At 43.5% G+C, this 70,939-nt stretch overlaps 7 protein-coding genes and 2 pseudogenes across 9 annotated transcripts; 5 read left to right on the forward strand and 4 right to left on the reverse strand.

Annotated features, from left to right (window-relative positions):
• LOC140221810 (uncharacterized) overlaps positions 1-1,377 on the reverse strand; it is a 2,543-nt pseudogene extending 1,166 nt beyond the window's left edge.
• On the reverse strand, positions 823-3,480 carry LOC117844066 (pentatricopeptide repeat-containing protein At3g29230). Its single transcript, XM_072292092.1, has one exon. The coding sequence runs from the start codon at positions 3,447-3,449 to the stop codon at positions 1,539-1,541; it is 1,911 nt and encodes a 636-aa protein (XP_072148193.1). The 5' UTR covers positions 3,450-3,480; the 3' UTR covers positions 823-1,538.
• An 831-nt stretch (positions 3,481-4,311) lies between these two features.
• On the forward strand, positions 4,312-6,001 carry LOC117842200 (F-box/kelch-repeat protein At3g23880). Its single transcript, XM_034722570.2, has 2 exons — positions 4,312-4,499; positions 4,584-6,001. The coding sequence occupies exon 2, from the start codon at positions 4,601-4,603 to the stop codon at positions 5,807-5,809; it is 1,209 nt and encodes a 402-aa protein (XP_034578461.1). The 5' UTR covers positions 4,312-4,499; positions 4,584-4,600; the 3' UTR covers positions 5,810-6,001.
• Positions 6,002-8,114: 2,113 nt separating this feature from the next.
• Positions 8,115-9,752, forward strand: LOC117842425 (uncharacterized). The gene is made up of 2 exons (XM_034722880.2): positions 8,115-8,225; positions 8,324-9,752. The coding sequence occupies exon 2, from the start codon at positions 8,324-8,326 to the stop codon at positions 9,494-9,496; it is 1,173 nt and encodes a 390-aa protein (XP_034578771.1). The 5' UTR covers positions 8,115-8,225; the 3' UTR covers positions 9,497-9,752.
• Positions 9,753-17,031: 7,279 nt separating this feature from the next.
• LOC140221811 (F-box protein At3g07870-like) lies at positions 17,032-17,997 on the forward strand. The gene has a single exon (XM_072291787.1). It carries the CDS (start codon positions 17,032-17,034, stop codon positions 17,995-17,997), a length of 966 nt encoding a protein of 321 aa, XP_072147888.1.
• Positions 17,998-35,522: 17,525 nt separating this feature from the next.
• On the forward strand, positions 35,523-36,704 carry LOC117844068 (F-box protein At3g07870). Its single transcript, XM_034724844.1, has one exon. It carries the CDS (start codon positions 35,523-35,525, stop codon positions 36,702-36,704), a length of 1,182 nt encoding a protein of 393 aa, XP_034580735.1.
• Positions 36,705-45,059: 8,355 nt separating this feature from the next.
• Positions 45,060-46,751, reverse strand: LOC117842438 (F-box/kelch-repeat protein At3g23880). 2 transcript variants are annotated; one of them, XM_034722896.2, is made up of 2 exons: positions 46,601-46,751; positions 45,060-46,491 (listed from the first exon to the last, which is right to left on the reverse strand). In XM_034722896.2, exon 2 carries the CDS (start codon positions 46,472-46,474, stop codon positions 45,254-45,256), a length of 1,221 nt encoding a protein of 406 aa, XP_034578787.1. In that variant the 5' UTR covers positions 46,475-46,491; positions 46,601-46,751; the 3' UTR covers positions 45,060-45,253. The 2 variants fall into 2 exon arrangements, with proteins under 2 accessions (XP_034578787.1, XP_034578786.1); XM_034722895.2 differs by having other exon boundaries at positions 46,575-46,735.
• A 12,006-nt stretch (positions 46,752-58,757) lies between these two features.
• Positions 58,758-61,056, forward strand: LOC117842411 (uncharacterized). Of its 2 annotated transcripts, none has more exons than XM_034722861.2 (9): positions 58,758-59,063; positions 59,161-59,226; positions 59,502-59,582; positions 59,655-59,708; positions 59,981-60,049; positions 60,189-60,251; positions 60,354-60,439; positions 60,521-60,586; positions 60,660-61,056. In XM_034722861.2, the coding sequence occupies exons 1-9, from the start codon at positions 58,842-58,844 to the stop codon at positions 60,688-60,690; spliced, it is 738 nt and encodes a 245-aa protein (XP_034578752.1). In that variant the 5' UTR covers positions 58,758-58,841; the 3' UTR covers positions 60,691-61,056. The 2 variants fall into 2 exon arrangements, with proteins under 2 accessions (XP_034578752.1, XP_034578753.1); XM_034722862.2 differs by having other exon boundaries at positions 58,765-59,063; positions 60,357-60,439.
• A 1,254-nt stretch (positions 61,057-62,310) lies between these two features.
• On the reverse strand, positions 62,311-68,239 carry LOC117844069 (phospholipase D delta-like; annotated as a pseudogene).
• Positions 68,240-70,939: the final 2,700 nt, after the last annotated feature.

Raw genomic sequence — 70,939 nt, forward strand, 5'->3', positions numbered from 1 at the left:
CTTGACGGCACTGGCGAGGGCGGCAGCACGCGCCTCCTTGCGAGCTGTGCGCTCGTCGGCGGTGCGTTTGGCGGCCTCGACCTCCACAACGTCGCGCTTGGCGTTGGTGGCGGAGGGCTCGGCAGTGGCAGGGAGCCGGCTATGGGCGCTGCATGAAGGACGTGCACGGGGTTAGCAGCGGCGGCGGGGGCGCGCTGGTTGGGCGCGAAGAGATTGCGCAGAGAGCAGCGCCAGCGGCGGCGCGCTAGGTTGCGGAAGCAAGAACGGGAGAATCCCGGACTCATGATATCATGAGAGCAATAAAGATTGCGTGGAATAATAGATTGATTAAGTCATACAATGAGTACAACAATATATAGGCAGTCCCTGAGAGCCCTGAGAGAAGTTTATAGAAACAGAGGGTATCCTTGCCAGGCCCTAGCCCTGGCGTACACGCCAAGGGCTCTACACGCACAACACATACACGTCTAACTATATCCCAGAGTAACATGCTTGTTTGTATGTTTCGTCATTGATTCACTGTTGATTGCTGGATGCACCATGAGATTTAAAAGTCAGTGTATCTTGAAACAAACAAATATAACATGTCACAAAGTTGGACCATCCAGAAGCACATCATGCCAGCAAGACAACAAATCCAAACTCAAAATTCAAAGTTTCATACAGTGTTTGCGGGGGCAAACTGGCTAAAGACTTGTAACAAAATTACGCGTAGCTCTGCACTGAACCAATCAGAAGTTATTCATAGCTCTTCACATAACTTCTGTTGAGATTCCTGGAGGTTAAACTAAACAAATTTTTGAAGAGTAGACACTTTAAATATTCACCGCAAATAAATCTGCAAATGTACTGAAATGTTGAAAGGAAGACATATCATCAATTTGATGGTACAAGATGCAATGAGCCCAGTTCATCATCAATAGAGGATAATCCTCAATATTTTTTCCTGTTACTACTTGAAAAGCCTGAAACTGGGCTTCTTTATACATGAATATATAATAAAGAAGACTACTCTATGTGAATGACTTACTGCACTTACTGAAATATCTAAGATGCTATGTAGGATCCTCTTGAAGACCAGCATAAGCTTGGCTCATGTTAATGGCAGCCGCCCTCAGAAATATTATATGAAAACAGTTCAATTTTAGTTCCCAATCTGGTACTTTCTGCAAAAGTGCCTACTACTTTCATTCAAAATGAAAGTGTCTGGCCAACTTAACAACTGCAATCCATTAGAGGTCCCCAGTTTCACAATATTGCAGATTATTGGTGACAGCTGAATCAGCTTTTCCTTCAAATGTCGAGTGCACAGCACACAACCAACCTGGAAATATCATCAGTACTCAAAATATCTAAGACTTGTCCTCTACTGCTCATGGATGTCATTAATCCATCAATTGTTGACCTAATCACAATCTTGTATACGAAGCTCACAAGCCCTGATTGCCTATTCAAAACAAGGCCTCCCACAGAACCCTGTCTGGAGCTTACTCCTTTACTTGTAAGATGACAAATACTTGAAGAGAAACTTCCTATCACTAGAGTGCACTGCAATAATTTATCCAAGGTGTGTACTCTGAATGTCGGATGATGGCTATCAAACCATCCAGAGCTTCATATATCTCATTTCTTTTTTGGTGCCTTGTGTCTTTAGCCAGAAACTCATGGACTTCACTTCCTACCTGGATCAAGCTACTACCAGGTGTTTTCTTAACTCCCCAGTCACGCATTGTTTTGCGTGCATCCATCACACTGCCCCACTTTCCCTCTAGGGCACTACAATTGGAAACCAGCACTTGATAACTGGAATTAAATGGTTCTATTTCAACTATCTTTGTACTGACATAATCTGTCAACTCTGCATCACCATGTGCAATGCAAGAACTAAGCAAAGTTACCCAAATGACAGCCCCAGGCTTAAGAGGCATACTTTCAATAAATCGAACTGCCTCTTTTAACTTACCGGCCCGACCAAGTAGATCCACTATGCATCCATAGTGCTCCATTCTTGGCACAATCCCATAGTGCTCAACCATTTGCTTAAAGATGCTCCAACCTTCTTGCAATAAACCTCCATGAGCACAAGCAGCAAGTGCAGCAATAAATACTGTGTCATCCAGTTCGACTCCTTGTCTGCACATTTCATTGTAGATCAACAGAGCTTCTCTAAACCGTCCATTGTAAGCAAAACCAGAAATCATTGTTGTCCATGTAATGATGCATCTCGTTTTCATGTTGTCAAAAATTGACCGAGCTCTTCCTACATCTCCACATTTTGCAAACATGTCTATGAGAGCATTTCCTAGTGCAACAGTTATATGAGTGTTGTATTTACTAATGTAAGAACTGACCCAGTTGCAATATTCAGTACTGCCCAGCTGAGCGCAGGCCGAGACAACACTTACTAATGTAGCTTCATCAGGCATGAATCCTCCCTCAATCATCATCTGCTGAAATGTGCGCAGTGCCTCATCATACCTTGAGTTATGATTGTACGCTGTTATCATCGCATTCCAGGAAACCAAGTTCTTAACTGGCATACGATCAAACAACACTTTGGCTGAATCTATATCCCCGGTCTTTGCATAAGCAGACACCATCGCCGTCCAGGAAACCACATCCTTCCGATCCATCTCATCAAAAAGCGACCGTGCAGCCTCGACATCACCTCTTGTTGCATACCCCGAGATCATCAGGTTCCAAGAAATGGCGTCCCTGATTGGCATCCTGTCAAACACGGAACGTGCTGACACCATGTCCCCAACTCTCGTGAACCCGGCAACAACCGTGTTCCATGATACCACATTCCTCTCTGGCATCGCCTCAAACAGATCCATAGCCCCTGCAGCATCTCCGCTCGCCATGTGCACCCCAACTATGGAGTTCCACGAAACCACGTCTCTCTCAGGCATTCCATCGAACACTTTCCGAACAGCCCCAACCTCCCCCGGATCGCCACACTTGTAGTACAGGTTGAGTAGCGCGTTCTGGACGACCACGTCGGGCCCGAACCCGCATCGCACGATCTGGCCGTGCACGCACCGGCACGGAGGCATCCGCCTCAGGGACTCGCACGCGCGGAGGAGGAAGGTGAAGGTGAACCCGTTGGGGGCCACCCCCGCAGAGCGCATGGCGGTGTAGGCCGCGAGCGCGTCCTCCGGGAAGCAACCACGGCCGCCCCCGCCGCCGCGCCCGGCGAGGCGCTCGATGAGGGTGTTGTGCGCGACGGTGGAGGCGGCGGCACCGGCGGCGCGGAGGATGGCCGCGGCGGTGGCGGCGGCTTGGCGCGGGGACGATGAAGAGGGAGCGGCGGAGAGCGCGGCGGAGACGAGGGCCGGGAGGAGGCGCGGGCTCGCGGCGAGGCCGCGGGCGAGGAGCTGGGCGTGGGTCTGCAGCAGGTGGCGCGGGGACTTGAGGCTCCGCAGGATCCGCAGCAGCTCTTGCTCCATCGGGGAGTGGTGGGAAATGCGAGGAGCGGAGGCGGCTGTTTCCCGCGGCTTTTTGAAAGGTCCACCGGTCGGGTGTTTAAAACTTACCTGCGCAATCCATTTTCAAGATCCATGCAATATTCGCTAGAGGACATGTAATGATGTTGATTTCTTAGCAAACGTCGAGTAAAATGTTTTGATTGTGTCAATTTGCTAAGTGACATCACGTGGATTACAATAAATGATAAAATGCCGCTATAGTCTTGGTACCACGAGAAACAAAGTTGGACACCACAGTACAAAGAGTTTGGTTATACAGAAAGGAAAGACATGGGTAAGATGCTAGAAATTATTCCACAACACTAAAAAATACTTCATTCCTATTAAAACCAAGTCTAAAGAAAGAGAGAATCCGAGATAATAGCGGATATTATTGCACTTATCTTAAACTAATTTGACATCTTACAATCATAACGGATGGAGACATGGAAACGTCTCTTAACATATTTTGTTTATAATAGAGAAATCCAATTTAAAAAATAAGTAAATAGAAAACTAGCAGGATATATAAATTCATTTGCATAAGAATTAAGCATTTAATTTAGCAAAAAATGCATTACGTTTAAATTCAAGAATTCTTACAAATTTCATACGAGCACAACATAATTGAACTATGAGCAAAAGCACTAGTTGTATCTGAAAAATAAGCATGAGGATCTTGCTTGATAGTTTACAACAACATTTGCAAAAGCAAATTACACCCATTCCTAAACACAAATCCAGTTATGTTATTTCTGTAATCATTGATCATATATCATTTCTTGGGTATATGCACTCACTGGGCCGGCCCATCGGTCTCCGACTTGGGGCCTTGGGGGAAAGGGCCCCACGCCCAAACTCTCTGTACCCATTCCCCTCGCCCCCATCGCTTCTCGGTCGCACTGCCCGCCGCGCCGCCGCCGTCCGCCGCCCTCACCCCCCTCTCGCCCCAGCGCGGAGCCCCCCTACCATGCGACGGCGCCCCGCTCCTCCGCCCGGCTGAGAGGCACGCCTGCTTGATCCGGTCACCAGGTAAGCTCCGCCCTCTTCATTCCTCGCACCAGACTCACTTCTCCGGCGATTCCCGCAGCCGATTCCAATTTCGGGTGCCCGCAGATCTGTAGGCCTCAGCGATGGCGTCGCCGGGGCCGTCCTCCCCTCTGGCCAGCCGATCCATGCGCCAAAGAACCCCCGCCGCCTCCAACCCCGGCGCGCTGCCCCCGGACGTGCTGTTCGACGTCCTGCTGCGGCTCCCGGCGAAGGAGCTCTGCCGCCTCCGCGCCGTCTGCCGCTCCTGGCGCTCCCTCACCGTCGACCCGCTCTTCACCGGCGCGCACGCGGCGCGGCATCCGGGCCCTTCGCTCCTGGCCAAGTTCCGGGACGACGAAGCGAGCATCCACGTTGTGGATCTGTCCGGCACCGTGGTCAAGCGGATCGCCGGCCCAGACGGGCACGAGCTGCTCTGCACGCGCCTCGACCTGGCCTGCGTGGCTACGAAGGGTAACAGCTGCCGCGTGCTCAATCCGGCGACGGGAGCTGCTTATGCTTTGCCCGAGAGCCCCGCGCTGGAGCATGCGAACTGTGAGAACCTGCGCGACCCGTACACCTTCTTCGCGTCCGGGCGGGTCGCGTCGACGGGAGAGTGCAAAGTGCTCCGTGTGTTCAACCGCACCGAGTTCGATGCATTTGATCAGCAGCAGCTCTTTGAGGTGTTTACGATCAACGGTGGTGCCAGCAATGCACGGTGGAGGGCAAGGGAGAGCCATTATCCCTTTGTCGAAGCGAACAATGCCGCTGTTGCTGGTGGGGTGGTGTACTTCTTGACAGACTGTGCCTATGATCTTATGCTGTTTTTCGGTGTGAACACTGGCATTCACCCGGACTGTATTGCTTCGTTTGACCTTGTGACAGAGGAATGGAGGAGAGATATCCAAGGGCCAATAAGCAGCAGCCTTTCAATGGACAATGCTGATGCTACAGAGGAGTACCGCTCTATTTGGCATAAAATTACTTTAACTGAGCTGAAAGGCTCTCTTGTTCTAGCTTACCACCGTCGCAACCTGTCCTTGGATCTCTGGTTTCTGTCAGACTTTGAGAATGGTCTCTGGTTGAAAGAGTACAGCATCCAAACTGAATCTGCTATCCCTGCTGATGAGTACTTTGTAAAACCATTGTTGGTGTCGGATGGTGGGAGGTTGGTCATCCTTCTAGCATCGACAGGGATTCTGCTTATTTATGATCCAAGAACCAACACATTTGCAGAGGTTGAGATGAGGCGTCTTGATGCAGTTGGTATATACACAGGAAATCTGTTGAGTTTACAATGTGGTGACATGGTGTAGTACTGTAATTTCTTGCTAGTTGCTACCCAATATAGCTTGTGAACAATACGAATCAATTACCACCCCCGCTTCACTTTTTAAAGTGAGGTTTGTATGAAGTTGTTAATGTTGTCCTGGAATCTTGTCTCATATTGTACCCAGTCCTTCAATGTTGTTGCCAATTCATGGAGGTCCTTACTGTTTCCATTTGCATACTCTCTTTGTCAGTATTGAAGGCATGCTTGTGTGCAAAAATTTGAGCATGCATTTGCCAGTCTGGGCAGTATTGCTGCATGTTTCTTCAAATAGTGGCTTGTCATGTGTGCTGTAGCTGCTCGGTGAGTTTGGGCTGAATTCTTAACTGCCTGTCTGAAGTGCTGACACGTGATTTTTGTATCTGCCTTGTGCTTGAAACAACCTATATGCAGACTCATTCGACCCCACCTTACGTGACCTATATGCACCCTTGTTTGAAGCAAGAATTTTTTTATTGGGGTATGCTCCATTTTTATGAGTTAATCAGAATTAGCATTCACATTTGATGCCTGTATAGTAGCTCGTTTTTTCTGTACTTTCTGGTTTGTAACCTTTCTGGAACTAATTTTTTGTTATATTAAAAAGAGAGACTGAAAAAACTAGAAGTAGATGTTTTGGATGGAGTAAATATCTTTTGGATTTTGCAGATTAAATCAAGCTCTCTTGTCTTAGTTCAGTTGCCTGCTAGCTGGAACTATCTTGTTAGCATCAGGCGTCCAGGGTTAGTAACATTCATAATTGGATTTATTCTTTTTGATTTAAATATGCACAGCTGGATGATGGTAAACTATCTTTTATGATTGCCACGGGACTTCAGGATAGCTTCTTCGCTTTTAGTCATTCTTCACATACCTGAATTCCTTCCCCTGGTACCTGGTGTTTAATTTAGCATTACACTACGTGTTATGGAAGCTGCAATTTATGCAGCACCATGAAGGATGGGCTAATTTCATTTGCCCATACTCCATTGTGTTTATTTCTAGAGAATTTAGCCTGTATGTACAATATTAAACGTTTTACCAGTTATTACTGTCATCTGCCTATGAATCAATTAAGCATTACAGAGAACAAGGAGGTTGTTGTATCTTTGGTGTTTAAGTGTAGTGTGTGCAATTAGGATATCTTTGATGTTTATCCACCTAGGACGGATTATGCATCTTTTCAACTGAATTCTCTCTTAATGAATAATCTTCTGCCCTCCATTTTGAAAAAAAAAACGCTTTGCATACCTGTGTGCTTAGCCCATTTTATATACTTTCTGCAGATTGACCTAAAGACTCTTATTATGAGCTCTCATATGTAATTTCCTTTTTCCTCATATTCTACACTAGAACTTGGGTTTTATGGATTATATTTTAGCAGACACTTGCACTCCATACTCTGACCTTTCTTTTTAAGGATGTTGAAATAATTCACAATCTGAAGCTTAAGGTTTTGTATGGAAAGAAAATGTCCTCATTCACATAGATCGTGGTGTGACAATGGATGCTGTTGTGGGAGCAGGGGAACTGCAGAAGATCGTTCCGTTGCGCTTCAGTTGTCCAGCCAGCTAGTGCTCTGCAATTTGAGAGGTTCCGTGGGACGAACCTGCATCCATAATCTATACTCCCTCCCTCCTAAATTAGATCAATTTGACTTTTCTAGATATGCATATAAGCATCTATGAATCTAAAAAACCAAAATGACCTACAATTAGAATGAAATGAGTACTACGAACTACAATTTGAACGAAATGAGTACTTGTTTACTAGTTTGCAGTTGCTACCGCCTATTCTGAATGGATGGGACTAAACCTAGGGTATACAAGAAACTGGGGGAACAACTAGCGAAAATAGCCGAATTCGGATGCAGCCACTGGCGAAAAAAAACTTTTAAAAAAATTTGACCTGCGACAGCGATCCCTGAACTCTGGCGTGAACGCTAATCCTTGCCGGAGAAGAAGGGTCACCGGAGAAAGATGTACGAAATTCGAACCCCAAATCAGCCACTAGAAAAAATAACACATTTGTTATACAAGACAAGAATTCGATAAAATATGTGGGTACATGATTTAAAATTTCCACAGGCAGAGACAAATAAAATCACCCCTATTCATAATGTCATATTCGAATTCATGTCAGAAAATGTAAGGAAGAAAAGAAATGCACACCATAATAAACTCCGTCAAAGGCCCATTGTGAAATGGACTCTGTTGGATGGAGGCCCATGTTATTACTAATTGCTGGCCCATCCAAGTTCATAGACCCAACCAACCAACCCACCCACTTGCTTGCTGAATCCCCACAGGAAAGCCCAGCGCCAATCACTCTCGTCGGCGGATCCCCTCCATTCTCGGCCGCGCCGCCCGCCGCCCTGCGCCGCTGTCGATCTCTCCGCCCGCCGCCCCGATCGGCCGATCAGGGTAAGATCCTCGCCGCCGCGCTAGCTTCCGTTACGTGCAGCTTCGACCTCTCCGATTTCTGATTCCTGACTCATGGGCGATTATGCTTGCTCGGTCAGATGTCCCCGCCGACCACCCGGGCCATGCGAGCCCGCGCCGCCGCCAGCTCCGACAGGATCCCCCCGGACGTGCTCTTCGACGTCCTGCTGTGCCTCCCGGCGAGGGATCTCTGCCGCCTCCGCGCCGTCTGCCGCTCCTGGTGCGACCTCACCGCCGGCGACCCGCTCTTCGTCACGGCGCACGCGGCGCACCATCCGGGGCCCCTCTTCCTGGCAAAGTTTCGGGACGACAAGGCGAGCATCTACGTCGTCGATCTGTCCGGCAGCGTGGTGAAGCGGATCCCCGGCGCTGGTGGCGGCCCTTCCCACCGGCTCCTCTGCACGCGCCTGAACCTTGCCTGTGTGGCTACTGACTGGAACAGATGCAGTGTACTGAATCCGGCTACTGGAGCTGTTCAGGTCCTGCCTGAGATCCTGGCAGAGGAGCACATCAATCGTGTGAATTTGAGTAATCCTTACACATTCTTTGCGCTCGGGCGCGTCGCCGCCACAGGAGAGCACAAGGTGCTCCGGATGTTCAACCGGCTTGGTTTTTACAACGGTGGCCAGCAGCTCTTTGAGGTGTGTACGGTCAATGGTGGTGATGGTGATGCAAGGTGGAGAGGCCGGCAAGGCCCTGGTCTCTTTATTGACGAGTGCAGTGGTACTGTCATTGATGGGGTCGTGTATTTCTTGACCAACAAAGTTTATGATGGTGCCCGTTGTGGGATTCGACCGGACTATATCGTTTCTTTCGACCTGGGAAAGGAGGAGTGGAGGAGAGATCTCCGAGGACCGATAAGTAGCAATGTTGAACATGCCAAGGTGGTACTCTACTTGAGGCGTGATCTTTCTTTGGCTGACCTGAAAGGCTCGCTAGTTCTTGCAGACCAGCGAGACCAACCTTTTACCATGGACATATGGTTTCTATCGAACTTTCAGAATGGGCTTTGGGTGAAAGAGTACCACATCCGGACTGAATCGATAATCTCAAGGTTGGGAGGTGAGTACCATCTAAAACCATTGTTGGTGTTGGATGATGGGAGGTTGGTCCTTTATCTAGCAAGTAAAGGACTGTTGTTCATATGTGACCCAGGAACAAACACTTTTGCACAAGTGGATAAGAGATGCCTTGATTCAGTTGCTGTGTATACAGGAAATCTCTTGAGTTTAGGGGAGGGTGACATGGTGTAGTATTGTCATAGGATGATACTCAAATTAGCTCATGTCTGATGCACTTCATAGGAATCACCGAATCACCCTCCTACCTTATGGAACTGGACTTTGTATCCATATTGCTAATGATGAGTAGTTTTTATTGTAAATATATGTAAGTGTTCGATGTTCCCATCTTCCTGTTATCTTTGTTATTATCAAATAAGGCACGGTTATGCACACATATTTGAACATATGTCACTGCCTAGGTGCAATGGTACATGTTTCTGCTGCATCGATAGTTGCTTATTGTACGTGTTGTAGCTATATTTGCTTATTAGTCTGTGCAAATTCTTCAAGTGTTTGCCTGCATTAAATGGGTTCTTTTGTATTAGAATATATCTGAATTTGATAATGTATGGTCATGTTGACATTGGACCTTAAATGTTATACCTTTTTCATCCACTTTGAACTCATTTTACCATTAGCGCTTGCTTTCCTTTTTCAACAGAGTTTGTAAAGTTATGCAGTGGAAGCTCCATTTTGAAGTTGTTATAGCTAAGAAATTGCCTGTCTTTAATTGAGGAGCCTTCCCAAATCACGATTGTCTGGGAGAAGGAAATCATGTTCCTTCAGCAGATCAAACCTTCAGTAGGAAATTCCCTGATACTGAAGAGCCATATGTGGTCAGCTGCGGGCACCCATTACTATTTGTCTTTACCCATCCTGCATGTTTTAAAGCTTCAGGCTAGCTCCTTTGCATTTCTTACATAGCTCAACTGCTTTCTCTGAAAAAGCTGAGATGGTATAACTTGGCATTACACTATGCATCACTGAAACCACGATTTGCTTGCTGCTGCGAATGTATGCAGCAAATGAAATGGTCCGTAGTCATTTGCAGTTCACTTTGTATCCATGCTTGAGCTATTACCATCCGTCTTAATCCATACTGTCCATGAACTTGAGATGATAAGGTGATCATAATTTGATCTGCCTTCTTGTGTACTAGCGTAGCTTATTCTGTCTACACCCTGAAGCTGTGACGTGCATTAGCTCTCGGTGTACGCGTACCATTCTTTTGCTGTGCATTGGAACATATATCGGGTGTGGATTATTCATTCTTGCTTGCTTCTTTGTGTGAGGTTCGAATTTGAACTTTGTTCATAATTTGAAGGATACATGTACTTTAAAAGTAATAAACCAACCTGGGCCTAGACTAACTTATAGCTAGCTAACCGACGATGGACGAAGGGCAACCAACAAAACAATAAAGCCCATCCTGGCCCAAGAAATAATTCGGCCTGATCCACAACTCCCTTTCATTCCTTTTCGATCCAGAGGCGGACCGGACGAGCTGGAGGCCCAGCCACGATTGCGGGCGGGCCTCTACCTGCCTAGCTGGGCCCAAGGAGCGCACGAGCCCAGTTGTTGACACGAACCTGCTTCCTCCAAAGCCCGCCCCAGGTCCAGTGCGTCCTTTCTCAGTCCAACATTCTTTCTTCCGGGCAAGATATTTTCATGTGTTGAGCCTAGTTATTAGTACTGTAGTTAGTTAGTAGTGTTTCTTCTTTATGGAAATTTCTTAAAAAATCTGTTACATTTTATATTGCCATTACATTTCTTTCTTCAAAATTTCTTTAGTTGCACCAAAAAGAGTTTATATAAGTGTTCTGTATTATCTCCGTTCATAATATCCTTATGAAACTCATATCAATTTCTTACACTTCTATTTTTGTTATTTTTCGTTCTTGACATTTTCTTCTTATTACCTTCTCATTTATTGTTTTATATTTATTGTGTTAAACTCATTTGGATCCCCCACCCCTCCACTTATGTTTCTGTTATATTTTTTATTTGTTTGTATAACATATTTTGAATTATTCTTGTTGTGTAGTTGTATTATTTTGGTAGATAATTTATTGTTCCTCTATATATTATTGTATACTTTTGCACTATTGTTTTTGTTCACATCATCATGGGATGTCGTTCGAATTCCCATTGCATGCATGGAATGTTCCATAGTTCCATAGATTCAATATATTTTTAAATTTTTAAATTTGGATTGTTCCATAGTTCCATAGATTCAATATATTTTTAAATTTATAAATTTGTCTGTACACATTTTATATACTTTTATATTAGTTTGGATTGAAATTGTTGGTCAACCCCTAATACAAAGCAATTAGCTCTAATTCATGTTTTTAAGAAACAATTAAATAATTAAATCAGAGGCCTGATCATGAAGCCCTTGGACAACCGCAGGCCAAAATGAAAAAAAAAGTGCGAACCATAACTACACTTGTCACACAGGCCTGCCCAACACTTGCTACTTACTGCCGGGCCTGTTGACAAATGAGCGCGCACCTCCCGCAGGAGGCCACAACCCAGATGGCAGGCACTGTCGCAGCTGCTGCTGGCCTACGTGCAACGCTGATACTCCCCCGGCGAAGCCCAGCAATGTTGTAGATCAAAATTCGTGATTTTCGACGGGGAGCGAAGAAATTGATTTCCGAGATTTTTTTTGAAGATTACAATTATACTATCATTATTTACATTGAGCAGACCATATGTGTCAAGCCTGCTTCTCCTTCTCAGAGAACCATAGTCGAATCTAGCGTTGGGTTTCAATCTTTCCCCTTCAAACATGGTCCACCCCTCATTTAGGGTTTGTTAGGTATGGCTCCAACTTTAAATTCCACCTTGGAGTTGAGTGAAGTCAGCCAAACACCTTAGCTCCATCAACTTTTAAAGCAGCCCAACCCTATACAGTTGGTGGGGTTGTAGTGTATTTTCTTGAAGCACTTCTTTTTGAGCTCCAACAACCTCAAAAATGAACCTAGGAGTGGAGTTGTGGGATAATAATTATCCACCACTGCTACCGGTTACATATTCAAACCGCTTCGTTCTATCTCCCAACTCTTTTCCCCACGGCACATTGTCCTCCCTCTCATGCCTCTAGCATTGCCCTCCCTCTCACGCCTCGTTGCCACCCTCTTCCTCCGGTGGCAGCAGGCCGCAAAGGCGCCCATCCCTCCTGCCCTCCCTACTAGCTTGCACGCAGCCGGCCCCCATCTCGCGCCTCCGCCGCAGCCCGCATCCCAGTGCACCACTATCCTCCAGCCCACGCGCCGCTAGTCCCCATCCTGTGTGCGGCTACCGCCCATACTGCACCAGTTATCCCGCACCAAAGTGGATTGTGAGACTTACAAGCATGGGACCTGCAACCAAGGGCAACAAATGACAATCAACCCTGAAAAATCTCTTTTTTGGAGCTAGGCCAACCTTGCTAACCAAATACCATGTCCAGACAGCTCCAACTCCATGATGAGCTAGCTCCAACTAGAGTTTTGCAATGGAGCAAGAAAACCTAAAGTTGGAGCCATACTAAACAAGCCCTTAATTAAAACCAAAGTATGCTCAAGCTGGGTTTCCAACTAGAAAAGATTAATATACATACATTAAAGTGTAAATAACCGTGTAAATTTAGAATTTAGTATACTCTTAGCAAAATTTGGTAGTGATACCTGCAACCAGAGAGCTACCTCAGATGCGGTACATCTACCATATGCTGCGTGAGTGTGGGTAGATATATGGTAATGAACCAACCATTCCTTCACTTAATAACTGCATGATAAGTAATATTTGATGTGTGTCTACCTCGAGTTTATGTATCCATTGAGTATATACTTAATTATAAATTAGAACTCGAGATTATGTGTGTACAACTGCCGCACTTGTTTTTCACATTGGTAAGGCGATGACTCATGTATGTAACCTCATGAGTTCCTTCTATTTTAGTGATAGAACAATGATGGTGCTGATGCCTAATACTGTATAATGTAATTTTTGCTCGTGAACAAAAACAGGACAGGACTTGCATCACTACCGGAAACAGGAAGTTTGCCGAGTGCCCCAGGCACTCGGCGAAGACCCAAAAACACTCGGCAAAGAGTTTGCCGAGTGTAACACTCGGCGAACCACACTCGACGAACTTCCCTTCGGCAAACAGTGGAGTTGCCGAGTGTCGAACGTCGGGCACTCGGCAAACATTTTCGGAAAAAATAAAAAAAAACAAAAACACAGGCCGCTGGCCACGGCCACCACGCCGCCACCGGCCGCCATGCTAGCCACCACGCCACCTCGCCCGCTGCCGCCTGCCACCACACCGCCTCACCCGTTGCCACCCGCCACCACGCCGCCTCGCCCGCCACCACGCCGCCACATCCGGCCGGGAGGGGAGGGGCCACCGTCGGAGAGAAGGGGAGGGGGCCTCGACGGGGGAAGGAGGGACGGCCGCGCTGCTGCCAGAGAGAAGGGGAGGGAGCCTCGCCGGGGGAAGGAGGGGCGGCCGCGCCGCCGTCGGATCCGGTCGGGAGGGGCCGCGCCGCAGCCGGATCCGGCCGCGAGCGGCGGGCCGCGCGTCGCTAGGGAGGGAGGAGGGGAGACGAGGGGGAGGGGCACCGGCAGGAGAGGGAGCGGGAGGGATGGAAGGGGTGGCGGCGGCGGCTAGCCGGCGGCGGGGAGAGGGAGGTGGGGGGCCGGTGTGTTGTGCGGAGGGGGCGTCGAGCGTCGAGCGCTGGGGGATCGAGATGGGGGGCGCGGAGGGGGTGCTGGGGACGGGCCGGGTTGAAATAGTAGTTTTTGATGTTTGCCGAGTGTCCGATGTGGGACACTCGGCAAATAAAAAGAAAAAAAATTTGCCGAGGGTGAAAATAAAAAACACTCGGCAAACATTCTATAGTTACTTTTAATGCATTATTAAAAATATCCAACAGTTCCAAAAAATTAGCAAAATGACATATGAAACAATATATGTTCTCTATTGCATATAAAAAAAAGTTTTATGGTCAAATCAAAACTCGACCGTCACTTTGACTCTAAATCTAATCGAATTCTTCTCAACGCTACTATTCTTTTTTGGAGATGCTTCGGTTTGTAAACATCTTACATGGCAAAATGTGCAAAACCTTCTCAATTTTTTACCACAACCTCCACATATGATATCATCACATCATGACAAATCTCATAATTTTCCCACTTCGTTTGCCTTTTTTAGAATTTAAAAATCATTCGATCACATGTTTGTGGTTATGTTTCCTGAGCAAGATGTTTAAAATTTCTTTTCATTTTATGGGTAAGGCCTCAAACTGGGCTAAATAACATAAATATCATTTTTCTACTCATTTTATTCTATAATTTGAATCACTTGCAGTTCAAATTTGACTTATACCAAAAATTTCCTTGAAATGCAATTAATTAATTAAATATAGCAAACAAATCCAAAAATATACCAAATTTTAATATGAAGTACCACATGTTGTATGTGGGGAGTAGAAAAAATTTCAAGGTGAGAAGAGAAAAAAACTTATTTTTTTGCCGAGTGTCAAAAAAAAAACACTCGGCAAACCCCCCCTTGACGAGTGTCTTTTTTGACACTCGGCAAAGCCCCCTCTTTGCCGAGTGTTTTTTTTGACACTCGGCAAAGAGGCGGGTTTGCCGAGTGTTTTTTTGTTGACACTCGGTAAAGATCCGATTTGCTGAGTGTTTTTTCTTTGCCGAGTGTTTTTAGCTTGGCACTCGGCAAAGAGCTTGTTTGCTGAGTGTTCGAAAAAAAACACTCGGCAAATTTAAGGTTTCCGGTAGTGCATGGAGGGAGCCAGAGCTGGAGGGAAGGAGAGAACTTGACTTGATTTCCTCATGCATGCATTATTCGTTGTATCTGGCCACAAAAATACAGGGGATGGATCAAGGAGAGAAAAAGTCTGCATGTTTTGAGTTGTATGACTGTATGCACGTTGACCTACGTGCATCTGTTTGATCAGTAGTAGTGGAGTACGCCAACCACCTAGAGAAGACTAGGTTCTTATTCTTCATCACTAAATTACATAGTAGCATGGTGATGAATTTCACTACAATTCCTCTCTCGAACTTGAACTAACAGCCTTTAATTTCTTGCCCCGACTTGCAGGACTTAATGCTGACTCGACAAAGATCGAGCAAATAATTCAGATGGCATCAGAATAACGATACACACAGCCTAAGAAACTCAAATAACCGACACACTAATAAGACTCAATTCGTCGGCTAGATTGCCACCCATATGCTAGGATAAAAAAAATCCTTGGCTACCATCGCGAAACTCCGAGATGTTGTCACCAAGTCATGTAAAGTTGACTTCTGTTGATAGCCCATATCCTGAAGAGATCGTTTATTTTATGTTTAGTAGCCCATAGAACATGAGCTTACAACTTACGGTTATCTTCTTTCTATGCTCGTCTTTCACCTCATCTTGGTTTTAGAATTTCTCTGTCCCGCCAAAATACCTAGACCCTCTCGCTTCCACCCACATTTGGCATTGCTCTCATTGCAAGAGATGCCACGACATCCTTTTGCTTGCTAATCCATTCTATTTTTGACTCTCCCGCTACCTTGACCGATGACTTGTGGTCAACTGCCACATAGCTGTTAATTTAATGGCCATAACCACACCCGGCCCAATCCTTCATCCACTTCTTTTTTTAGACTCCCAACGGCTTCTTCAACCTCCTGACTGTGGTCATCCCCCACTGCCGCCCAGCAGCTATCATATCGGTACCTCCCGGCGCCACAGGTGTGCACCTTCCCCGTCCCTTTCCTCTGTCGGCAGCTGGCGTCGTGGATGCGGTCTAATCTTCCCTGCCCCACTGTGGCCCTAGCCGCGCGCTCGCGACCGTTAGCGGTAGCTGGTGGTGCTCCGGCGCCTCACGGCCCTGCTTGTAAGCCACCGACCACCGCCGGACCGGCCTTCCACCGGTTAGCCCTTGGCAACCCGCACCCCCTAGCCCCTAACCCGACGATGGTGCTCAACCAGTTCCTTCATCGGCGGTACTGGTACTTTTTTTCTTTTCTTTCCTTTTTTGCAAGATTGCTATGTAGGGGAGGATCTACCACTAGATACTGACCTAGTGGTTGACACTTTATAGCAATTCGAACCTTCACCACCCACGGCTCGATCCATTACAACCTTGCCACCTTTTTTCACAAGTCACAACCTCTACCTATCAGCCTTTCAGCTCAAGGACACCTTAGCTGACCTCAAAACCACCTCCCTGACGGCCTGACCCTAGAACCCTAGAACTTGAACGAATGATCGTTTCGTTTTTCTTTTAACACAAAAGGAATGCACGCTGGTAACGACGCAATGCAGACGAAACCCTATTTTGAGGTGTGGGGGGGAAATAAAAGCCTGGGGCGCTGGGCCCACTTAGCTTATAAACCCTATCTCAGGCTTGGACAAGCCCAGCGCCCACTCCCCACCTACCACTCTCAGTCGGTTGCTGCCCGATCCCCTCCGTCCTCGATCGTCCGCGCCGCCGCCGCGTTGGATCTCGCTGCCCGCTGCTTGAACCCACCGATCGGAGCATGGAGACCGCCGCTCGGCTCCTCAAAACCACCTCGACCTGATCTGGAATTCTGGACGGCCTGGTAAGCTTCGATTTCGTACGCGCAGCACCAATCTATGCGTCGATTTGGGTTCCTTATCCGTGGAGCTTGTAGCTGTAGGCAGAGGCATCGGAGATGGGCGCACCCGGGCCATGCGCGAGCGCGCCGCCGCGAGCGCCGACGGGATCCCGACGGACGCGCTGTTCGACGCACTGCTGCAGCTCCCGGTGAAGGGCCTCTGCCGGATCCGCGCCGTCTGCCGCCCATGGCGCGGCCTCATCTCCGATCCGGTCTTCATCGCGGCGCACGGGGCGCGGCACCCGGGCCCCCTCTTCCTGGCCAAGTTCCAGGACGACAAGACGAGCATCTACGTCGTCGATCTGTCCGGCGGCGTGGTCAAGCGGATCGCCGGCGCAGGTTCTGGCCCTTATCACCAGCTTCTCTGCACGCGCCTGGATCTTGCCTGCGTGGCTACCGACTGGAACAGGTGCAGTGTTGTCAATCCGGCAACTGGAGCTGTGCACGTCCTTCCTGAGACCTCGGCACCGGAGCATTGGAATCGAGTCAACCAGAGCAATCCCTACACCTTATTTGCCCTCGGGCGCGTCGCCGCCACGGGTGAGCACAAGGTGCTCCGGATGTTCAACCGGCTTGGTTACCGCAACGGCGGGCAGCAGGTCTTTGAGGTGTTTACTGTCAGTAGTGGTGGTGATGGCCATGCACGGCGGTGGAGAGGACATCAGGGACCTGGTCTGTTTATTGACGAGTGCAATGGCACTGTAGTCAATGGGGTGGTGTATTTCTTGACGTACAGCGATTATGATGGTTCCCATCATGGGATTCGACCGGATTATATCCTGTCGTTCGACCTTGGAGTAGAGGAGTGGAGGAGAGATCTCCGAGGACCGATAAGCAGCAATGCTGGAGATGATGAGGTGCTGATTTTCAACCGGCGTCAGCTTGCTTTGGCTGAGCTGAACGACTATCTAGTTCTTGCATACCACAATCAGCAACCGCGTACCGTGGACCTATGGTTCCTAGTAGACTTTGGGAGTGGGCTCTGGATGAAACAGTACCACATGTTAACGTACATGTTAAAGCCTAGTGGCCTCAATTAACAGTCTAGTGCTAGAAGATGGAAGGTGTATCAGCCTAGTGCTAGAAGATGAAGCTATATCACCACCACTATTATTACTCCTATTGTAACTCATGATGTGTTAACACTATATAATGAGAAGAGAGAGCAGTAGCTCAGTTATGGCAAAACATTATATTTACTTGGTATCAGTTTAGTCTAGATCCTATCTACCACTCTTCCACTTCCATGGCAGCCCCTGCGGTCTCCATGGCTCAGCTCGGCAGCTTGATTACCGTGCGTTTGACATGGGAGAACTTCCTTTTGTGGAAGACACAGGTGCTGCATGCGTCCAACCTCTTCGGCTACGTTGACGGCTCTATCGTCGCTCCGCCGATGACCATCACTGAAGGTTCCGGTGATGCCGCACAAGTACTGGCGAACCCGGATTATCTCCGGTGGTACCAGCATGATCAGATGGTGATGATTGCCTTGCTGGCTTCAATGTCGGAGGACATTCTTGGGCAGATGATACGTCTTACCTCTGCACGTCAAGTCTGGGAGGCCTTGCATGACATGTTTGGCTCCCAGAATCGTGCCCGTGTCATGCAGGTTCGCTACCAGCTATCAAACTTGAAGAAGAAGGATCTGAGCGCTGCAGAGTACTTCCACAAGATGAAAAGTTTTGCCGACACCATGGCTTCCATTGGCCATCCTCTATCTGATGAAGAGGTCCTTGGCTACATGCTTGCTGGGCTCGGCTCCGAGTATGAGGCGCTTGTCACCACGATGACTGCACGTGATAACCCGGTCAGCCTCAACACATTCTATGCCCACCTTCTCAGTGTCGAGCTCCGCCTCGAGCAGAACATCGCCACTGGGGAGCTCTACTCCTCTGCCAACTCTGTCTCTCGCAACTATGGTGGTGGCAACCGTGGTGGTGGGCGCGGCGGGCAGCAGCAAGATGGCATCCAAGGCGGTGGCCAGGGAGGTCGCGGACGTGGCTGAGGGCGCGGCCGTGGCACCAGCAAGGGTAGTGGCCCTAAGCCTACATGCCAGGTTTGCAACAAGTACGGCCATGACGCACTCCGCTACCGCAACCGCTTCAATCATGCCTTCCAGCCCGAGGAGAACCGCGAGCTTGCCGCCAATGCAGTGAACTGTACCAATGGTGCCTACACCGTCGACACCAATTGGTACACAGACTCTGGCGCGACGGATCACCTTACGAGCGACCTTGATCGCCTCACTGTCCGTGAGCGCTACTCTGGCAAGGACCATGTCCAGGTTGCTAATGGTGCAGGTTTGCATATTACTCACATTGGTCACTCTAAGATTTCTGGCTCATCTAAATCTCTTGTCCTCAATAATGTTCTACGTGTTCGTAATATTCACAAAAATCTAATCTCCGTTCATAAACTTGTTTCTGATAATGATGCTTTTATCGAATATCATCCTGATTCCTTTTTTTAAAGGACTGAGCGACGCAAGCGGTTCTTCTTCATGGTAAAAGTCGAGGTGGTCTCTATCCCATTCCAAGCAGTGTTGATCTCTCTTCCAAGCCAGATCGTCATGACCTCTCTGGTGTCAAGCTCTCCATGGATCATTGGCATCATAGGCTAGGGCATCCTTCAATAAGTGTTGTCGAGTCTGTTCTGCAATCAAATAAAATTGCTTCTGTCCGTTCTCATGAACCATCGGTATGTGATGCCTGTCAACAAGCTAAAATTCATCAGTTACCTTACACTCGTTCTTTGCATGTTACCAATTCACCTCTTGAGCTCGTGCGCTCTGATACCAAGTAAATATAATGTTTTGCCATAACTGAGCTATTGCTCTCTCTTCTCATTATATAGTGTTAACACAACATGAGTTACAATAGGAGTAATGATAGTGGTGGTGATATAGCTTCATCTTCTAGCACTAGGCTGATACACCTTCCATCTTCTAGCACTAGACTGTTAATTGAGGCCACTAGGCTTTAACATGTACGTTAACATGTGGTACTATTTCATCCAGAGCCCACTCCCAAAGTCTACTAGGAACCATAGGTCCACGGTATGCGGTTGCTGATTGTGGTATGCAAGAACTAGATAGCCGTTCAGCTCAGCCAAAGCAAGCTAACGCCGGTTGAAAATCGGCACCTCATCATCTCCAGCATTGCTGCTTATCAGTCCTCAGCCACGGCTGCCAGTGTTGTGGTGTGATAATCTTGGTGCTACATACCTCACCGCTAATCCGGTGTTTCATGCCTGGACAAAGCACATCGAGGTTGATTTTCATTTTGTCAGAGAGAAGGTAGCACAAGGTGCACTTGATGTTCGGTTTGTTTCATCCGAAGACCAGGTAGCAGATGTTTTCACCAAGCCATCAACAAAACTGATGCTAGAACGTCTCAGGACCAATCTCAACTTAGTTTCTGTTAGTCGAGATTGAGGGGAAATGTTAACGTACATGTTAAAGCCTAGTGGCCTCAATTAACAGTCTAGTGCTAGAAGATGAAGCTGTATCACCACCACTATCATTACTCCTATTGTAACTCATGATGTGTTAACACTATATAATGAGAAGAGAGAGCAGTAGCTCAGTTACGGCAAAACATTATATTTACTCCACATTCAGACTGGATCTTTAATCTTAAGGCCGCCACATGAGTACTCCAATCTAAAGCCACTGTTGTTGTTAGATGATGGAAGGTTGGTTGTTTTTGTAGCAGGACGGCTGTTCATACGTGACCCATGAACCAGCACTTTTGAACCAGTGAATATGATAAGTCTTGATTCAGTTGCTGTGACACAGGAAATCTCTTGAGTTTGAAATGAAGAGGCTGATATGGTGTAGTAGTATTGTCATGGGTTCAATTCACAGTTGCCGTTCACTTAGATTTTGGCACTGAATGTTGTATGAATGTTGCTATGGTGGATAGGGCATATTTTGATGTTTCCATTTTTCCCATCCATCTATAGAATTAAGGCATGTTTACCCACAAATATTTGAGCATATTGTCTGGTGGTAAATGTTTCTGCAGCACGAAGAGATGCTGTTTGCATATGTTGTACCTGTTCATTTTGTAACTTTGTGCGAATCTTGAAATGCTTGCCTGTATTACTGAGACTGTTTAATTAAGTTTCATGTTGTTATAATCTCTGTGTTATATATGTCTAACATTGAAAATCTTGAACATGACTTAAGGAAACACATGGTCACACTGAAGTATAGGAGCTTAATTTCTTAAATGCTAGACTTTTTATTTGATCATTTTACCAAGAGCATGCGCTTGACTGTTTGTCTGTTTCAATGGGATACATGAAAACTTAGGTCCCGATCACTGGACACATGTGCCCTCACGCTGCAAACTTTTTCCTTAGGCTTGTCATCAGTGACAGGTGCTGCTATGAAGCATGGAGTAATTAAAAAGACCCAAAATCTATTTTGCTTCATTCCTATGGCTTTGTACTGAATGTATACATTTCCTACAATACATCAGTTATTGGCACCATCTCTTATACTATCGTACATTTCTGATGTAAGGAGATTGTAATTTGCTCTGCATTGTTTTGTACTAACCATAACTTGCATAAGACCTTATTAGACATGCACTCTTCTTTATATGCTCTAAAACTTATAGCATGGTAGATTATATGTAGCGAAAACTTACATCTTAAACAAGGACCATTCTCTTCATGAATCTTGAAATTCTTCAGAATATGAAGCTGAAGCTCTTGTATATGGACATAAAGGCCTGTACAAACCTAGATTGCACCGTAGAACAAAATTCCACTGTAGAGACTTTTGCTGGTACCAGGGCTATGATTTTGCACAACTTTGAACTGTTGCTGAACATTATAATAAATTGTCCTGATAGCCTGTGGCCAATGACATCTTTGCTGGAAAAACTGCACTTTGTGTTTTTACTTTTTTTTTTTTTTTCAGTTTTCACACTCAAGGTAACACAATGCGACCCTTAAGATTAATATCTGGCACAAACTCAACATCCAATGTCGGTGCTCGTTAGCTAGTTCACCACCATCATTTTAACACAACCAATTATCTGAAGTGTTAATCTCTTCAGTTTTTATGTGCAACTATGCAGAATTTTAGTTTGAGTGCCATTTGCCTGAGCTCAATGAACCTGAGCTAGAGGACCTGAAAAATGCGACTTATTTTCGGAGTTAACTAGATAGATTTTGTTTTGTTAATTTGGTTCGCTGGTGTTTTCAATTTGAAATACTGTAGGTTCAATAATGCTGAAATTATTCATTTTGCATGATGAACGGTGCTATTGTTTTAGTTGAAGGATCACGAAGTACACGAACAGAAGTTTTTGTTTATGCACTACCGGAAACAGGAACGTTGCCGAGTGTAAAATCTTTGCCGAGTGCTTTATGTCGGGCACTCGGCAAAGACCAGGTTTGCCGAGTGTATACCGTAAGGCACTCGGCATAAATAATACACTCGGCAAACAACAGCTTTGCCGAGTGTCGCGAAGAAGACACTCGGCAGCGATTTGACACTCGGTAAATCGCCAGCACGTGGCTCGCACATGCGCCTTCCGTCAGGGCAGTCTGCCGTCTGTTAGTACTTTGCCGAGTGTCCGGCACGGACACTCGGCAAAGCTATAGGTTGCCGAGTGCTCTGTCCAAGCACTCGGCAACATTCCAGGTTTGCCGAGTGTTTTTGTAGGCACTCGGCAAATGCAAAAAACAATTTTCCACCTCCGCCCTCCACACCTTTTCTACTCCCCACATATGACATTTGGTAATCCATCTTAAAAGTTGGTCTATTTTTTGGTCTGTTTGCTATTTTTAATGAACTGATAGCATTAATAGGAATTTATTTATTTAAGTCAAATTTTAACTGCAAGTGATTGAAATAATGGAATAAAATTAGTGAAAAAAATCATATTCATATTATTGAATCCGGATTGAGGTCTCAACCAGAAAGTGAAAAGAAATTTTGAACATTTTTTTAGAAAACATGACCACGAACGTGTGGTTGAATGGTTGTTAAATTCTAAAAAAAGCAAACGAAGTCTGAAAATCACAAGATTTATCAAGGTGTCATGATATTATATGTGGAGGCTGTGGTAAAAAATTGAGAAGGTTTCGCCCAATTTTTGACATATGATGCTTAGAAACCGACTCATCTCCCGAAAGGATTCGTAGAAGTTAGAAAGTATCCGATAAGATTTGGAGTCCAAGTGACACTTGAATTGGGGTTTAACTTGAAAGCTTTTTGTATAGGCAACATACAACATAGATTGGTTCATATGAAATTTTGGAAATTTTTCGGATCTGTTTGATAATTTTTATTTATTAAGTGCAATTATAGATTTTTAATATATATAAATTCAATTTGAGCTATAACTGCATGAAATAATGGAATAATATCAGTAGAAAAATCATATATCCATTGTTGAGTGAATTTGACAAGGTTTTTCTCAAGTATATCAGAAAAAGGTTAGTAAAACATGTTATTAAAGAAGTGTACATGAAATATGAGTGTACTTTGCTGAGTGTCCAGTGAAAACACTCAGTAAAGATGATATTTTGCTGAGTGTCCAGTGAAAACACTCAGTAAAGATGATATTTTGCTAAGTGTTTTCGCTACACACTCAGCAAAGTATGTACACGGGCCCGCCGCCAGCCCGTGTTCCGATTGAATTTTTTTTAAAAAAATTAAAACTTCACTTTGCCGACTGCCAGATCCTGGGCACTCGGCAAAAGCTGACTTTGCTGAGTGCCCGCGATTTGGCACACGGCAAACCTCGTGACTTTACCAAGTGCCAGATCGCGGGCACTCGGCAAACCACCTGACTTAAGCCCCCCCTCCCCCGCCTGCTCACTCGAATACTTAGGCGCCAAAACGAATCCCACTGCCCGTATCGCTTCCGCTGCCGCCGCCGCCCCCCGCCGCCGCCACCGGCCGCCCCCGCCTGCCCGGCGCCCCGCTCGCCAGCCCCCCGCCCGCCGCCCCGCTCCCCGCCCCGGCCCTGGCGCCCCACCCCGCCGGCCGCCCCCGCCCCGGCGGCCCCGCCATCGGCACCCCTGGCCCCGGGCACCCCCGCCCCCGCCCCTGGTGCGCCCGGCACTGCCGGAAGTCCCCTCGCCTCTCTAGGCCGGCATCCGTCTCCCCTCCCGGTAATCAATCTTTGTTCTTCGAGTTAGAAAATTGGAATTAGAAATTAGAAAAGGGTAGAGAGGTGGTAGGATGACAAAAATCACTGCCGGAAGACATGTTGAGAGCTTGTGTCATCCAATGACAAAAATTGGGATAAGTGCCTACCATTGGCAGAGTTCTTCTACAACAATAGCTACCAGACTAGCTTGAAGATGGCACCATTTGAAGCCTTATATGGCCGGAGATGTCAGACACCGTTGAATTTGTCGCAAGCTGGAGAAAGACAAACCTATGGTCTTGATCTAGTAGTAGAAGCCGAAGAGCAAGTAAAGGTAATTCAAGCAAATCTCAAGGCCGCCCAATCTCAACAGAAGAGTTACTCCGACAGGAGAAGAAGACCCTTGCAGTTTGACATTGGTGATCATGTGTATCTTCGAGTCTTCCCGACCAAAGGAGTGCAACGGTTTGGAGTAAAAGGAAAATTGGCTCCCCGTTACATTGGCTCTTATGAGGTTGTGGAAATTTGTGGATCTGTTGCTTACTAGATCCAACTCCCAGAACAACTTTTGGCTATACATGATGTTTTCCATGTCTCCCAACTGAAGAAATGTGTCCAAGTCCCAACTGAGGTCTTATAGCAGGAGCAACTTCAAATTGAGTCCAACCTAACTTACACTGAGTATCCAGCCAAGGTCCTCGACCGAAGGGAAACACATACCCGACGGCAAACAGTCAAAATGTACAAGATACTATGGAACAACCACACAGAAGAAGAAGCAACCTAGGAAACAGAGGAGTATTTGAACAAACATTTCCGAGGTTTTCTTTCCAGCCAAGGAGGTAAGGACTGCACACCCCCACTGGTTACCCTTACACCCGAATCTCGGGACGAGATTCTTTTAAGGGGGGTAGGCTGTAACGACCTTGGTCAAATCATCCGAGTTAATCTTAATCTGAGTCCCTAATCCCACTAACTCAGCTCCCCTGAGCTTAAGTGCTCAACCTCCAGTTTCCGGTCCTGACCCCTGAAAACCCAACCCGTACCACCGGTTCCTTCTAAGCCTCAACAGCAGTGTTCCTTTCCATCTTGAGCAGAGGAGAAACCGAGACTGACTGGTGGACCCGCAAATCTTTTCCCTGGATCTCCCGAGGCAGACGCGCCCGAGCAGCAGGCGCCCATTTCAGAGCTTCTCCGCCGCGTGGCTCAACTCCTCCGACGCCCGCCGCTCTGCCCAGTCGCCGGCCGCGACCGGTTGGATTCTCGCGCCCTTCTCCTCAATCGCAACGGAAGCCCCTCTGCACCTCTTTCTGCAGCACCTCATCTCGCTCGCGCCCTCGCCAGCCGTGCCTTGGTGCTCCGACGCCGCTGTGGCAGAGCTTTGCCATCTGCTGCGTCCAAACTGCCTCGCTGCTCGCGCCCATCATCACCTCACCGGATCTCCTGCTGCAAGGCTCGATGCCTTCCGGCTTTTCCGCCGCCTCTCCACAGTCGCGCCGCTCCGAACTCACTACGCGATGATTCCTCCATCGCCAACCCCGACTCCGGCCGCGACAGTTCTTTTCCGCCTTGCCAGAACTGTGCCCGGCAAACCGCTGCTTCGCGCTCACCCGCGCAGCCGTAGCCTGCCTATCTTATCACCTGTGCAACCTCACTTATAGCGCCGTTCCCCCTGTCACACCCATCAGTTCCGCCGCACAACGACGCCTGCCTCCGCCAAACCTCAACCACTGGCAAAACCGCGCCTGCGCCGCCTTGTCTCTAGTGCCCAATGGCCGAAGGCGCTATCTCCGAAGTCCTGTTCCACCGCCCATCGCCACTCAATCGCCGCCATGGCAGCGCACTCCATCCTTTTCTTCCCGGTCTTCGTGCTGCCCCAACACTCTCTCTCCTGCGCATCTATAAAAGGGAATGCCAGAGTCCTACCGGAGTTCCCTTCGCCATCGTTGCCTTGCCGCCTTTTCCTCTATTTCGTGCTTCAGCGCTGCCACCTAAGTTCTTGAGGAACTCTCATTTCCGCTCAACACCTGCACCTCCCAATCCACCCAGCCGCCTGCTCCTCCGCGCAGTGCTAGAGCTTCCTTGCTGCTCACAAGAAGCTCCGCCGCCGCCGGAGCACCACCGCACATCGCCGTTATCCAAGTCTTAGTGCTTAAAACCTTCCGCCCTAGTCTGCTCCTTCCCGATCCCAAAACTTCACCTATAAACCGAAGGTAAGCTGCCGACCCATTCTCGTGTCACCGACCCTTTTTTCCGTCTCGCCCGACCTTGTCTGTTTCGCCCGACCTTGTCTGTTTCACCCGACCCCTTTTCTCCGTCTCGCCCGACCCTGTCTGTTCCGCCAACCCTTTTCCGCCTCGCCCGAGGACTCAGCTGTATCCTTTTCCTTGACCCGAGGGTATATGTGTAAAAGATCGGGGATTTCTCTGCGTAAGTCTGAGGACCTCGAACACAGTTATCTCCTAAAGTTTAAGGGTCAGATCATAAGTTTACCCCATCCGACCCTCTTATCTTGCTCTCCACCAACTAAAGTAAACTTTCCCCACCTTTTCTGTAGCCTCGCTACAAGTGTCCGAGCTTTAAACTACAAGTGTTGTTGAAATAACCGTCTAAACACTAACTCCTGCATTGCATTCGTGTAGAGTTGCATCTCGCTGATGGCGTCTACGAGCTACACTCAGCACCCGAAGACGAAGCTGTAGCTGAGCTGCCAGTTCCAGAAGCCGAAGCCGAAGCCGCCCCAGCTGAAGACCAGTTCCCTTCCTCCTCGCTTGAAGGCAAGCCCTGGAGCATGAACCCAAAATTCCTAAACTTGCACATGCCTTCCTTCTTATGTTTGTGCATTTACGTATAGGAGTTGTTTGTAACCATAGATGCATGACGTAGTTCCTTTGATCTGAACACTAGTTTGTTGGATCGAGTAGTTGCACTGCTTAAATAGGTATCGGTAAAAGTCGAGTGATTTCCTGTCACTCGCGAGTTATAGGGATTGGTTGTTTTCTTTCTGTTACAACTATAAGGACGATGGATGGGGCAGGGTTTTGGTTAACTCTTTTGGTGGTCGGCTGATCGCCCTGTCTGTCTATGGAATCTGTTAAGGCCCGACAGTGGTGGTGTTCGTGATCAAGTGTTTGAAAGTACTAACCTCATACTCAGTATGGGATGGGGAAGCCTAGTACCTGATTGAACCTAGACGTGAGTGGTCGCCCCATTGTCCTTGGAACGAAGTTCCCCTACAGCCGCACGTGGTGGCAAGTGTGGTCACAGAACGGCAGAGGCTGGGTATGTGGAACCTTGCACCAAAGGAAATAGGCCCGACACGAGTTAGCGAATTGATGGGGAAGGCCGACACAGGAAGCGACCCTCGGTGGTGCGTGGATGTCATGAGGTTAGGTTCACTATGCATGGTTAAAGAACTCGAATCGATTCGTCTGCCTCTCACAGTTTGAGACTGCTTGATCGCTATGCTACACTGAGTAATGAAAGAATCTGATGATGACATGGTCTTGATGATGTTTTTATATACATAAAGTTGGATCTATATTTGCTTAAGAATAAGTTGCCAACTTAGACTGGTTAATGAACTTAGAATCTGAGCTAAAACTTTGAAAATAAGGATCCAACCTAGTCGCTTTTGGCAAACAAACCCCTCAGCCAAAGAGCCTTGCATGTCTAGAAGTGGTGGAGTAGCTTTTACCACTGGTCGGTTAAGTCTTGTTGAGCTTAGAAGCTCAGCCTTGTTTGTGGCTTCTCTTTTCAGGTGAAGTCGCAGCTTCCGAGTTTGCTGTTGGCTCTTGGTCGCCCCAACTCCCTCCGGGTTGGACGGTCGAGTGGGATCCTTCCTCGGACGGCGGGGAATGGGATCATTGATGTCCTGGCTAGCCTCACCCGGGACATCCGACCCTGACGAGTAGCTTCTGCTTGTGTTTTTATCTTCTGTTGTTTTCTTCAGAACTGGTTAAACTCTGATTTTCAACCAAGTGTGTAACAACTTGTAATCTACTAATGGACCTGTTGTATTCTCTAGAACCACTCACCTTCGTGTGAGTTTTGCTAACTCGGTCCTGTTAAGTGCTTAAATCGGAAGAAATCCGACGGCACTTCGAGTTAACTTGACTAAGGCATGAGTGTCGCGTGTCAGGCGACTTAACCGTGCTTTAATCAAGCTAATCCGAGGTGGTTCCGCCACAAGGTGGAGGTAGAACGGAAGTGACGGGAGGACCTAGAGGCGAGGATCGAGGTGAATCGGCAGATAGAAAGGCAGAGGACGGAGTCGATGTTCCAGTAACTGCAGAGTGTTTTTCAGAGTTTGGTCAAACTCCACCACCTATGCCACCGAACCTATTCCCGCCACCTCCACCTCCTGCAGCTACTCCTGTGAGTCGCTTCTCAACCTTACAATCAATCTAGAGTTAGATTAGAAACTACAGGCACTAGAAACTTAGACTATGAAAGTGACTAATGCAATCTCTTTAACTTTGTGCAAAATCAATCGGCGACATCCAATGCAGAATCATCTTGGGGCAGTGGCCACCTACACATCCTCCTCAATGACTTGTTTGAATGGCTATTGTGTTAAGCAAACTTGTGAATTACTTGTTTAGACTAGAACCTAAATGTACTTTTGAATATTATTTGTGTTCTTGTGATGCTTGTGATGCAATGTATATGCCTGTGATGCTTCTGTGGTTGTTTTTTGAGAGGTGTCCTTTATATGTACTGAGTCTGTTTTATAGGGGAGCGGGGGTAAAGAGGCCAATTCCTATAATTCTGCGACTACTTTGCCGAGTGTTCGGCACACCACTCGGCAAAGGTGCTATAAAAAGCTGGCGGGAGTTTCTTCTTTGCCGAGTGCCATGAAACCGACACTCGGCAAACACTAAATGTTCGCCGAGTGTCATGGGTACGACACTCGGCAAAATTTAGAATCTTCACCGAGTGTTGGGACGGAGGCACTCAGCAAAACATAAACGTTTGCCGAGTGTTCTGCCGTTTGGCACTCGGCAAAGGCGCCGTTACCGTGACAGTCCGTCAACGCCTTTTTGCCGAGTGTTTTTTGACACTCGGCAAAGCGTTTGCCGAGTGCCCGATGTTTGACACTCGGCAAATTCACTGTTTGCCAAGGGAAAGTTCACCGAGTGTTACACTCGGCAAACGCTTTGCCGAGTGTTTTTGGACCTTCGCCGAGTGCCTGGGGCACTCAGCAAACTTACTGTTTCCCATAGTGATGGTTTTTCATATGTTATGTAGACTGTTCTGCAGAGAGATTCACTAATCTTTCTTGTAGAGCTAAAATCATGATAGAGTGCTCAAAAGCCTGCTGTAGACTTTGTGAACGGTGGACAGGTTCTTTTATGCTTGAAGTCATTGGGATTTGTGTGAAGCAATAATATGAACTGATTGTCCGCAGGACATAAAGCTTAAGGCTAGTCCCAGTGCAAGATTTCATTGCATTGTTTCCAAGGATGCCACATCATCCCATGAGGTGTATTCTCATGAATGAAACAGGGAGTCCCAGTGCATAGTTTCATTTCACGATTTCATAGGATGCCCATGACATTTAATTGTGAGGCATATGATTGGATATGGTTAGATGAAATGAAACTCTATAGCCCCCAATGCAAGTTTCAATAGGTTTCATAGTCTTGGAAACAGTGTATACACAGTTTCATCCTGATGAAACTCTTTCCCTCTCTCACTTGATAACTACCATGCCATGTCATCACATATGCTGATGTGTCACCGTATTTAATGTGCATGAAAGTTCTATGAAACCCCACTGGGATTAGCCTAAGTGGCTGCCCTCATCTTAAGCAAACAAGCGGTGATGAATATCAATACCAGGGGAAAGAATGCAGCTGGAATATTAGCTCGAAGTAAGAATCAAGGACCATTGATAACAAATTTACCGCAGAAGGTAGTTATTAACCATTCAAAAATCATTTTAGAAATACTTGGATTTCTAATTATATTGTGAGGGTGATCATTAGAAAAATAAAGATGGAATGGATATATGATAAATAAAATGAATGAGTTTGATGTGCTTTCATCAATCAAAAGTGTACCAAACTAGAATTGTACGACAACTTGTTCACTACTTTATTTGTGTGAGTTTCTTTATGCATTGCTTGTCAGAGTTAGTTAGATCTCAAATGAGTAGAAATGATTCACTTACTAGTTTCTTTAGTTCCCTGCTAACTGTGGCATGTTGCTTCTATACTCTTGCATTCGAAGCAATGTTAAAATTATCTTCATTTTACATGATGAAAAGTGCTACTGTTTTAGTTAAAGGATCATGAAATCCAGGAACAGAAGTTTTTGATTGTGGTTGTTCATAAGTTATGCACACTGTTCCGCGGAGAAATTCACCAATCTTTCTTGCAAACGGTAAACAATTCATGATAGAGTGGACTCTGAGCACTGTTGACTTGTCCTGTTATAAGTTTTAAGTCGTTGGGATTTGTGTTATGTGAAGAAACATCGTGATTTGATTGTCTACCGGACATGAAGCATAAGTGGCTTCCCTCATCTTGACCGACAAGCGGTGATGAATATCAATGCCCACACTTGCTGTCTAGTCTGAGGAAAAAAATGCAGCTGGAATTAATCTCAGCTCCAGGTAACAACCGGGACCGTTGAGAATCATTTACAACCGAAGGTAATTATTAACCATTAAAAAATTGTTTTCAGAAATATTTAATTTTCTATTTATTTTATAATGGTGATTAAATACAGAATACATGGAATGGATATGATAAATAAATGGATGAATTTGATGTTTTTGCAAAAATCAAAAGTGTACCAAACTTGAATTGTATCGCAACTTATTCACTAGTTTATTTGCCTGAGTTTCTTTATGCATTACATGTACCAAAGTAGATCTATCATCCATCTAAGGGCCTGTTTGTTTGGGTTCCTACTTTGCTTTTAACCCACATATTTATGTTTTCTTACCAAATATTAGCGGCAGCCGTTACGCATTATATAGAATTAAATATATTCACTCTAAACAAACACATTGCACACTTCATTCGGCTCAAAATCAATCAGATGGGCAATCCAAAGCAACGAGCTTTTGGAAAAAGTACTCTCGGCACTGTCAAAATCATAGGAAGTTGCAAAACGTCACATGGTAAACATTTAGTGTCTGCAAACATGAGTGCTTCCGGAAGTAATTTCTATACAAGGGGAAGTAATTTCTATACAAGGGTAACACTAAATTTCACATATAATCAAATGGTATAGTTTGGGATCAACTTTATCATATCCAGTACTCTACTTTATTTTACTTTATTTAGAGTAGTTAGACCATTAGTTGCATGCAGAGTCAAATCTGAATTCCATGTTAGGGTTTACTAGAAATTCAGTATATTCCTTGAAGCTTGAGTTGGTTTAATTTAGTAGTATCATGCTTAGCTTTGCAGTCTTGTGGGTTGGGTTAATAAAAGAAGTTTTATAATCTTGGTGATGAAGAGGTTGGAATCCTCGTGATGATGTTGGTGTAGGGAATGTAAGCACGATGGAGTGGTATTATGATTCTTTGGATTTTATTTGGTGTTTCTGGATTTGTGTTGGTTCTGTCTATAATTCTAAGGACCGGTTCATGAAGCCTATAATGCAGCTTAACAACATAACTATGAGATCTAATTGGCTTTGCTTGGTCTAGTAGTCAGTGTTCAGTATTGTTGGCATTGTGGTTGTTTGATAGGCACAACAAGGGGCGCTGCAGTGGTGATGTTGCCACACTATTAGAGGTGAAATTTTAGTGGGTTTGAGACGGGTTTTGAGAAAGGTCTTGTACTGAAGCCTACCCACACATCGGAAATGTGATGTGGGCTTGATAAATCCTGGTAAACGGGGATCACAACTCATGGTTAAAGTGTGAAACATTTATAGTGTAAAATTGATATATTAACCATGCTCATGGTCAAGAGCAGCCTATAATTTAGCACTACTCATGTATTTTGGAAACTTTAAATTGCTTGATGCTATGAAGCATGGAGTAATTAAAAAGACTAATACTTTATTTTGGTTCATTTCTATGGCTTTGTATTGAATGTATTCATTTCACACAATACTTCAATTATGGGCATCATCTATTAATCCCTACTTTTGTATTTTTCCGATGTAAGGAGATTGTAATTTGCTCTGCATTGTTTTGTAGTAATCATAGCTTAAGGTCTTTTTAGACATTGACTATTATTTTCTATGCTCTAAAACTTATAGCATGATGGATTATATGTAGCACAAATTTACATCTTAAACAATGACCTTCTGTTCTTGGATCTTGACATTTTTCAGAATATGAAGTAGACGCTTGTATATGGAGATAAAAGCCCGTACAAACCTAGATTGCACCGTAGAACAAATTCCATTGTGGAGACTATTGGTTGTAGCAAGGCTATGATTCTGCACAGGAATATTGCTGAACACTGTCTTAAATTGTCCTGCTAGCCTGTGGCCAGTGACATCTTTATTTGCTGGAAAAGCTGCACTTTATGTTTTTAGTTTTCCAGTTTTCACACTCAAGGTAAGACACTACAACCCTTATGATTAAGAGGTTTTGTGGCACACACTCAACATCCGATGTAGGTGTTTGTTTGCTAGTTCACCACCATCATTTTACCACAACCAATTAACTGAAGTGTTAATCTCTTCAGTTTCTTATGCAATTATACAGAGTTCTAGTCTGAGTGCCATTTGCCGGAACTCAATGGACCTGAGGTATAGGACCTGAAAAATGCGACTCATTTTTAGACTTTACTAGATCAAATTTCACTTTGTTTTGTTTGGTTCCCTGGTTACTGATGATCTGGCAACATAATTAGTGAACTATGATGAATGAATGTTATTGTCATTGGCTTTGGTATGTCTCTTTGAGTTAACTGACATTTTTATTGTTTGCTCAGAACAGCATTCTTTTTTGAGACTAACATGCCTGTATGAAGACTAGTTAGAGGTTCTATGCCGAAGCCACAAAAAGATAATAGTAACATATTGTGGTGGGAAAGTGAGGAGTGAAATATAGAAATCTATTATTTTTGGGGCAACTGTTATCTGAATTAATAGTAACATCATTCTTTTTGTTTTTGTTTCACCGGGCTGTGAGCTCAGAGTGAATGAATAAGGAGAAATCAAGCATACACAAACTGCGCTCTAGATACTTTGGGGATTGAGCCATGTCAAGGTATATTCAGACAACAGTAAGATTATAGTTATCGCATCATAATCAACCCAATCACAATTCACTATCCATCATAAATTCTTGTATTCTTCTTGTCACACACTTACAAAGTTCTAACCTAAATGTATCTACATGTCATCTGCAGTTCAGAGCTCCAGACAGTGCAACTAGGCCGAACTTGAAAAGCGAGACTACTTTTCAGTTTTCAGAGTCAATTAGATCTCAAATGATTAGAAATAGATAAAACGAAGAATTACTTAGTTTGTTTCAACTGTGGTGTGTTGCTTCAATACTCTTGCATTTGAAATAACTGTAGGTGCAATGTTGAAATTATCTTCATTTTGCATGATGAAAGGTGCAATTGTTTAGTTAAAGGATCACGAAATCCAGGAACAGAAGTTTTAGTTTATGGTTGTTCATATGTTATGTACACTGTTCTGCAGAGGAATTTACCAATCTTTCTTGCAACGCTAAACAATTCATGATAGAGTGCTCAAAAGCTTGCCGTGTAGGCTCTGAGAACTGCTGACATGATGGCTCTGAGAGGAACGCTAGCTTGAAGTCGTTGGAATTTGTGTTGTGCGAAGAAACATTGTCAACTGATTGTCTGTAGGACATGACCCTAAGTAGCTCCCCTCATCTTAAGCGACAAGAGGTGTTGAATATCAATGCCCACACTTGCTGTCTAGTCTGGGAAAAAAATGCAGCTGGAATCTCAGCTCGAGGTAAAAATCGGGGACCATGGAGAACCATCTACAGTGGAAGGTAATTAATTATTAACCATTAAAAGATCATTTCAGAATTATTTTATTTTCTAATTATTTTTGTGATGGTGATTAGATACATAATATGAATGGAATGGATATGAGAAATAAATGGATGAGTTTGACGTGTTTTCAACAATAAAAAGTGTATCAAACTAGAAATGTATCGCAACTTGTTCACTAGTTCATTTGTATGAGTTTCTTTATACATTGCATGTACTAAAGTAGATCCACCATCCATCTAATGGCCTATTTGTTTGGGTTTCTGCCTAGCTTGTAACCTGCATATGTTCTTGCCAAATGTTTTATAAAAGTAATTGAATTCACTCTAAACAAACACATTGCACACTTTTATAAAGCAGGTTTGCAACTTTTATAAAACCAGTTTTTTTAGGGCGTATAAAATCAGCTTTTCCAAAAAGTATAGCGCCTCGGAACGGTCAAAATCATAGTCAGTTATTGCAAAAAAAAAATCTACATGGTAAACATACTAGGCAGGCTGCAGACACGAGCGCTTCCAACATGCCAATTTTAGAATTTCTTCATCCCGCCAAAATCCGGCGCCCCTCCCACCTGCACCTGTATCTAGCGAGCTTACTACTGCTATACCACACGCCGCCTGCAGTCTCCCATGCACATATCTCAGTCTCTGTCTCGATCACGATCGAGTGATTTTCTGCATGCCCCACAAAACTTCTGAAAATGTGGTCAATAGGACTTGAAACTGGCGTTATGGAGTTGATCATATGTAAAGAATAAGATGCAAACTAGCTTAACATTTCTTTTAAAAAAAAGATACTAATGTATAATACACGGATGCTTTTGAGTAAAAGTTAAGATGTTTGGTACTAGAAGAATACAGTTTCACAGCGCTGTCAAATATGTAAAAACCAGCTAGCTAGCGTTGCGTGACGTGTGTTTTGGACGACCCAAAGAAGACGTGTCAAAGTTAAGTAGTAGACGTTAATGATTGCTAGCTGGGCCTGTCTTTTCCTACAAATCCTAATCCCAGACTTGGGAGAAAACCCATCGCCAGTAGTTCCCCATCCCCCACCGGCGGCGGCTACTCTCTCCATCTCCATCGGCCGAGATCCCCTCCGCCCTCGGCCACTGCCGCCGGCGCCGACGTACTACCGGACCTGGTAAGCTCGCCTCGCCCAGCCCTCCAGCGCTCTATAGCTTCGATTCAGCATCTACCTCCGGTCCTCCGATTCGGATCCCTAATCATTTCTGGGCCTGTCGTCTTGTTTTGCAAACACTAATCGCAGACTTGGGAAAGCACAAAGCCGCCGGTGCCGTGGATCTCTCCGCCGCCTTTTCGTCAAGATCGGAGCACCGGGACATGCCGACCGAACCTGGTAAGCTCGCCATGCCCTGCACTCCAGCATGGAGCCGATTTGCTTCGATCTGGATCCCATCATGAAGCCCCGTTTGCCTGCTCGTGCAGATCGATGCACCCGTAGCCCGTAGCTCTCGCGCACCGCCGACCAGCGCCGCCGGCGATGGTGCCAACCACCCGCGCCATGCGGGCGCGCGCCGACGCCAGCGCCGACAGGCTTCCTCGTGACGCGCTCTCCGACGCCCTCCTGCGGCTCCCGGCGAGGGAGATCTGCCGCCTCCGCGCCGTCTGCCGCCCGTGGCGCGCCCTCACCTCCGACCCGGCCTTCGTCCGCGCGCACGCCGCCGCCCACCCGGGCCCGCTCTTCGTCGCCAAGTTCCGCGACGACCCGGCGCACGTCTACGTCATCGACGCCGGCGGCACCGTCCTCAAGCGGGTCGCCGGTGCGGACGGCGGCGTCCACGTGCTTCGCACGCGCCTGGACCTGGCCTGCCTCGCCACCGACTGGAACAGGTGCCGGGTGCTCAACCCTGCCACCGGAGCGCTCCAGGTCCTGCCGCAGAGCTCGGCACCGCAGCACAAGAACCGTATCAACCTGAGCAACCCGTACACGTTCTTCGCGCTCGGGATGGTGGCCTCAACTGGGGAGTACAAGGTCTTCAGGATGTTCAACCGCCTCGGCTTCCTTCTCGGCGGCGAGCAGCTCTTCGAGGTACTTACTATCAACGACAGCAGTGGTGCTGCTGATTCATGCTGGAGGGCAATGCCTATGCCTAGTCTTTTTATCGAGGCAAGCACCGGTGGCGTGGTCGGTTCGGTGGTGTACTTCTTCGTTAACAGAGGGTATAATCCTGTCACATTATATTCCGATGCTGGTGCTCGTTCGGACTACATCCTTTCATTTGACCTTGAGAGGGAGGAATGGAGGAGCGGTCTCGCAGGGCCTATTGGTGAAGAGATTGACTCTGGGGAGGATTTCCAGTCCAAAAGGTACCGATTTGCTTTAGCTGAGCTGAAAGGCTCTTTGGTTCTAGTATACAAGCGTCGCCAAAAGTCCATATTTGTCATGGACCTGTGGTTTCTGATGGACTTTGAGAATGGGCTCTGGGAGAAAAAGTACACCCTTCGGACTCGAGTGATCGCCCCGACTGGAGATAATCTGAAGCATGTAATACCAATACTGGTTTTAAATGATGGGAGGATAGTCATCCATGCAGCACCGACTGGAGTTCTCATCATATGGAATCAATCGGATCCACGGGTCAATAATTTGGTCACACTAGTGGAGGGCAGACCTCTTGATTCGGTTGGTGTCTACACAGGAAGCCTGTTGAGTCTACAATAGGTTGACATGCATGGTGCAGCTAGTGCTGTTATATTTTGTTGCTCAGTTCAGCTCTTTGATAATCTACTCCTAGGAATCACTCCTAGTTTCTGGAGCTGAATGCTGTATGCATGTTGTTGCAAATGTTAGCAAGTTTTAATCTCTTTTTCATGTTGTAATCTGCACTTTTTAAGTTGTAGACTTGATGCATCTTTGATGTCATTCCTTGAGTTTTACTTGTTATGCTTGTTAATCTATTTATTCCTTATGTGTTATGTTCTTTGGTTACTTAAGATCTATCAGTGCGAAGATGAAATAATCTTGCTTTCGGAATGCCTCTTTTAGTGACTTGGCATTATTTTGGTTTGCTCAGTGTAACATGCTTGTGGAGACTAAATGCCTATAGAATGCTTGTGGTTTGCCTAGAGGTCCTTGTAGGCAGATAGAATGCTGAAACCACAAGGAAGAAATGGAAACAATGTGTTGGGCAAGTGAGATCACTGTGCCATCGAGCGCTATATATTGTTTTCGTGGTCATTGTCACAAACTTCCGATAGGCTGTTTGCTCAGAATGGACGAATGAGGGTGAAATGTTGTACGGTTGTTGCAAATGTAGCAAGTAAGGGTACCTATCAAGTTACTCTTCCTGTTCTGATCTGCACCTATTAAGTTGTAGAGTGGATGCATCTTGATGCCATTTCAGAGTTTGACTGTATTTGTTTGGTTTCTCGATCTGGTAACATGATTAGTGAACCATTATGTGATGCCTGAATGTTCTTGTGATTGAAATTAAATAATCTTTAGGTGTGAAGCTGAAATAATCTTGCTTTCGCCATATGTCTCTTTGAGTGGCATGGCATTATGATTTGCTCAGTACAACATGTGTTTGTGGAGACTAAGATGCCTAGCTGTATGAGGACTAGTGGTCCTTATAGGCACATAGAATGCTGAAACCACAAGAACGAAATTAAATAGAAACACTGTGTTGGGCAACCGATCGATGTGCCATCAAGAATGCTCAGAATGAAGGATTGAGGCGACATGTTGTATGGCTGTTGCAAATGTTAGCGAAGTACCTATCATGTTGTAATCTGCACTTACTAATTAAGTTGTAGACTGGATGCATATTGATGCCATTTCAGAGTTTTACTTTGTTTGGTTGGTTTCCCTGGTTACTGAAGTTCTGGCAACATGATTAATCCCCCATGATCCAATGCATTGAAGAAACAAGGAGAAATCAAGCACGCACAACCTCTGCAATACATTTTTTGTCGGACTGCACTACAAAGCAGTTGTACTGGACGCTAGTTGGTGAGGATAATTCAGAGCAGACAGCAGATCATATGGTATCCATGAGCTTTTAGTTGCCCGCTGAGGTATCTTACTGGTCATACGATATGATGGCTGATATGCACTAGGTACACTGTGAACAGATGCTGGTCTAAGAACCTTGAAGTCACCAGGATATGAGCCAAGAAGTCTCTTGTGAACCGATTGGGTGCACCAGATGAAGGCTAGCAGCTCTCCCATAGCCTCAGTGTGGGTCTGTCGGTGATGAAGGTCAATGTTGATGGGGGGCACTGTAGTCGAAGTCAGGCCGGAGAAAAGGGTGGACCTGGTTGCTGGAACAACACTGGGAACTTGATCATATGTAACAACTGTGATGGTGTACTGGTGTATGATGGTTTTGCTGATTCCAGCAACCTTCGAGAATCGGGATCGTCGTCGAATCTTGTCAATGACTCAATGGTGGTGCTGGATGCATGTCGACCTTTATATTGGTGATAGTCTCCTTGGATCGCTTGGACACTCATGAACAAACATGGAGATGGCGCAGTTTGACACTATGACCCAGAAGGAGATCCATCCGAAGGCATTCATACATGAAGGCGGATCTAGTAATTGTGACCTTTCAGTCCTGATGATCCTGTTTGCTTCATCAATTTATGCTAACTTCAAAAATTAAAAACGGCACAGGCGGATGAAGCTCAGCTCCCCTTGGAAGGAACCAACAGAACAGACCATATCTTCGATGTGTCTCTCTAGCACGAGCTTTGATTCCCCTTCATTTTGATCACAAATCCTCCGTGTGTTCCTTGCAAATTTACCTGTATTGTTGTGGTAAGGAGCAATCTGTAAGCACAACAGCACAACCAAACGACTTGAGGAGCTTTCCATTCTGTAAATATCCGTTCTGGCTTCCAGATTTTTGACTGCTAAATTTACTGGTTCGGCAACAAAAGCAACAATCGAGTTCTCTCCGCAATGAAGATCTTGACTGTCTCCCCCGAAAATGCTACGTCAACTTGTGAGTTCTCACTCACATTCTCATTTGCCCCTCACATGAGATGTGACACTGTTCTAATAATTAAAATGCACCAGCGATGAAGACCTTAATGAGAACTCCGCAATATACACTAATACACAGACTATATTATAAAATCCAGTATGCAGTAAAATGGACCACTCTATAAAAAATATACATGATAATTTATTCCCCAGTCTCCATTTGTTGTGCTTAGCCTGATGCAGCGGCAGTTTGCACTCAGCCCCAGCTGATCGAAGCAATTGCTGGGGTTTTATGCTCTACATCATTTCGTGATGAGGATGCATCACTCAATCGGCTGCAATAGGATAATCAATGATCCACAGCCTTGGGGCATAGTTGACTTCAAATTTTAGCTCCCTAATTTGGCTGAATCAGTCTTCAAATTTGAGTGTTCGGACTGTTAACAATCTCAAATTTCACTATTGCAGGTTGAACATTTCTAATCTTAGCGAAATGCGGCCCAAACACTGTATACTTGTAGCCCAAATTTCAGTGTTAGTCGCACATATAAGGGCAGTAACATTTCTATAAAATACAAGATAAAGCAAATTACAGATTCAAAGAAAGGAACATATTGTTCAAAAATCTGGACCCCAAGTTTTTTTTGCTTATTTTTCTGTTTGTGGAAACACTGAAAACTAGTGCATGGCCACCAGAATGATAACTCATGCGCAGGCACGGAGTGTATCTAACAAATATTTATTACCTTCAGGGACGACCCTAACTCAGTTAAAGGAAAATACATTATTAGCAAATAGGGCAGTCAAAGCAGCGACTGATGTTGAACCGACATTCCCTAGGAAGTGGTGCCTTCCTCAGTTGTTCCTTCACTGAGCAAAATGTTGAAAGAATATTGAAAAAGCAGCATTAATTTCATCAACAAAATATAGAACTTACCATATGCTATATAATGGGAAAAATGAATTATGAATAAGCAAACTAAAACAGCTTGATTGCTAAATGACATCACCATTATATAATGGAAAATATCATTTCTTTCTCATGTCATCAGTATAAACCACAACGGGCGACATTAATTTTTTTGGTGACCGGGCCTTTATTATTACATTTCTGATTGTGTTAATCTCTATGTTATTAGGCTCATTTTTGGATACATGTACTATGGTAATAGTGATGGCTATCGTTCAGGGCATATAACAATGTCCTATGTACATATTTGATATTCATCTATTCAAATATAAAAATACGGAAGTAAATTTATGCAGTGAGTAATAAGGGTGAAAGTCTAATGAGTTTTCCATCACAAAAGATAAGAGTTTGACAGAGGACCTCCTAACCACTCCCTCTGTTCCATTATATTTGAACATAGCTTTTAGAGAAAAAAGTTTCACAATGTTTGTCCATTAATAATATCAAGAATGTAGTTTTATTGTAACATTTTGACTTGCTCCCTAAATAATTTGAAAGAAGATAAGTGATTGAATCATATTACTTAATATAGAGTCAATTGCATCCCTAATACAACAGGTAGGTGCAAGTTTTTCCAAAAAAACATCTGACCTGCGGGGGTAAGACAACCCCTGGGCATTCTGCTAAGAGAAGACATTTTCACGCAGGTCGAGAAAATCCCTGAATCTCTACCCGACCCTTCCACAGCAGCACCGTTGCCTGTGTGAGACGACCAGCGACCTGAGCCAGGCCTTGGACCAGTGCTTTGGCATGGGACAAACAAGGAATTTTTTTAACCTCAGCCTGAAATTCACTGCCATGGGGAGTTGAACCCAAGACCTGAGGAGTGCTACAAGAGCCACCTAATCAGTCAAAGAACTTGTAATATGCTTAATCCAATGCAAGAAATTGACACTTTGGTGCGTATATGAACCAAATCCTTCCACGGGTGTATCTGTCCATGGTGGACTATAAAGTGGCAGGTGCGCTACCCAAATAATCGGATTATATTAAAGGGAGGATTTAAAGGACGCACAAAACAACACCAAAAAAACACATGGTGGAAGAGGGGTTTAGAGGATGTTGTGCAGCCATTGCACGCGGCATTTGCTGGAGCTCCTGTGGGGATGGAGCCCCATCTTCAACAATTCAGCGTTGATCCTCTTGAATACAGTCAGTTGCCCTCTAGTCTTGGCCCTAATACTCTATTCTTGCATTGTGTTCCTTATGACTCCAAGGTGTTGGATGATGGAAGCAGAGCATGGGTCCTCGGTGCCGGCCTAAATTATTCCCATAAATTTGACACTAATGCATCGATACACCTACATGAATTTCACAATAGTCCACAAGACTGTATATATACGTGACAAGGAGACATTGTACATCTACTTTCAAAAAACTTGACCTGCAACCTCTAGAGAGTGCAAGACAACCTGACCTGCATTGTGAAACTTATGAAAATTAACCTTCAAATGATGTAATTTGCTTCCCCAATTGAGTCCTGAAGAGCAACACAATGAGGCCCCCTCCTACTTCCATATGACATCCTCAAACAGGCGCTCATGAGTCCGGCTGCTATATATATGTAGCTGGTCAACGAGATCCCCATGGTGGCACCTTTGCTTTGACCTTGATGACACCCCAGACGAGGTTGCCTCCAGCCTAAGGGAGGAGAGATGTTTGCGGAGATGAAAAAAAGAGGTGACCTTTGGGAGGTAGTAGTGATGGCACCAATGTACTCAGCAAGAGGCGGCGGTCATGTGACCTAGCTGAACGACAAGTGCGATACCATTGGGAAGGATTTGCTCTGGTTTTAGCAGTTTTTATGTGAGCAAGGAAAGGAATCAGTAGATTGCTTCGAGCCTGGCAAGCCTGATCCAAGTTCCCAACGAGCCAGGCTGTTACAGTGAACATGGAGGGATTTGGACCGTATACGCACTAAAATGTCAAGTTCTTGCATTGGATTAAGTAGGTTACAAGTTATTGGACTAATTGCGCCCACCTGCATAGATCTTGGATTGATTTGTACCTCTATTATTTAATAGAAGTATGGATGGTTATTTAACCACAAAGCTGGTTTTGTGGTCGACCATGCACAATGCTCAGCGGTCGACGGGATGAAAACACACTAGGTGGAGCACACTACTAACATTGTCCAGCGCTATCCATCCTATTCTCCATCTGATCCATTCCCTGCTTATGTTCCTTCTTACCCATCCCTTTCCATTTTCCCTCTCTTTCTCTCTTACTCACCTCTCACTGCTCCATTCTATTCTCTCAAATTCGGTGGAGCCGCTTCGGTATGCACAGATCTCACAATGATGGCTACGCATGGCAGATGGGGAGCATTCCCTTCCGCAATAGGGCAAGGCTAGCATCCCCCGCATAGATGAGCGATGACAGGTGCATCTCTACAACATTGCATTCACATGGAGGCTCCACGCCACATGCTAAGTAGAGGTCCTCAGGAAGCAACATCACACCATGGCCATAGAAGAAGGGGATACTAACGGGAAACAACAGCTTTGATGTGGATCCTAGGCGCGCAAGTCAGTCTACGGAAGCGGATCCCAATCAAGCGGTGGTATTTTTTTTCTTTTCTCCCCTATTTTTCACATAACTTTTTGCTGTTATGAACATTGTCACAATTTTTTTGTAACTTGTATCTACCAAAGTTTTTCATACAACTTTTTTAGTTAAACTTGGTTGTCTATTCTTTATTTATTATTTCATTCGATTTCTTCCGTTTGTCACAAAATTTCTGTTTCCTTTCCTCTGTTTCAGAATTTTTTTGTTCAAAATTTTGTCGCAAATGTTTATTTCTAAATTTTCCTTTCATTTTTTCTGTTTCAAAAATCTTGTTTAAAATTTCTCACAAATTTTTGTTTCCAACTTTTTATTTCATCTCTTCTGTTTTCAGAATTTTTTTTTTTGCAATTTCTAACGATTTTTCCCCAAATTTTTAAATTTTACTTATTTCTGTTTTTTCCCATTTTTTCACAAATGTTTTTCCCAAATTCTTTCTATGTTTCCTCCAAAAGTTTCCATATTTTGTTTGGATATTTTTCCGAATTTTTTTGCTTTTTTGTGTGGATAGAAAGCGGATTTGGTGATCGAAAAGGCTTGGTGGGGTGATATGGGAAATCGAAGACCCCTTAAACGAGAATGGAGGCGTGGGAATGGTTGAAGTAAGAACCAAAATGACATATAACTAGCTGCCGAACATCAACCGGTGGGAAGCTTTGGTTTATTCTTAGAACTAACACCTATGGTGTGTCGTGGATAAGAATAAAGTCTGTTTTTGATCATCCAACTATCGTTGGAGTTTGATTTTGGCCATGAAACACAAAAATTTGAAATCTTTGACTATCTAACTATTAAACCCGTTCACATTTTTGACCATCAACCTGTTCTGAAATTAATAAGGGCTCCATCTTCTTCCCCCGCTCCCTCCTCTCTCTCGCTCTCTCTCTCCCTCTCCCTCCCTCCCCCGCTCCCTCTCTCTCTCTCTCTCTCTCTCGCCATCATGGGTGTAGGAGGCTGCTTTATGCAATGGCGCTCGTCTTGTCGGTTTTTCCGCTCTTCACTATAGTTGCACACCTCTTGACGGTGGGAGAGATTGACAGTATCTCCCTAACCCCATATCAGCGACACCCGAGCTCCTCATAGCAGAGTCACCTGAGCTCCAAGGTGCAGTGGCAGCTCAAGGCATAGACCCCCAGGCAGCATCAGCAAGGCTCAAGCTCCTCGGAGCGGTGGCGGGCAAGGTGAGCTATGGTGAGGTGGGAGAGAAGAGGACCTAAAGGCTGCCAGAAGTGGAGGTGGAGACAATCCGCTGCCGGCGATGAGGTCGCGAGCGAGCTAAAGGCTCGAGTAGGAAGGTATCTGGATCTAGGGCTGCATGGAATCGATGAGCTCGACGAGCAAGGGAGCAGCAGAGAAGGCATCACAGGGTTGTTTGGTAGGAGGCGGGATATACACCTATGCACACGGTGGCAGCATCATAGGAGACAAAGAGGAGACAGAAAAGAGAAAACGGGGCTGACTTTCACATGGTTAAATGTAAGCAGTTTTGATAGTTGGAAGATTTCTGAATTTTTAAGTTTAATGGCAAAAATTTCTAAAAATTGGATTTTATCCCACAGATAAATAAACATCCTAGAACGGGAAGGAGTAGCCTGTTGTAGTTACTACCGATCTAATTGGCCATTCAATGCTTCTATCCTGTCTACGTAAGCTAGCGGTTGCAGACGGAAAAGCTTACCAGCGAGTTGGTATCTGAAATGGTATGCAGGCCAACATGAAAAATACCGGCACTACAGGGGTCATTCATGGTGAAAACAACTCTGGCAAATTGGTTAACAAGTGCGTATATATACAATGGCACTTTGTCCACAGAAGTTACAAGTTTGCAGAGTAACACACAAAGTACAGCATGGATTCAAGACAATTTTGCAATGGATTATCTCCATCAACAGTCAAAGTTCCACTCTTAGCATTATTTTGACCACAATGGCATTTTGTCCGAGCCTATAATATTTAGCTTCAGATTGAACAATTTCACGATCTTTGAAAAACAAAGTTTAAAATGTAAATTTCAGATGGATATAGTCCACATGTCCCACAGGAGTTTATGCAAGCCATTCCTGCTAGGTGTACAACATATAAGCCACGATTAGCTCACAGAAAATTACCATTTGCCTGTTATATAAATGCATGGATTGCATTGATTTAATGTAACAATCATAATTGACCAAGACATATCAACAGAGTAGTAAAACTTGTCAACTATCAGAAGAAAGGAATTTAGTCAGCAAATAATTATAATAAAAAATAAAACTTGTCAACTAGGCATGCATTTAAAAAAATAAAAAATAAGATGGATCAGAGATTTTAAAAAAAAACACCACAATGTCTAGAGTTAAATAGGGAGTTCATCAGTACAAGAGAACTTGATTTTTCATGCATATGTTTTTACCCAATTTATAATACCTGTAGACATTTTTAGGCATGTTTAAAGAAAGAAACTACATTAAGACAAGCATAACAAGCATAGAGGCTTGCAGCCCACCAGCCAAAGGCTAGTTACATGCGATTTCCTAATTAGTCAAAAGAACCATCAGTCAAAGAAGGTAACATGGTTCAGACAGAGGTATCCAGTGCATTTGGATATAACTTCAAGAATGGTCTTCAGAGTAGAAAAGTGAGTGCCCAACTGCTCATGGTAACATGGTTGAACTACAGATGAAAACTATCTTACAATAACAAGGTTTCCATGTAAAATGTAGATTCGATCAGAGCACTGAGTAGCAAGTAGCAGCATGTTACAACACTACACCATGTCACCAACTTGTAAACTCAACAGATTTCCAGTGTACATCGCAACCGCATCAAGATGTCTCATCTCCACTTGTGCAGAAGTGTTGGTTCTTGGATCATAGATGAACAGCAGTCCGGTCTTTGGGAAATGGATGACTAACCTTCCGTCATCTAACATAAACAATGACTTTACACACGATTCAGTAGTTGGGAAAATCGGTTCAATCTGAATGATATACTCTTTCACCCAGAGACCACCGTCAATGTCTTTCCGAACCCAGAGGTCCATCATGTGCCGGTGCTTACGATAGTGCACAAGACCTAAGGAGCCTCTCAGGTCAGCTAGAGTAACCTGAGTCCAAAGACCACGGTAGCCATCCAAATCACCAGCATACTTGTCGGTTTCAAAAATTTCACTTATTGGCCCATTGAGAATTCCCCTCCATTCCTCTCTCTCAAGGTCAAACGAAAGGATGCAATCAAGAGGAATGCCAGGGTAGACATCACCACAAATCAGGACGTCGAATACAATATCCACCTTGAAGTAGACCACCTCACCAACTACGATGGCACTGCTCGGGTCAAAAAAGTGGTCAGGCTGCCTCGCCCTCCACTGCGTGTGGCTGGAACCAGAACTTGAACCACTGATGTTGATTGTAAACACCTCAAACAGATGGGGCTGATGAAAGCCAGCAAGAGTCGGCCGGTTGAAAATCCTTATCACCTTGTACTCTCCAGTAGTGGCAATCCTCCCAAATGCGAAAGAGGTGTATGGCATGCGTACATTCTCTCGATCCAAATGCTCCACCGCTGGGCTCTCCGGCGGGACGTGAACATTTCCAGTAGCCGGATCAAGCACCTGGCAGCTGTTCCTTACTGTCGTCGCGCAGGCCAGATCTAGGCTTGTGTGGAGCAGGAGGTGGCCATCCGCATTGGGAATCCGCTTCACCACGATGCCTAACAGATCAACGACACAGATGTGCGTCTGGTCATCCCGGAAATTGGCCAGGAAGAGCGGGTGGCGCGCCGCGTGCGCGCCGGTGAAGAGCGGATCGACGGTGAGGGAGCGCCAGGCGCGGCAGACGGCGCGGAGGCGGCAGAGCTCCTTGGCCGGGAGCCGTAGCAGGACGTCGAACAGCACGTCCGGGGGCAGCACGCCGGTGTTGGAGGCGACGGGGGTTCGTCGGCGCGTGGATCGACTGACCGGGGGGGAGGAAGGCCCCGGCGAAGCCATCGATGAAGCCTACGGATCTGCGGGCATCCAAAATCCAAATCGGATGCGAGGATTAGGGAGAAGTGAGGCCGGTGCGACGAATGAAGAGGGCGGAGCTTACCTGGTGACTGGAGCACGCGGGCGTACCTTCCTCAGCCGGCCGGAGAAGCGGGGCACCGTCCAATGGTGGGGGCTCCGCTCTGGCGGCGGACGGCGGCGCGGCGGGCGGCGCAACCGAGGGACCGATGGTGACGAGGGGAATGGGAACAGACAGAGTTGGTTTTCCCCCCTTCCTTTCCATTGATACGTTTTGATGGGCCGGCCCAGTCAGTGCATGACCAGTTTCTGAGTGAGCTTGTGTGACTTCACACGATTTGTGTTGGTTACTTTTTTTTCAAATTGTTTACAAATCATTCAGGATGCAACTTTTGATTTTTGAAATTGCCTCAATCTATTGCATCCTGAATGATTTTAGGCCTCTACTCGGCTCAACTGCAAAGACAACGCACTCAAGACTCAACTGATTTTGCCAGTATCCGCCTGTTTGTTCATAACCTTAAGGGAGATTTGTGTTCGTACCCTTATTCTTAATGCCAATTGTGATTTTACTTTTATTTTTTAGAATTTGTAAATTTACCCCTGTTTCTTCAAACCGAATGCTCACTCAAAGGTGATTTGCTTGTTACTTGAATGGGTGGATTTTCAGGTAAAAGTAATAACTGATCAAATATTTTTTTAGAGAAGATGGCCATAACTGATCAAATGTGTGATCACATTCATCAACAGAGTAGTAAAACTTAATAACAACAGAAAAAGCAGTTTAGTCAGGCAATCACCATATAGCTTCTTGTATCTTAAAAACAAAGAAAATAAGATGGATCAAAGATGACACATCATCACAATGTTTAGATTTTACTAGGCAATTCTTTGGTAAAATTGAGCTTTGGTTTCGTATAAATAATATTAAAAGAAAGAAAACCTCCTTCCCCCAATTTATAGGACTCTGGACATTTTTAGAAATGTGTATGAAAGAAAGTACAGTACTATATATATACCAAGCATATGTCTAGTGTTGAACAATGGATGAAATTATAGCTACGTATGTCAATGTGGATTGGAATATTGGGTTAACGCAACCTAAATGGAATAGCATGTTTAACATCAAGATGTCTCATCTCCACTTGTGCAAAAATGTTGGTTCTTGGATCAGACATGAGCAGCAGCACAGTCAGGGCTCATTCATGGTGAAAACAACTCTGGCAAATTGGCTAACAAGTAACTATATACAATGGCAGTTTGTCCACAGAACTTGAAAGGTCGGAGTAACACACAAAATACAGTATGGATTCAGGACAAATTTTTATCAGCAGTCAAAGTTCCACTCTTGCGTTATTTTTGTTTTTCTCTACCACCGCAATGGCATTTTGCCCAACCCTGCAATTGGCTTTGATGGTGACCGTACAACATTTAGCTTTCTATTGAAGAATTTCACGATCTTTGAAAAATAAAGTTAATAGCAAAAAAATGTAAATTTCAGATGGATATACAACATTTACCCTCTCAGGAGTTTATGCAAGTCATTCCTGCTAGAAAATTACCATTTGCCTGTTATCTGAATGCATGGATTGCATTGGTTTAAGATGACATTAATAACTGATCAAGACATATCAATAGAGTAGTAAAAAATACCAACTATCAGAATAAAAGAAGCAGTTCAATCAGCCAATCATTATATAGCTTCTAGGCACGTATATTAAAAGACATATCAATAGAGTAGTAAAAAATACCAACTATCAGAACAAAAGAAGGAGTTCAGTCAGCCAATCATTATATAGCTTCTAGGCATGTATCTTAAAAGATAAAAAAAATAAGATGATCTGAGGTGACAAACAACTCAATGTCTAGAGTTAACTAGGGAGTTTGTCAGTACAAGAAAACTTGATTTTTAACTAGATAGTAATAATATGTTCGTACCGGACTTTATAATACCTCTAGACATTTCAGACATGTTTAAAGAAAGAAACTACATACCAAGCATGGGGCCGGCAGCCTACCAGCCAAAGCAATAAATTACATGACTTCTAATTATGTATTCTACTAAAATAAAATAATGTACCCACAGTGAGACACAGTGAGAGAAGGTAACATGGTTCTGTGTCCAGTGCATTCGTCTCTAAATTTAAAAGTGCTCTTTAAAGTAGAAAAAAGTGAGTGCTCAACTGCCATAATGGTAAAATGATTGAACCATGGATGAAAAAGTCTTACACTTACAAGGTTCCATGTAAATGTGGATTTGATTAGCGCAAACAAAACAAAATAGAAGTAGTAGCATGTTACAACACTACAGCACTGCACCATGTCCACCCTTGTAAACTCAAACAGGTTTCCAGTTTACATTGCAAGTGCACCTAGACGTCTTGACTCCACTTGTGCAGAAATGTTGGTTCTTCGATCATAGATGAGCTAAATGGATGACTAAGCTTCCATCATCTAACATAAACAATGACCTTACAAAGATCTCAGCAGTCCGGAAAATAGGGTAGCAAGCAGCAACATGTTACAACGCTACATCATGTCACCGTGAGGGCCACCACCCGTCACCTCCGCGCCCGTTGCCACTGCCCCTCCCCTGAGAGCCATCCTCGCACGCTGTGCCCTGCAGATCCGCAACGGCCCCTCCTCAGCGACCGGTGGCAAGCTCCCTTTCAATGCCTGCACCCGCCCCTTCCCTTGCCATTTCATAGAAGCTGATGAACGCCAAACATACCTGTTTTTGAAAGTAGAGCTTATGTGAAATGTAGCTTTTTGGGCCAGCGGGTAGAGCTTCTCCAAAAAGGAGCTTTTCGAAAAGCTACCGCTCCTCCAAACAGGGTCTAAGATGCCTAGCTTCTATGCATCCTATATTTTAAAGTTATCTATTTTAGGAATAAAATTGCAGTGCTAATCGCCTCCAAGTTTGTAGCCGTTGCCCTTATCCCAGCAACCATCAGTCTTTGTTGCTTCTCCTATGCACACCATGCTTCATTAACCTCCAAAAAGTCAAATTGCTGAGTAGACACAGTGGTACTCATTTTTGCATAGATCGATTGTGCAGTCATTTTCTCCCAGTATTATGAAATGAGCAAAAAAAAGAAAGTTAAAGCATCATCCTTTAACATACCATTCAAACTATTTTGCCTTTTTTTCTTGAACATGCAGGAAAAACCTAGGATACAGCCAGGTTTTTATGCAAAAACTTGAGCAGAAAAACCAAAGCACTTAAAAAAAACTACTCACCCTTTTAACACAGAAGGAAAGATCAGACCCTACAAGACCACTGCTAAACTAAACTGTGGAAGGCACCTGGCAAGAAGATGAGAAACTCCTCTAGCCCCATCCAGCTTCCACATGAGCAGCTCCTCCCCCAAAATTGGCAGAACTCCATTCAGGTTAGGAGAAATCTCATAAAAAACACAACGGTTTCGGTGATTCCAAACTGACCAAGCCCCAAGAATGATAATGGAGTTTAGACTCTTTTTAACCTGACCTTATACTCTACTACTTGCTGTCTCCCACCAATCATCGAAGGAATTTTTCTGCAGCTGTGGGGTTAAGGTCTGTAATCCAACTTGTAGCAAGTTGAACCAGACTTGTCGAGTGAAGACACGTGAGACAAGCAAATGATCTATCGTTTCCAGCTTGATCACACATGGGGCAGCGCGCCAGATGTGGCAGATTTCATTTTGCAAGGCGATCGGCCATCCAACACCTATTATGCATGACCAGCCACATGAAGAATTTGCATTTGCTGGGGGATCAACTTTTCCAAACCCTTTCCCAAGGTCTGGAAGAAGTGGCTCCAATGAACATCAGAACATGGTCTCGTAAGCAGACTTTGCCAAGTATTTTCTAGAGCTCAAGAACTGCCAAATGTGGTGGTCCTCTACATTTGGTTGCAGATCCACGTGTGAAAGAAGATCCCAGGGTCTAAGATACTCTGTCAAGACAGTCACTATAAGCACACCTTGAATATTACCAACCCATCTCATATCAGTTAGAGCTTCATGAACTATCCTTTTTCTCGCTCTATTAGATACTACACCAAATAAGTATGGTACAACTTGATCCAGCCTCTGACCATGCAACCATCTATCTGTCCAGAAAAACAGTATTCTTTCCATTTCCAACCTCTGATATAATTGGTCATAGAGAACAAGGCCTTGACCAAGGAAGAAGTTTGGATAGGGAAGGTTGCCCAAGGTTTATCCAGCCCTGTTTTTGCAGCCATAGCCAACGCATTATGAGGGCTCAACCCATTTGTTGTAAGCTAGAAATACGCTAAACCCTGAAATAGTGAAAATTTCAAGTAATCTAATTTGTGTATAACATTACAGAAGGATCAGATTTCATAAGAACAGGATATAGACTATCCGATCAGGAATTTAGGAATGAACCTATGAAGCATACATGTTTGAACAATAAACCATCAGCTTTGAGAAGGATAACTGCATACTCTCCACAACAAAGAGCTCCCAATCATCCTCGGAAATAAAAAAAATCGTTAAACTGAGGATCAGCTTCACATATGTTTCTAAGTGCAGAAATCAAATATCAGCCACCAGGTCAAATCAAATGCATGTACTTCCACAATGAAAAAACAGCTGGTCATACTCTCTCCATCTGAAATTCAACTGGATTAAGCAAAAACTACAAACATTTCAAAAAAAAACAATTGTAGTACAGGGATAATCAAGCAAGGCCCATGATGATGTAGATAAACCTGTTTGGTAATATAGATAAAGGGCATAGCTGGCCAGCCTAACTGGGCCTATGGCCTAAAAGATGAAGAATACAAACAGTTATCATGCTTTTTTTTTTCTCGAACGACGAAGGAGAGCTGTGTCATTTCATTATCAAGCTTTATGATCAGCATAATATTTGTGCAATGGTAATGGCTATTCTAATAATAAAATTTAAAACTTGAGCTATATTCCTCTAAAAAGATGGAGCATTGTTTACTGGCAATAGCAGGGGTCCATTGTTTTTTTCCACCACATGATTTCAAAGATAAAAGGGTAAAAACATGCCAATGCTCACATATAGAGTAATTTATCATGTTCATCAACCATTACTATTCAATCCTCTTTGCTTGTTAAATTTTTAAAAACCGGAAACAAACTATCACAAAGAACAATGGACAATGCTTGGTTATTTATGGCTGTTTTAAAATAAGAACATAGATGGTCAGAAACTAAGAAGTCCAAATAGCAATATATATCTCTGATATAAGAATATACATGGTAAGATGCATATGAGTTCTTCCATTGATGTTATAGTTTTATTTTCTGCAGTAATTCTTTTGATAAATTAGCCATATAACATTATTGAAAAATTATCCAAATATTATTGTTTAACAAAACTACCAAAATCCTCCAAATAGACCTCATGAGAGAGCCTCACCTTGTAAGCCAGTCCGCAGGCCGCTGCTCCTGTCCCCACCCTTACTGATGCTACATGGCTCCACTCTTGGTAGCCACTTTCTCCCAATCATCCACCCAACAGTTGGGAGGGAATTAAAGCTGAGCAATTTTTTTAACATGAGCTGCTATAGAAAAAATAACACTACAACCAGGCATAATTCGTGCAATAACTACAAAATAAAAAAAGTGCTCTTAAAGATCGATACATTAGTACAGTCCTATAGATGAAATGGCAGCGTCGTGGCGAAAGAGAGCCAAGATGGCAATGTTGTCGAGCAAAGGAAAATAAAAGGTTCTACTTATCCCACATGTTAATCTGAAAACAATTACAAAGTAACAATGTTGGTGTCACTTGCTGTAGTAGGAAATAGACAACATTGTAAATCCTTTGAATATTCAATATTTGTAATTTAAATCTCAATATCTGAATGTCTTAATAGGAGTCAAAAGTTAAGTTTCAGGTTCCAGTTAGTATTACAGGTAAAAAAAAACAACGAAACTGGTAAGTAGAGACAGTTGTGCTGTATCAGATGCCATCAAACATGATTCATTCAGGTATTCAAGAAAAAAAAATGTACCTACTCATCATTCCAACCCTGATCAGCACCCCTCCTCGTACTCACTCAGTCTCATGTTTTACTGTTCCAACCTTTTGGTAGCAGTAACCTTATATACAAGTTATTAGCAATGGAATGATGTAGCACTACTACTAAATGAAAATTAAATCTGAAATATGAATACTATATAACAATGGAATGGTATCATCTGTGACAGAAATATGAAGTATTAATAAGCAGAAATGCAATGCAAACAACATTCTGTCAATTTGACAATGCAATGACTGCTATGAAAATAACTGAAACTTCAATGTTCAGACCTTTACTCCCAAACAAACTTGTAGAAGTTCCAAAAGGCAACATGAGCTTTCCTACTTTCAGATCTTAAAATGAATAATGATGGGGTATAAGCAGTACATGCATGAACATTTTTCATTTACAGGAAGCACACACCTGAAACCAGTAAGACTGAATCAAACCAATTGCCTCCTCACCCTGCAGCTGGTAAATGGAAGCTTGTCGAAGTGCTTTTCCTTGTCACCAAGGAGATCAAACAATAAAAACTTATCCACAAATATTCAGTCAAATCTGTCGACAAATCAAGCAAAGGTCAAGTAATCTTCTCCCAGTGATCCATATGGCAGTAAAAAAGAAAAGTCGTCGTACCTTGGTTGAGAACAAAAAGGCTATCGATCGCTGTAGTAGAAGGCCTTGATTAAACTCTCTAATCAAGCATTTGGCATGTATCAAGCATTCATGGTTGCTACCTTGCTTGAAAGTTGTAGTAGAAATTAAATGCACTCCAGAAACACATAACCAGTTTCTATGTTTATCTCAGATTATATATTGTCTCATATGCAACAGCAAAATTAAGGAAATTCTTTCAACCTCGGTAAGCTGGTCAGCCTTCATTTACGGTTGTCAGAGCTTAGATGATTGAGACCTATGTAACACAGATACGTGGGAGAGGCAACGTATTTCGTATCGGATACGTGGTTTGTCAGAGCTTAGATGATTGAGAGTTTGAGACTATGATTTGTCACCTGACAACACATATACACTGTCAAATGTATGATTCAACTAAAATGCTTATATATGCTTACCCATATATACAATTCATGATTATTTAAGCTACAACCTTTTAAAAAGATAGTATCGACATCATATATTTTATTGGAAGCCCTCCTGCATAAAACCAACCTGAATGCATAGCCACCACTAAAAAGCATTTGCACTAACCACTGATAATATAGAAAAGAGGAATACGCTCTTCAGGAAAAAAAACAGCAATATAAAAGGAAAGATCAGACTGACCTCGGTACAAGATTGCAAAAGGAAGCACAAGAACAGGAAATAGACCATCGGATCATGAATTCAGGATTGAACCTGTACTGAACCATCATGAACTCTACGTGATTGAACAAGAAATCATCAGCTTTGAGAAGGAGAACTGCATACTCTCTTGCCTAAGGAAAAGAAAGGTGTTCTTGGCTGGATTTTTCTTTGTTAATGCTCATCATCAGAGGTATTCTTCCATCACCCAAGTCATAAAAGGACAAGAAGACACACTGAACAAAAGCAAAGGAAGCTGATTATGAACTCTTGCACTATATTTTCACTCCACAAAGTAGTATTTACTTCTATAACATCTCAAAGGTGCCTAGCTAATCCCAAACTATTTCGCTCAAAAAAAGACTAATCTGAAACTATATATCTCAGCTCCTAAAAAGAAATGATCCAATAGAAAATCCTGTACCAAAATTAATTGAAAATATCGAGTTGTATCCAATAGAAAAATAGAAAGAAAGCAGTGTGGGCATGGAAGCTTACATTCCTGAGTTCCCTCATGAAGTTAGGTAGGAGTATCTTCATCCTCTTCTGTCCTTTTCCCCGCATTAACATGATGAAAATATACCAAAATCAGTGTCGCCCATATCTGTCATGCATTCCTGGTTATCATATTAAGGCAAGGTACTCGTACTATATCATCTGTATGCTAATGTTCCTAGTCTGTATCACACAGACTCACACACATAAAGCAAACATATATATGCTCATCTGAACGTTGATTCTGTATCTCTTCTCTGCTGAAAGGCAACCAAATCAAGCAGCAACTCAGACGACCCATGTGGATACAATGTCGTGGATTAGTTACTCCTAGAACCTAACAGAAACAAAACAAAAGTAGATGCAGGGAACCATGAAACATTAAATTGTCAGAATGGGAGAATGAGACCTGATATTTGCCTACCAGCCACGGTTCTCTAGGGCATCAAAGCACTGACGACGAGCGAGCCAGTGAACCATGAAATGGCGTTTCCGATCTAGGTCAAACAAGGCACCATGTTGTCAAATCTTGGATCAAAAACGTGCGGTAGTACCTGATCTTGGGCAAAGTTCAAGAAGAACGGCCTTACCTGATAGCCGTTGTCACAGCAATGGCAGATTGCGATCTGGGTGACCTGGCCGACGTGATCCGGGCAGTGGACGCACGGTGGAGTTTCGGCAACAGCACCTTGGTAGAAGGAGGAAGGGACGCTCAAAGGAAACCTGCCACCGCTTATAAAGGGCATCCGTAAGAAAGGAAAGAAACGATGCCAATTAGGGAAGGGTCTCAGAAGGAAGGCTGCAAATCAGGGAAAGGTCTCAGAAGGAAAGAAACAACGCTGAAAAGATAGGGACGTGATTGGCGCGCAACGGGTATACGTGGGCGGGTAAGCAGGCGTGTGGGGTGAGAAAAAATGGTGGATTTCGGCAGAAACATTTTCCTTCATCCAAAATTTTCATCCTCCGCCTCTCGTCCAACCTTTTCGCCCTCCCCTGACCTGCCAGGTGGGTCCTCTGTGAGGGGTGGGGGGAATTTAAGTTTGGGAGAGAATTGCAATTCTCTCCTTTCTTATGGTATAGATATACTATATTTAAAAATTATGTTCCAAAAAATAATAGTTTTCACTTGAATACCTTTGAATCAAGGAAGGCCTGCCCCTGAGGTGCGAATGGGTCACCGGAACAATATGTAGGCAAAAACATGCCACGTAGGCAGCTTATGCATACCACGTGATGGGACCAAGATAGAGTGAACCTGATGTTGACACTCGTTATTTACACACTTTTACCCCCATTTATTTTCAGTAATAATATGAATTCAATATCTAAACTATTGATCACACCTAGTAAACCGGTTATTTTCACATGTGCAATATATTTTGGAGGATATTCTGTGTTTACACGAAATTGGACCTAAAGGTATATTTTAAAATTAAGCCTGAAACAAAGCAACGAACCAGATGAAGATGAAGGCTAGCGGGCCAAGGCCGATCAGCCTACAGGGGCCTAAGCCGATCAGCCTAGGGTCTCCTAGCCCCCTCTCGAGCTTGTTTTTGGCAAGCAATCCTCCAAGATGACTTAAGGCCTAAGTTTGTAAAGATATGGCAAGGATCAATTCGGGATCAAAGAGGATCAAGCGGAGATTTGGAAAGTTATCAAGGATCAATCTCATCCCGAAGCTATCGACATGCCAGGCCCACATGCAAATGAAAATAAGACTCCAGAGCATCTAAGAAGACTTGGAGACCAAGCAGGACGTGAGGGGCCAAAGGAAAGGCCCAGGCTGATTGGCCCAGAAGTTTCTTTCGCCCCCTCACCTTCCAATTTTCGCCACGCGCTCTCCAGACTATAAATACTCCGAAAATCCACCGAACCCCATATCCAAGATGACGTACTCAACGTGAAGCAGCAGAGAAGCAAAAGGAGCTTGAGAGACACCTCTTGGGAGAGTCGAGGGCCATGCAGTTGTCAGGGGTTAGCATAGCTGAGCCATGCTGGCGTGATCACCCTGTGAGGAAGATCACGCTGGAGTTCCGGATTTAGGAGTCATCAAGATCAAGATAGGATCCCGGTGGTGATCTTGTGATGTACAATCATTTATAGTGAAGTAATAGATGTGCTCATGTTTTTAGTGATCTAAGTATCTCATGCTTTTATCGGGTTTGCTTACTTTTCAATCTATGAATCGATGATAGATTCCTTAGGGTATTTTTGTGGTCGTGGTGACCGGATTTGCATGCCGCGCCTAATCTACCGATGAGTGTAACATGTTCGTATGATCGTGCCCTTAACCTACTTGCACTGATAGAGAGGATCGTGACAGGATTTGGCTTGTGTAAGGTGGGGGGCTTCGGGAGCTGGATCGGAGGTGTAGATTTAAAGATGCTTTTTACTAGGATCATATCTATGTTGCTTTGTTATCCATGCTCAGAGTTACAACATATGCATAGTCTAGGTTGCTCTAGGTTAGTTACCTCTGCTCTATATGTTATCTGTTTATATATGCTTAGTAGATTGGATCTGAATCACTCATCAACACCAAGTTAATACTAACAATGCTAGTTGAAGTAGATCTTGTACTATAAGTTCCACGAATTGATAAACCTTGGGGGAGTACTATGAGGAAAGAGCTACAACTGATCCGTGCGCTTGCGGTTCACAAATTGGCATGCTAACTGCCGTCAACACCTGATAACCCAGCTCCAAATTATGGTGAGTTTGATCGATTCCCTCTATTCTCCACTATCTCTTTTGCGTGGATTTCTCTTAGCATTGATAATTATGAAAGGTTTGGTTTAGGGTTAGCGTTTGGTTTAGGTTTTGCGCCAATTATACGCATAAGCTGCCTACGTGGTATTTTTTCTACACCCATCCACACCCAACAGCTAAGTTATTGTTCCCAACTGAACAATTTAAGAGATGATGTACCTAAATGCACCCACTCGCCAAGTTTATGGACTAACGACGCATTTAACTCTTATAAATAAATTAAGTCGAAGAATGAAACTTCATGATTCAACGGGGTTGTCCAATGCAAATGTCAAACTTCACAAATGGTCCTTCCTGATAGAAAATTGATATATGATTTATTTTGGTAACAAATGGTTGTTTCTTGGATCATTAATGGCCCAATACCTAGTTATTTTTATGAGTAACATCGAGTACAAAATTATATATGAAAAAAAGCCAACGAGATTTTTTAAGAGCTTTGTTCAAAATTTGAAAAAATCTACTCCCTCTACTCATAGAAGTATATGGTGGTTTGAATAAGATCCTATCAAAACTGAAATAGTTAATATTAGTAGCTTTCAAAATATTAAGTTTGGAAATATAAAAAACACGTGTATTGTTTGGTCTTGAATAGCAATTTCTAGTCCCATCCGTGTATGAGACATCTTATAACTCTATTAAAATAGAAAAAGTATGGTCAATGGCACCTGAAAGAACAAAAAAAGTAAAAAACATCACAAATTTCACCGGGGAGAGTAACTTCCCAATTAAATGCATATTTGCTACCGACTCGAGCTAGAGTGTACTTCCTATTTAATGTCCCCTCTATTTAGAATTCAAGGTTTATTCCCATTTCGTTCCCTTTTTCAAAAAAATACTTATATGTAAGTTTATACCATATAAATAAAAATATTAATATAGTAAGGGTGAAAGCCTTGTCCTAACGGATAAACGGAACAATATATGTTTTGTAAGAAAAAAGAAGTGCAAGCATAAAAGGAGTTTTTCTTTTTGCCAAATCTGATACAAGTTATTGGTACCCCTTAATTGTGGTATAGTGTTTCGGCATAAATCTTATATTATTTAAATTCCACACGTGATAACTTGTCAAATTTTATCAGCCTACAATCATATTGCTCTTTGGTCAGAACTAGCGGAGGAACTATAAGGACTGAAATACTAAGGATTAGTAGAAATTTTTGGAGCCTTTTTATCTAATAATTTAGCTACTTCATTGATCTACTACGAAAACTTCGATTCTAAACATGAAACTTATCTATATAGTCGCAATTTTCTTTCTCCTCTCTTGAAACTTTTATTCAATCAAAATCTTGAACTTATATGTTTCTTTATCTTTACCTACAAATCAACATTTGTGTACTGCTAGCCTGCCATGTCCTTTTAGGGCCGTACAACTAGTTCGCCTCTATATGTCTTTAGCGATGCCATGATCACAAACTATAATCCACTACACTAGATATATATCATCCATGTGCCTAATGAAAATGTATATATACTTATTCCGTTGAAAAAAAAATCAGTTGGTCAAGACGAGTCAAATGGGTTGCTTAAAAAATGGTTTTGTAATTAAAAGATATGTTAAGATGGAAATAGAAAATAAAATACGGAAAAAGAAAAAAATGAAAATTATTTGAGCTCAATCTGCAAAATTTTCTTTCCGGAAAAAAATAAAGCCCTTTTGCGGGGCCATCAACAGTCGCCACCGAGGCTGCTGCCGCTTCGCCACACAGCGAGTCGGCTCTCCGCAGCCACACAGCCTACAGGCTACAGGGCCGTAGCAGAGCAGCGCGCGCCATGTCCCTTGCCGCCGCCGGCGCGCGGGCCTCCCTCCTCCCCTCCCCCCTCGCTGCCTCCTCGTCCCTCCCGCGGCTCCTCGCGCTCCCGCCCCGCCACCGCCGCCCGCACGGCTCCCTCGCCTCGCAGCCGGCCGCGGGCAGGCGGCGCCGGCTCCGGGTGCGCATGGCCAGGACAGAGTCCACCGGCGTCGCCGTCGGCTTCCGCGCGCCGGAGTTCGAGGTCTATCGATTGCCACAGGTTCTTGATAATGTCTCAGTCCAGATTTGAGCCTGATGCTGGTGTGCTTGGCCGGTTGCTCTTTGTGGTGGGTGCGCAGCTCCCGGAGCCACTGACGGGGAAGCTCTGGACATTGGATGATTTTGAGGGCAACCCCGCACTGCTGGTCAGTGACTTTTTCCTGTATAATTTGTGCTAAATGTGTCTAATTGCATCTTGTTACTTGACTGAAGAAACACCTCTGTTCATCATCTGTATGAAATTATGAATGAGTAGAACAGTTATTTGCTTTGTGTTGCTCAAGTCTCCAGAATCTAGATACATGCTCAGTGCCATTGTTATTGGAGTGGATTGTATTATAGTCCTTTCAAACAATTACTGTCAGCTCTCGGTATTTGCTTGCATTGTGAACCTATTGCTGCTTGACTTCCCCTCTTTCAGGTTATGTTCATATGCAATCACTGTCCATTTGTAAAACATCTGAAAAAGGATATTGCGAAGCTCACCTCTTTCTATATGGAGGTAAGAACCTGGAAGAACTGGCAGAACGTTCTCTTCTGCTTATATTTGTGATGACCTCTAGATACAATGCAGAAAGGACTTGGTGCTGTTGCCATATCGTCGAACTCAATAAGGACACATCCCCAGGTTTGGAGTTGCAACCGAAGAGTGCTTTACTTAGTTTCTGTTTTGTCCGCATCCAGGAGTTTCTCATTGACAAAACATAAGAATCCAAACATTTTATTGTAGCTTGCTCTGTAGTTCTCGAAACCTGGAATGCACTACATTGACTATGATTTATCTGGTAAAACAAAATCAGTTCTGCTTCTATATTCTGATGCTCCTGTGTCAGGACATATGTGTCATGCGGTTTTTCAGGTTTTCTGTATGAACGAATATTGACCTTTTCGATTCTGCAGGATGGTCCAGAACGCATGGCTGAAGAAGCAAAATTGTTCAAATATCCTTTCCCATATCTTTATGATGAGGTCTGTCTGCACCGTACCTTCAATTCAACGATTATCAGTACCAATGAAGATCTGCAGTTCGATGCAATGCTTTTACCATTGAGGTTCTTCTTTCTGAGTTTTGACTGATCTATTTGTTTCTTACTACTGCACCTTACAGTCTCAAGAAGTAGCTAAAGCTTTCAGAGCAGTCTGCACGCCAGAGTTTTACTTGTTTAAAAAGGTGACACCACTGATCCCTGTGCTACCCGATTGTGAATTGCTAGCTCTGCTGGCTGTCTTATTTTTGCAATAACCACAATAACCGATTCTCTTTGTCGGACAGCAGGATGGACGAAGGTTTTTTGAACTTTTCTACCATGGACAGTTGGATGATTCGAGACCCAGTAACAATGTGCCAGTAACTGGAAGGTAAAATTCTGTTATGTTGTATTAGCACGTATACAAATTTCCAGTCTCCTGTTGTGCTTATGTTCATTCCCAATATTACAGGGATCTAAGCCGTGCAATTGACTGTGCGCTCAGTGGCCAAGAATTGCCTTTTGTAGAAAAACCTTGGTACGTATGGCTAATCTAAAATTTGATTTACTTTCTTCACACTTTTGTTTCTTAACATTTTTTATTACTGTAGTGTTGGATGCAGCATCAAGTGGCACCCATGAAAACCTCATAACATTGGGGGCGTGGTGAGAAATATACGGGTTGTCTTTTTTTTTTTCACTTTCAGAAATATACGGGCTTCGAACATTTGATTGAGGTGGGTCCAGCTCCATTGTTCGCATCTCTGTGTCCCTAGGCTGTCGAGACTCACTTGAAAATCAGCTCCTTGGTACAGAATTGTGTGGGAGAAATATGTGAAAGTTTTCATTGTATAACAGAGACATCAAAGCAATAGTGTAGCGCTAGCGTAGAGAAAGGCCCGTGTAATGTGTAAACAAGCATGTACAAAAAACTAGTTCTTTACTTGTACTCTTTTGTAGGAGGTCCTCTTAACGCGGTAATATGAAAAGGAAGTGCATTACCTATCATTTCTATATTGCCTGGGACAGAGTAAAAAAATAAAACGGTAATATGAAAAGGAAGTGCATTACCTATCATTTCTATATTGCCTGGGACAGAGTAAAAAAAATAAAAATTTGGCGCTGCTAGCGCCTGGATCTTCGAGAGGAAATTTTCCATCGGACCCCCCGATGAAACATAAAAAACTCCCTAATGCAACATGAAAAATAATATGTAAAAATCGTTCAACTCCGGGATAGAAAATTCCCACCGCAATATGAATACTATGTTTCATACAACATTTGCTATGAAACATGCAAAAATAATAGTTGCAACATCAGTACTTTACTATTGCAACATATGTTGGCGCGTCCGATTTTTTTAAGATTCCGGACGTAAAAATTTGGCTTTGGCGGTACTTGAACTGGAGACCTTAGACTGACGTGATAACCATCTACACCACCAAACCTTTAGTTTTCCGGATCTGTTATGAATTTATTTAAACAAGACCAGAGAAATATTATTATCTGAAAGTTATCCTCAATCCGGAAACTAAACAACTGTAACACTGGTACTACCGCGAATAAAAAAGGACGATCTGCCTCCAAATTAAGAAATCCTGCCCAAAAAGATTTTGCGCGAACATTCTGGCAAATGCCGTTGGAAGTGTTGCTCTCATGCATGTACATATGTCCTTGCAAGTTGCAACATCTTTCACTGAAACCACATGATTCAAACAGATGGCATTTATGCCAAGGAATTCAAGTGCCGAATGGGTATCATGTGTACCAACACCATCACCATATCCCGGATCATCCTTGAACTTGAAGGTTTTTAGCCTGAATCAAATGTTGTCAAATACCGATTTAAGCAAAACATTTACTTAGTAGTCTCTTATTCATCTTAGACACTACCTTCATTTTTTAAATACATGACATACTTTTTAACCATTTAACTTGTCCTGAACATCATATATCTAAAAATGGAGGGAGCCTTCAATCTTTACTTCCTTGCCAGTTGCACAGGAACCAACAAGCAGCCCGGTTACCTAGTTCAACATGCTTACAACCATGAAAAACCAACAAATCGAACAAAAGATGGCATTGAGCGTCAACCGAACTGCAATGCCAAAGAACATTGTATTATGCATTTTGTTTCATCATATATATACACACCACCAGCCTAAACATCCGATGATAAAACTTCAGCAAGTACCAACCACTTGAAATAATGCAGACGAGCAGCTTCATCTCTTCGTGTGCCACCTTTAAGCTCCATCCACCTCATGTTGTCAGTGCATTGGGTAGCGATGAGTGGGTGCCCAGTACCTTGCTGCCGAAATCCGGGAAGATCTCCTGCCCAGGCAACGGCCCCACCCTCCCGTCCTGCTCAACCCTCACCGGGTACCTCATGAGGTGGCCCTTCATGGCTTCATATCCACCATCTGCGGTGAGACATAACCCGCCCAGTTGTCATCCGCCATCTGGTTCATTCACCCGTCGCACGCACTCCTCGGACTCCGGCCGGCGGAAGCATTTCCTCCACCGTGCCTAGGTGCTCTGCCCAAAGAGACATCCTGTACCCATACACCTGCAGATGAACAACAATGCAGCCGGCGCTTGTGTCATAACTTATGAGCTGCAACTCTAGCTATTGTGCAAACTGCAAAGAGTATCATAGAGAGGAGGGCCGTGCAGTGCCTGTCCTTTTGGAGGACTACTACCGCTTCCAGCCCAGCTGTAGTGAGGCTGGTATGCGCCCTTGGCAATCTCGGTGATCCGTGACCTGTCCATGGATCTCTGGTTTATGTTGGCCGATCCGATGAGCACGTACTCATCATCGACAATCATCCCTTTTGAGTGCACGTAGATCATGAACCTCCTGAACTTCTGGGCCAAACGCTGGAAGAATAGGAAGTAAGATAGTCTATCCTTATAAAAACAGATCTAATTCACACATTTGAGCAACTTGTTCAAAGAATGGAGTGTACTTACCAGTGCGGAGTTCTCATTGGAATTATTCGTCGCCAAAACATCACTCAAGACTTCACGCTTTCCAAGGCAATAGAAGTTCCGGTACTCCTGTGGATGCCTTTTAAACCCTCCTTTCGGAGGGCGTCCGCAACAATCTTATACATCAGAGACATAGTATGCCCCTTGAAGTGATCAAATGAAAGATACAAAAAAGACATCAGGATGAAAAGACAGTGCATCATATATTTTCAATGAAAATGTGACCATGACGAGGAACAAACCAGCCAATAGAGGATCTCCTACATAGCAGCAGTTGTCGGATTGCCTTTCAGGCCACATTGGTATAACAATGTACGCTGCAAATCTCTCCTTTGCCTTAATCTTTCTTGCAATCTTTATGGCCAATTCAATTGGTATTAGGTTCTCAGCGCCTGTTTCCGCAAGAGAATTCAAATAATAAGTTGGATTGGCCTTACAGATCTTGACTTAGAAAAAATACATCAATTAGTATCCACTGCATTTCACTAGAAACAATTTGTGCTCGCATATGCAAATTAGCATGCTGGCGGGTGTGAGGGTGTGATTGGCACCCGCCAGCATAAAACTTCCTTGGGCCAGTGGGGGAGCACCCGCCAGCACAGTGGCCATTATGCTAGCAGGCGACGCAAGCACCCGCCAGTACAGATCACCCCATCTGTGCTGGCGGTGGGCTTAGGTCGACCGCCAGCACAAAGGTTTTATGCTGGCGGTGGGCTTCTTTGTGCTGGCGGTCGACCTAAGCCCACCGCCAGCACAGATAGGGTGATCTGTGCTGGTAGTTGGCTTATGTCGCCCGCCACCACAGAGCCCATCATAAATGCTCCTGTTCATCTTCTTCCCCAGGCAACCTTCTATTTGGAGCTTGCCTGAGAGGAGCTCAGGAAAAACTCTAAAAACACCAAATCTAAGGGGAAAGGTTTTGCTCTTGATTTCCTTGGAGGAGGTGGCTATATAAGGTGAGTTTGTGCTATTCCAACCTTCTTTTTCAACTTCTATCCATCATATCTAGCTTCATTAGTTTGTCATCTAGATCTAGATCTAGAACTAGAAGAGAGAGGATGGAAGAGAGAAAAAAATACTAGAAATGGATTATTTTTTGAATAAAATTCTATGGTCATATTATAACCATTACAATGCTATGTTTGTCATTTTAATGTAATATAGAATTGAGTTTGATTATATTTTTCCTTCTTATTAATTATTACATCCATAGTTTTAATTAATGAAGTTGATTATCTTAATATATAATTAAGTTTGATTTTTCCCTTCTTGTTATTAATTATTACATCCATGGTTCAATCGATTCTCATTTAGAGTAATATAGAATTGATTTTTATTATATTTTTCCTACCTATTAATTATTACATCCATAGTTTCAATTAATGAATTTTATTGAATTAATATATAATTGAGTTTGTTTTTTTTCATTCTTCTTATTAATTATTACATCCTAGGTTTAACTGCTCGGGAAAAGCTCCAAAAGCACCAAATCTAGGAGGTAAGGTTTTGCTCTTGATTTGTTTCGAGGAGGTGGCTATATAAGGTGAGTTTGTGTCATTCCAACCTTCTTTTTTAACTTCTATCCATCATTTCTAGCTTCATTAGCTTTGGGGTAATATAGAATTGTTTAATTCAGTTTCATTTAGGGTAATATAGAATTATTTTTTATTAAATTTATTTCTACTTATTAGTTAATACATCCATAATTTAATTTAGTTTATGGAATAGCTCATTAAATTAGTTAATATAACAAAGAAATCTTATCATAGGTTGTTAAATATGGATCAAAAAGCATGGATGTATGGCATATGGAGATATTCACATACTTTCATGACAGAGGTATCGAAGTTTGTGGAGGCTGCGAAGAAGCACGCTCACATTTGCAAGACAAAGCAAATACGTTGTTCGTGTTTTGACTGTAGCAACAAAATTGTATGGGAGGATACTAATGTCATCAAGAGGCGTTTGATAAAGTGAGGTTTTGTGGATGGATACACAATTTGGTCCCACCATGGAGAGGCAGGAGGTACTTCCAACAACACAGACATCGATACTGGCTGTGATGAAGTGGATGTTGATGATACAAACGACAATGATCATGTTATGATGGATGATGATTACGACCGTGGAGATCAAAATGGTGATCAAACAGATGTGCGTGTGGAACCATAGGTGGACGTGGAACGTGATGTTGATATGGAGGACATGTTGTGCCACATTGAACTGGAAGTGTTGCTAGGGAGTGCTAAAGGGTTAGAGAATTTCGAGACACTCAAGAAGGCAGCAAAGCGTTTAAACCGGTCATATCTATACTTTTTTTTTACCTCAAACAAGTGGCAAAAAGTCCAACTGAACCTTAGTTAATATTCAAAAGTAAGGTTGTTAATGACTTGTTATAATAGATCTGGAACTAAACCATGTTTCTAATGGTGGAAACTGTGAAGCAACAAATATTACATTACCTAAAAGCATGTCCTGATGTAGATGGAATGGTAACACAAAGGAGAGAACAAAGCTAGAACAAAACAAAAGTATTAGCTAACAGTCAATTTGTTACCTGCACTTCTGTGTGCAGATTAGTAGTATGAAGATCCAATAAAGTACTGGTTTTCAATATAGACAAAGTGTTGTGCAGATCTGATGGCTTTAACATTGTGTATGCTCATGCCTATCTGCAGATTCTTTGCGCAGGCAAGATTCTGCAGAACAAAAGGGTAAAATAATATCTCACTGAAAGGACCAATGTTCGATAGAAAGTTTGCATTTTAATGCTAAATTTAATTATATCTAGTCTCCATTTTTTTTAAATTCGCACTCCATTACAATTTGACCACACCATACCTGGGATTCTGCCTCTTGAACAAGTTTTGGGAATCCTTTTACAGATCCTGAATCAACTGATCAGAAAACCTAGCCAAATAAGAGAAGGTAAAGTAACTATCTAAAACCTAGTGTAGTAATCACATAGAGGTGGTACATCTTTGATGTCAATTTGAATAACTCATCATACCTGTACAAGCCAGTTTTCAGGATCCTTTTCATGACAAACATGTGCATTTAATTCATCTGCAGAGGGCGAAACAATCCATGACATCCGATCTATTTTTACTAATGTATCATGATGCCAACTTACAGCTCTTCTGACACTGACTTTCCATTTTGCAGATTTTTTCCATCTTTGTTGAAAGTTTCTAAGGACATCATATGCACCAGGACCCTCAATTTTGCAATGTAAATCATGCCATGGCTGTCTAGGTCCAAGCTTATTAACTGTGATTGTTGGGAGAAGGATGTTCAAATTTTCAGCAGGTTAAAATGATGCTGACTGTGTCAACACTGGTGTACAAAATTATGTAAGAGAGTCAGCAACATAGCTGGAAAGAAAAATAAAATCGATGGTAGATAACTTACAGGGAATGTGGGGTTGTGGAAATCATCCTTGAAAGCAGTATCCAAATCCTGGAAAATCCTGTGTTCAGGTGTATAATATCTTCCATGACACAGGTCTAGACCACCAATAAAAGTTGTTATTTTTCGGTTGTTTCCTGTGGCTTGGGTGTCTACAATGACACATTTCTGATGATGTGTAAACAAAGTTCCTACAACCTGGAGAAGAAAGCTTTTTGTTAAGATACACTAGAATGTGGTTTTACAAAACTTAAGTGTTATCACAAAATAAGTAGGACTTGTAATTTCGCAAACCAACAACTCCAATATGAATACCTCTGTAAAAACAGTAAAGAAGATTGGCCAACAGCACTATGCATACAACGTGCTCAAATACCTAGTCAACATCATCATTTTTTGACTAACCAAGGGTTTCTCCAAGAGAATTCTATAACATACACAATGCGAATGTGAGTTTTATTTAATGTGTATGTGACAGTGTATAAGAATGAGTTCTTGATATTCTGAAACGAGCAATGTAGCAATTCAGTGTATGTGTATGTGACCAGAAGGAAGAAACAATATCCAAACCTGCTGCTTGAAAATGCAAGTTTGTTGCTAGCATAGCGAGGAGACAACACACAATGGACACCAGAATGCCTGAAATATTTGCAAGCTTCCTCGTCATGTGTATGCATGAGGCCATCTTGCATTCCACCTACATCATTTTTATCAGACTATTCTTTTCGAACAAAGCAGCAAGCACACTCTTGTAGTCAACACAACAATGATAACAGTGAAGTAATTCTGATATATTGCCATTCTGAAATGAAGGGTTCTGGTGGTGGAAACAATAATCTTTGTTTTGTCATCCCAAAGAAACACTATAACACGGACTCCTTGAACTTTTCGCTTGAAAAGTTCCCGATAGTTAGTGGGTTTCCATTAGGAACAGGTTTTGTTGATTCCCATACAAGCCTCACAGGGTGATACAAGGACCAGCCGACTATGTAGATAAGATGATGAGCCTCAATGATTGCATGACAAATATCTTCCCAGCATTTGTTTTGTTCATACGTCCTCCCGTCCTCCCATCGATCTCAATTTGAGGTCGGAAATTTTCAACCAGTCATCCGGTTCCTTTTAACCGCTGGTGCCACTCTAGGTCAATTTTGTACAAATGTCCCCTTTTCAAATTTTCAGTGCAGCCTGAGAAATGTGGGCCGGCAAAAATGTGGTTAGGCGTGAGTGCAGAAAGAAAACTAATGTTATCATTTTATCTATCAAGTAGCATTTTAAAAGTTAATCTTTACAGTAATACTTTCAATAGGTTCAACCATCCTGTTATCTCACATCAAACATTGTACCAATGCAAACTTAGCCATCCTATCTATCTTCGAAACATCGAACAATACTGAGAAAAAAGTAATTTTTTTATTACATATGTAATTACTCTAAGGACCTCTACTGTACAGGCTATTAGTTTTTGGTGGATTAGTAACAACAATCATTAACTCAATTTAGAAGGGTGGTGACATCCAAAGATTGTAATAGGGCGCGTGCAGGGTCATCGGAGCGACTCCATTCTGAACTCGAGTTGCTTGATCCTCTAGATTTTTAATCGGACAAAATTGCCCCACCAAAATTGAATTACTACGGTTAAGTCCTCTGACGTATGGGCCGTTGGGCCCCACGTGTCAGTGACCAGAATGTGAGCGAGGATATCCTCCCCGGCCGACTGCTGCCGTCACCTCACCTGCTCCCGCACTTCACTTCTCCGCTCCCTCTCAAAAAGCAAGAACCTCCCGTCCATTCCATTCCCACCAAGAAACCAAAAGGCAAAACCAGTACATGTTTCTTATTTGTCAGTTGGTACCAAAAGTCTTGGTAGAGCATTTCTCGATGATTGTTATCTGAGGCAGAATGCTTCAAAAATCTTAGATTGCTTGCAGGTTGGTTCAAAAATCTTGGCACGCACCATTACCTGCTTTATGGAACAACCAGTCACTCGTAACCATCTGCTCTGTTTCAGTAGGAAACCTGGATGGCCTGACTGCATTATGTGCTCTATGGAACCATTGCAAATCTGGTCTCTTGATGCTTGTTTAGGGACGATGATAAAATCCGGTGGCTGAAACAATGTCATGCTGATTACTTTGTTTTCTGTTGGTTTGTGTTTCTGTTGGCTGAAACAATGTCATGCTCATAACTAAGACTTTTTGTTTGCTAATTACTTTGTTTTCTGTTGGTTTGTGTTTCTGTTTACTGGACCTCTGTTTTTCAGAATCTGGTGGCAAAACCAGCACCTGTAGTTTTGTTTTACACCTCCTCCCATAGTACATATAGTGCAGTAATGAAGCAACCATCTAGGTTCATTTTGCAAATACCACGACCTTTTGATTGCTACAAGTATTGTCATTATCTGGCTTGTCAAATTTCACAGTTTGAAACTAAATTTGGTTGATCTAGTGTTTTAACTGATAAAGCCACTTGAGTTCTTGACTGCCATAACTTTGTACTCCCTCCGATCCAAATTGGAGGTTGTTTTGACTTTTCTAGGTTCATAGCTATTATTATGCACCTAGACATACACTATGAACCTAGGAAAGGTAAAACGACATACAATTTGGAACAGAGGAAGTAGTTTGTATTGCCCGATATATTCATATATAAAGTGCAAACTGTTTATGTATTCTTTAAAGCAATGTTTAATGTGTACTTTACAGTTTATTAGCCTTTTTGTCCTGTATGCATGTAGGAGTTGTGTGATAGATGTTTTAGTGGTGCCTATATTAGCTTATTACTGTGATTATTGATGAAAGAACAAAGATGCTGATGCCTCTACGCAAGTAATATACCATGTGATGTTTTGCAGAATTAGTTTTATGTTATGAACTTTGGATTTCGCTTTAGACCTTAATTGATGCAACGATGAGCAGTACCAAGATGATTACCAATAGGTATTCTTTGGTGATAATTTCGGACCAAATGCTTAAAAGGGTCTGAGATTATTTGGCAACTTGTTCAAAAGTCACTCATGCTGATTCTCCTAACTGCTTTGTTCGATGATCAATTGAAGTCTACTCTTCTGATTCTTGCTTAAGGATGATGATAAAAGATGTGGTTCCTAATTCCTAAAGCATGGTTTACTAAAGAATCAAAATAGCATTGTGCTCAACTTATTTTCAACTGGATCAGTATTTGTGCTTTTGCTGCGTGCCTGGGTTTGCACCTTCTCGCAGAGATAATGCTGTGAAACAACCATCCCCAGTTCCCAAATACCTAAGCCAGTATTCGTGTATAGTATTCACATAACTTGCTGATGCTTCAAGTGTGGTTATAATTGTTTTTCCGAAAGACAGTGTGGTTATAATTTACTAATTGTCATATCTGTTTTTTGCACATTAAGAGAAAATAAATACAATTTAAGGTAGCAGGGTAATATGCAACTGATTAATGTCATATGTAACCGTAGCGATGTACATCCACTCATCTCTGTCCTGCAATGCAGTTTCCATAACCTCACCTGGGTGTTGTGTAGTTCCAAAATTAAATGAGGCAATCTGTTCACTCTTTTGCATCAGCTCATTTCTTTCCATAGATTCCACAAGGTTCAAAATTATTTTTATTTTGTAAAGATTGTTGCTGTTGAACTGCTACTTGTACCTAGGTTTCTATCTTACAAGAAAAGAAATAGACAAGACTTATTAGAGAACAGAAAAGTAAATTTCAGATGTAAAATAGATCAAAAACAAAAATTTACATGGTCTTGAAGAACCTGGTTTACTTGCAGCCTCTGCTGATCATGAGAGGTCAAGAACGGTGACAAGTTTATTAGCTGTTGACCATCCATACGGATGCCGAAACGCCAATTCGATGGTGAAACAATATTGGAAATAAAATTCTGTGGTTCGTCAGGTTGATTTGCTACCTTAGGATAGGAAAGGAAAGGAACTCCGATTTGTGGCTGTTGGGCAGTGGCCATCCATCTCAAGCACCTGACTGCAGCCCTTACTTCATTATGTATGGAATATTGTCTGATCAAATCAGAACAAAAAGGGTGCTCTTTACATACGGAGCGGAGGGTGGTGTACAATTAATAGAATGCACCTGTATAATATTAACTCTAGTCATTTATTTAGATGACGACTGTCTCACATGAACAACATCTACACAAGTCTAGGTATATCTGTCAGAATCATCGACAATCCCTCGTGTACATGAGAAAAAGAAGAAAAAGACAGCATCCACCTAATTCAAAGGCTGGACAAACTATAGTTGATAAGCACATGCCATCTTCCTTCATAAATTCTTGTCGTATGTATAGATCTTTCTTTCTCATATAATAAATAGTTACTTGTTTCGATGTGCACGATTGTGATCATTCTCAGTGCTGGACTCGACTATTCATTGTTCAGTAAAAAATATATAGTTGCATAATGAAAACGTTGCATGATTCACTTGGATGGCTATTAAACTCAACAGATTAAAAAATTTACAATAAAATTGTTAC

Source organism: Setaria viridis, chromosome 2 (genome assembly GCF_005286985.2).
Source record: "Setaria viridis chromosome 2, Setaria_viridis_v4.0, whole genome shotgun sequence".
NCBI lineage: Eukaryota > Viridiplantae > Streptophyta > Magnoliopsida > Poales > Poaceae > Setaria > Setaria viridis.

Excerpts from the sequence above, each read along its gene's own strand:
- LOC117844066 (XM_072292092.1), bottom strand. The coding sequence starts at position 3,449 with ATGGAGCAAGAGCTGCTGCGGATCCTGCGGAGCCTCAAGTCCCCGCGC.
- LOC117842200 (XM_034722570.2), top strand. The coding sequence starts at position 4,601 with ATGGCGTCGCCGGGGCCGTCCTCCCCTCTGGCCAGCCGATCCATGCGC.
- LOC117842425 (XM_034722880.2), top strand. The coding sequence starts at position 8,324 with ATGTCCCCGCCGACCACCCGGGCCATGCGAGCCCGCGCCGCCGCCAGC.
- LOC140221811 (XM_072291787.1), top strand. The coding sequence starts at position 17,032 with ATGCGCGAGCGCGCCGCCGCGAGCGCCGACGGGATCCCGACGGACGCG.
- LOC117844068 (XM_034724844.1), top strand. The coding sequence starts at position 35,523 with ATGGTGCCAACCACCCGCGCCATGCGGGCGCGCGCCGACGCCAGCGCC.
- LOC117842438 (XM_034722896.2), bottom strand. The coding sequence starts at position 46,474 with ATGGCTTCGCCGGGGCCTTCCTCCCCCCCGGTCAGTCGATCCACGCGC.
- LOC117842411 (XM_034722861.2), top strand. The coding sequence starts at position 58,842 with ATGTCCCTTGCCGCCGCCGGCGCGCGGGCCTCCCTCCTCCCCTCCCCC. Across the intron at positions 59,064-59,160 it reads TCCGCGCGCCGGAGTTCGAG|CTCCCGGAGCCACTGACGGG; the intron begins GTCTATCGATTG and ends GTGGGTGCGCAG. Across the intron at positions 60,587-60,659 it reads CCTTTTGTAGAAAAACCTTG|TGTTGGATGCAGCATCAAGT; the intron begins GTACGTATGGCT and ends TTATTACTGTAG.